The sequence below is a fragment of the Telmatherina bonti genome (genome assembly GCF_933228915.1).
Source record: "Telmatherina bonti genome assembly, chromosome: 10".
NCBI lineage: Eukaryota > Metazoa > Chordata > Actinopteri > Atheriniformes > Telmatherinidae > Telmatherina > Telmatherina bonti.
This window is the reverse complement of record NC_136628.1, coordinates 40471574-40536286: the sequence shown is the minus strand read 5'-3', so window position 1 is coordinate 40536286 and position 64713 is coordinate 40471574. Positions and strand designations below refer to the sequence as shown.

At 45.5% G+C, this 64713-nt stretch overlaps 3 protein-coding genes across 4 annotated transcripts in view; 2 read left to right on the top strand and 1 right to left on the bottom strand.

Moving 5' to 3' along the window:
* Positions 1 to 6799: 6799 nt before the first annotated feature.
* Positions 6800 to 9589, top strand: rps14 (ribosomal protein S14). The gene is made up of 4 exons (XM_079247879.1): positions 6800 to 6894; positions 8087 to 8399; positions 8481 to 8557; positions 9482 to 9589. Exons 2-4 carry the CDS (start codon positions 8089 to 8091, stop codon positions 9547 to 9549), a joined length of 456 nt encoding a protein of 151 aa, XP_079104005.1. The 5' UTR covers positions 6800 to 6894; positions 8087 to 8088; the 3' UTR covers positions 9550 to 9589.
* Positions 9590 to 9927: 338 nt separating this feature from the next.
* Positions 9928 to 41049, bottom strand: chm (CHM Rab escort protein). 2 transcript variants are annotated; one of them, XM_079248068.1, is made up of 17 exons: positions 40985 to 41049; positions 26314 to 26380; positions 26121 to 26193; positions 25908 to 26032; positions 25695 to 25801; positions 25566 to 25609; positions 24881 to 25018; positions 24695 to 24811; positions 19182 to 19293; positions 18873 to 19095; positions 16593 to 16670; positions 13570 to 13677; positions 13318 to 13381; positions 10847 to 10943; positions 10645 to 10743; positions 10243 to 10385; positions 9928 to 10157 (listed from the first exon to the last, which is right to left on the bottom strand). In XM_079248068.1, exons 1-17 carry the CDS (start codon positions 41034 to 41036, stop codon positions 9996 to 9998), a joined length of 1809 nt encoding a protein of 602 aa, XP_079104194.1. In that variant the 5' UTR covers positions 41037 to 41049; the 3' UTR covers positions 9928 to 9995. The 2 variants fall into 2 exon arrangements, with proteins under 2 accessions (XP_079104194.1, XP_079104195.1); XM_079248069.1 differs by having other exon boundaries at positions 9969 to 10152.
* A 16655-nt stretch (positions 41050 to 57704) lies between these two features.
* The window catches only part of LOC306761866 (A disintegrin and metalloproteinase with thrombospondin motifs 2-like), a 145946-nt gene continuing 138937 nt past the window's right edge, over positions 57705 to 64713 (top strand). Inside the window, exons 1-3 of the mRNA XM_079248192.1 lie at positions 57705 to 57917; positions 58698 to 59113; positions 60482 to 60677. Of these exons, the coding sequence (XP_079104318.1) occupies positions 57830 to 57917; positions 58698 to 59113; positions 60482 to 60677 (700 nt within the window). The 5' untranslated portion in view covers positions 57705 to 57829. The remainder of the gene's footprint in view (positions 57918 to 58697; positions 59114 to 60481; positions 60678 to 64713) is intronic.

The window sequence follows — 64713 nt, the reverse complement described above, 5'->3', positions numbered from 1 at the left end:
CTGCCGCCCAGTTTTAATGTGGAAATATTGATAAGTGTGTGTGATTGGCCCCCTGAGGCTGCTGCAGCAGGAAGATCTTTATGTTCATATGATACCTGCTCAGTGCTCTGATACCGACTGGCGCCGTTACTTACGTTTATTCGTACACATAGTTCAGCTGGTTAACTCGCCGGTAAACCACTGCGTTACCATAGCAACGCGTTCACAGCTGGTTGTTCAACTTAAAAACTACATTTCCATAATTTTTTTTAGTTACCATGGCAACAGTCTGCTTAGTGTAGTTTAGTTTTTATTGTATTTGTCATTACAGAAACGTAGAGCTATCGCCCAAAAACAAAGGAGCTGATCACGTTATAACGCTGTTGTTTTCTCGTAAAAACGTGGAACCTAACACGTTATAGCGCTGTTGTTTCATGATAAAGACGTGGAACCTAACACATTATAATGTGTTTTATCGTAAAAACGTAAAACCTAACACCTTATAAAACCGTTGTTGTAAAAACGTTGAACCTAACATGTTATAACAACGTTGTTTTATCGTTAAAACGTAAAACCTAACACCTTATAAAACCGTTGTTGTAAAAACGTTGAACCTAACATGTTATAACAACGTTGTTTTATCGTAAAAACGTAAAACCTAACACCTTATAAAACCGTTGTTGTAAAAACGTTGAACCTAACATGTTATAACAACGTTGTTTTATCGTTAAAACGTAAAACCTAACACCTTATAAAACCGTTGTTGTAAAAACGTTGAACCTAACATGTTATAACAACGTTGTTTTATCGTAAAAACGTAAAACCTAACACCTTATAAAACCGTTGTAAAAACGTTGAACCTAACATGTTATAACAACGTTGTTTTATCGTAAAAACGTAAAACCTAACACCTTATAAAACCGTTGTTGTAAAAACGTTGAACCTAACATGTTATAACAACGTTGTTTTATCGTTAAAACGTAAAACCTAACACCTTATAAAACCGTTGTTGTAAAAACGTTGAACCTAACATGTTATAACAACGTTGTTTTATCGTAAAAACGTAAAACCTAACACCTTATAAAACCGTTGTTGTAAAAACGTTGAACCTAACATGTTATAACAACGTTGTTTTACCGTAAAAACGTGGAAACTAACACGTGATAACAATGTTGTTTTAATCGTAAAAACGTGGAAACTAACATGTTATAACGCCGGTGTTTTATTGTAAAAATGTGGAACTTGACACATAACGTCATCAGGACCTCTTTTAAAACAGATTTGGCAGCTCTACACTTCTGTTTGACGTCGCATTATCGTCTTTAATCCCTGTAACATGTTCCACGCTGTTTTGTTTCTGTTGTCATGGAAACTGAACAGAAAATAGACAGACACTTCACATTAAGAACATCTACATGTTGCCCACATAAATGTGGGCTTAAATAGCCAGAAGTTTCCAGATAAACTACAAACTCAGGTGTGTTCAGATACAAGGAGGTGTGTTCAGGTGAACTAGGAACTTTCCATCTGACTCCACAGACAGTTTTGCCGCCTTTTTCGGGATTCTAACTGGCGGCTCCTGAGTGAACGGCTGTTTTCTACACAGTGTTTTCTAAACTTTGAACTTTTCAAGATTTTAACGTATTTATTGCTGCTGGAAATGCAGAAAGGTCGCTCAGATGTCATTTTATAACCCGTTTGGTGTTCACGTTTAAAAGTTCATACAGATTTTACGGTAGTTCCTGGAAACAGAACCGTGTCCAGCAGCCGATGCTACAGAACCAGTACCTGCTTTCTGATACGTCTCAGACAGGTGGGCGGAGCCTATTTAGAATCATCCCAAATCAGTTGGACGGAGACACGAGCTTCATCGACAAGACCAACATGGTTAACCACGAGCTAACATGCTAACAAGCTAATAAAGCTAGCAAGCTAACATGCTAACGAGTTTATAAAGCTAGCAAGCTAATCTGGGGGAAATTATCTTAAATCAGTCCTGATCCGGTTCTGATCCGGTCCCATACCCAACTCTTCTGAGTTCTCAACAGCCATGTTTCCATAGAAACTGTTTCTGATGAGGATTCAACCAGCAGTACATGGATCACCTGAGGGTCCAGATGCATCTCTGAGGTCCTGGTTCAGGTTTAGGATCTGGTCTTTGCTGGTTTTCAGATGAAACTGCAGAAATAGCAACAAATGGATTGAAAGATCCAGTTTTAACTGGTTCTGCACAACTGGTTTGGTTGGGAGATTTTCTGTGTAAAGGATTCTGATCTAAGTTTAGATCCTCTGGACCTGGTCCAGTATCAGGACTGGACTACAACTGGTTTCATAGTGGATCAGATGCCTTTGTTCTCTTATTTTCCAACTGCTGATGTTCTGAATCAGACCCAGCTGCTGACAGACATGGTTCTGGGTTTACTGGACTTACTGATTCTGGTGAACTGGACTTAATGGTTCTGGTAAACTGGACTTGCTGGTTCTGGTAAACTGGACTTACTGGTTCTGGTGAACTGGACTTACTGGTTCTGGTGAACTGGACTTAATGGTTCTGGGTTTACTAAACTGGCTGGTTCTGGGTTTACTGGACTTGCTGGTTCTGGTAAACTGGCCGATGCTGCATGCTCAATGTGTAACCATGTGTGAGGATGAGGATGTGATTTCTTCTTCTATGTTTCTGTAAATAAACTGAAGTGGTTGAATGCTGCGTTCTGATTGGTTATTTTTCACCTTCAAAAAGAGGAAAGTCTCATTAAATAATTCAGAATAATTCTAAACATTTCCAAACATTTTTGGTTCTTTTTCTACTTTTGTTCATTTTTTTCCCCAAAAAGTTCAATTTCCACATATGAAGTTTAAAACTTACTTTAAATTAAACTGGTTGAGTTTTATTTTAAGTACATGTCAACACATACAGATGCATGTATACACATACAGGTACGTGTAAACACATGCAAGTACATGTACACACATAAGAAGTACATGTACACACATACAAATACATGTACACAAACAGATACACTTACATATACAGGTACGTGAACACATACAGGTATAAGTACACAAATACAGGTACATGTACAAACATTAAAGTACATGTCCACACACACAGGTACATGTACACACATACAAATACATGTACACACATACAAATACATGTACACACATACAAATACATGTACACACATACAAATACATGTACACAAACAGATCCATTTACTCATTCAGGTACATGTACACACATTCAGGTAAAAGTACACACTTACAGGTACCTGTACACACATGCAGGTACATGTACACACATAAAAGTACATGTGCACACATACAGATACATGTTCACGTACAGGCCCGGCTCTGACCGGGACTGCTCTCTGAACCAGCTGACGTTAATAATTGATGAGGTCAAAACAAAGGTGCTGATTTCTGTTTTATCCAGGAAAGCCGTGCTTCAGAAGAAGATGTTTCATTTTGGAGAAGTCAGCGGGGAAGAACCTGTGGTTCTCATTTGGGAGCAACAGATCTGCTATATCGACTATATTACAAGAGAAATTTGAAGGTAATATCATTAAGCATCTCTCAGATGGTAATGGAAGGTGGATAATTCTTGTAGTCGAAATTGATCAATCCCAGTTTATCATCATTAATATTTATGCCTCCAATATTAAACTAAACAACAAAATTCTATTTTCTACACTTGAAGATAAAATAAATCAGCTGTTATTATCATTTCCAACTGCAAAGATTTTATGGGGCGGGGATTTTAACACAGTTTTGGATGATTCGTGGGCCTAAGCCCAAATCAATGTGTGACTGAATAATATCTGTAGTAGAATGGACCTCACTGATATCTGGAGACACAAAAACCCAAATGAAAATTTATACACCAGGTCAAACAAGGATAAGTCAAACCTGGGATAGACTTCTGGTTCCTCTCCTCAGACACTGAGAATAGTCTGGACTCAGTTCTAATAGAGCCTGCAGTTTTTACTGACCACCAAGCCGTTACGATCAAAATCAACATGGCTCAACGTAAAAACAATGTCAGTAGAGATTATTGGAAGTTAAATAAAATGCTGTTACAAAATAAACAATTTAAGAAGGAAACCCAGGTTATCATTGAAAAATATTGGCAACAAGCTAAAGCAATGAATGATTATGGAACTCATTGGGAGCTAATGAAATTCTAAATTAGGAAGTTAGCTATTTTAACTGGAAAAAGAATTGCCAAAACTAAAAGAGAAAAGGAATCTCAAATTATGACCAAAATATTAGAACTGTCTGATAAAATACATTTTTCTGAAGAGGAACTTAGAGAACTGACAGCATCACAACTTGAATTAGACAGAAGTTATGAAGAAAAAGCCAGAGGGGCCTTTATCAGGTCCAGAAGGAAATGGTTGGAACAAGGAGAAAAATGGACAAATTACTCTTTTAATTTGGGAAAAAGGAATTATGAATTATCTTCCCTCTAAACTCAAAACTGATGACCATTTATGTGAAGATCAAACATTCATATCCCAGCATGTTACTGACTTCTATAAGAAGCTATATGCCGCTGATTCCGAAAGTGACGAAAGCATTGATGCATTTATTAAAGGTATCAAAACGAATATTAGAGGTATTGATGAAGGATTTAAATTAGTTTGTGATCAGAAAATCAGTTTAACAGAGGTTCAAAAGTGTATTGTCTCCCTTAAAGACAACAAGCCGCCTGGTAGTGATGGTTTCATAAATTAATTTTATCAGACATTGGGAAAACATTTCGCCCTGTTCTTTGTGGCGGTTTTTCAAGAAGCCATAGACAATGGAGAATTACCACCCACCCTTCCACAAGGCCTGATTTAAACTGATCCCCAAACCAAAAAAATACAAACTGAGTATTGAAAATTGGAGACCAATTAGTTACTAAATAGTGATGCAAAGATATTCGCCATGATTTTTGCCAAAAGATTAAAATTAGGTTTAGACAAAATTATTGATGAGGCACGATCAGGTTTTATGCCTGGTAGAAATATTTGTAACAACATCCGTCTGGTTTTGGACATGATTGACCATAGCGAGTATATTTTAGATGATAGTTTTATTCTTTTTGTTGATTTTTATAAAGCTTTCGACACAGTAAGTCATAAATTTATGCTGAAGGCTATACATAGTTTTGGTTTTGGAGACAAATTTTTGAGAGCAGTCAGTGCACTTTATAAAAATTGTAATAGCTCTGTTGCATTGGCCCATGGCACAACCCCGAGATTTAACATCCATGGAGGTATAAGACAAGGTTGTCCTCTCAGTCCCTTCTTATTCCTCCTTGTTACAGAAGTTATGGCTGTACATATAAAATCTAGTTCATTTAATGGCAGCATGGCGGCAGACAAAGAATTTAAAATATCACAACTTGCCGATGACATAACTATATTCTTATCTAATAAAAAGGAAGTTGCCAGACTGGTCCAGTGTGTGGAGATATTTTCCAAAGTATCAGGACTGAAAATGAACTGAAACAAATCGGTGTTGTTGCCACTAAAGGAAGGTGACATGTTGGAGATAAATGGTATTCCTGTTAAGAATACCTTCACATATCTGGGTATTGTTATTAATGAAAATGAAAACTCCCGCAACAATTTAAATTATGACCCAATAGTTGAACAAATAACAAAAAAATGTAACATGTGGTTAATGAGGGATCTTTCCTCAAATGACAGAGTCTTATTGTCCAAGTCTGAAGGAATATTACGAGCTGTTTATGTGTCTCTGGCTCTAGGAATGCCGACTACTACGTATAAGAAACTAGATAAGATTCTATTCAACTTCATCTGGAGAAATAAATATCATTATCTAAAAAAAGAGATATTATGTAACACAAGACAAAACGGAGGTCTGAAGTTTCCAAACCCCTAAATAATACATTTAAAGTTAAATGTCTGACTAGATTGATTCAAGACGAAGATGACATGTGGAATGCTTTCCCTAAATTCAGTTTTAATTCAGTTGGAGGACTCAATTTCTTTTTAAAATGTGATTATAATCCTGATAAACTGCCTATAAAATTAGCCAGTTTCCACAAGCAAGCTCTGCTAGCATGGAAGTTACTGTACAAACATCATTTCTCACCTACAAACTATTACATTTGGAATAACAGCTGCATTCTTAATAAAAATAAATCTTTATATAACAAAAACTGGGTAAATAATGGAATAGTCCTGGCCCCACAACTTATGAAAGCAGATGGTAAACTGTTACTTTATGAAGAACTTACTTCTAAATTTGGTTTTACCACTGTTTGTTCAGCAAATTGTTAATGTACAAAGTTTTATTCAAAAGAAAACAGAACATTGTATACATTGTTACAAAAAAGTGGAAAAGAACTTGACATTTTTTGTTCAACTTGTTATACTCATGGGAAAGTTTCATATTCATAAAAGGAAATGGGCTGATGGCAAGCCGAGCTTTGCAATATTTCTCCAAGAACTTTTTCAATACAAAACCATCATTAAAGATCTTTAATATCCTAAGGCCTTAAAAACTATGAGCATATAGGACAAATTCTTATTTCACTGATCAAGTCTCACTGATATTTTGTATATGTATGTGTATAGATGGTGAAGATGCTCAATCTCAGGTGATGATGCTCAATCTCTATTTTTTTATTTATTTACTTTTTTTTATAGTCCATCTTTTTTTTCTCTTACATAATTTCATTTAATTTTTGACCCCCTGACTTATCAGTTTATGTTCTGTATTTTTTGTTCAAGTGTGTATCAATAAAAAAATATTTTTTTTAAAAAAAAAAAATTTAAAAATTGATGACGTCAAACTGCTGCGCGTGGCGGCAGCGGATCCCGCGCCGGAACTCGTCATGTCTGCTGCCGGAAGAGGAAGTCCCTCCTTTCTAGTTTGTGCTCGGTAGAGACGCTTCAGGTAAGTTCTGCTCCGACTCTTTATCCGTGTTTAATCTGCCTCCCAGGTAACCATCCGTGGCTTTCACACATTTATTCTGCTTCCCTGACGGTATTTGCTTTGGCCCCTATTAAATGGTCTCTTTCTTAATCGATAAATTTGATTATTTGGTTGTTTTTCTGCTGCGATCAGTCGTCATGATAGCTGCGCGCGGCTCGCGTGGTTCAACTGTTGAAAGCATCAGGTGTAGTTCCTGACAGGTGTAGTCTCCGACAGCTGAAGCGTTTCTGGATGTTCTGAGTAAATCAGGAGTAGTTGGAGACATGCTAACGTTAGCATCCCTGCTAGCGACGCTACTGCGCAGACTCTGTGTGTTCAGACCAAACGCTTGACGTTAACTAACCTTAATCGTAACTAACTCTAACCATAACTAACTCTAACCTGCTCACTAAACTCCCTTTCGTGTCCAAAACGCGCAAACGCGGCGGAAAAGAGGAGGGAGGCGGAGCTTTCCTTCCGGTCAGTCTGAATGATGGCGGTGCAGCAGAGAGACAACGTGGTTTTATTTAATAAATAAAGCTAGAGAAAGTTGTCGTAGGGCAGTGATAGTCACTGTTAATGCAACCCCCCCACACACACACACACAAAGCGTTGCTAGGCAACGTATCCTGCTGCGTTGCCGAATCAGTAACATTCAGCTTTTTTTTTTTTTTTTAGCAAGGAATGATTATCCTAAATGTTACACGGAGTAACGGCGTTCTTATGCAACAGTATCTGGTGAAAATACAACAATGCCTCCAGAATGTGGGCGTTTCTTTTTCAATATATATATATGGAGCTACCGACAGAGCAGCTCTTTAGTGGAGTTCGCTGCAGATGAAATCAGCATAGAGGAGGCGCAGCGTGGTGGTGTCCAGGAGCTGCGAGCCGATCGCTCTGATCAGTTGACGCCCCACATCGAGCGGCCAAAGTTTGGATTTTTCATCTCTGGCTTTTGAGCATACACTCAAAATGCAACGCGAGAAAGCTGCCGCCGCCTCCTCGCCGCGCCTCCTCCACATAGACTGTACATGTAAACCTGCCGCTCTTAACATTTGGTCAGAACACACCGTTAGAGTCCAACACAGTTAGCTGACGTGACCAGTCTGTCCCGCTGGTTTTGATGTGGGTTCTGTGATCCAGTCTGTATAACTCACCCACCCCCCCCCCCCAGACATGGCTCCCCGTAAAGGAAAGGAGAAGAAGGAGGAGCAGGTCATCAGCCTGGGTCCTCAGGTGGCCGAAGGAGAGAACGTGTTCGGGGTGTGCCACATCTTCGCCTCCTTCAACGACACCTTCGTCCATGTCACCGACCTGTCTGGCAAGGAGACGATCTGCCGCGTGACAGGCGGGATGAAGGTGAAGGCCGACAGAGACGAGTCCTCACCGTACGCCGCCATGTTGGCGGCTCAGGACGTCGCACAGCGCTGTAAGGAGTTGGGGATCACCGCGCTGCATATCAAGCTGAGAGCCACTGGGGGGAACAGGTGAGATCCTGGACCCAGCTACTGCTGGAAACCCTGGTCCTGGACCCGGTTCTTGTCCCCTCATCCGTGTCTGTGTTGCAGGACGAAGACTCCTGGACCCGGAGCTCAGTCGGCCCTCAGAGCTCTGGCTCGATCCGGGATGAAGATTGGCCGCATCGGTACATGTAACACACGCAGACCAGCTGGCATGGCTCGTTTCTGTGGCAACGCAAACTTCGGCATTGTGGGAGATGCAGTTCTGATAGAGCTGGGCGATTAATTGGATTTTAATCTCAATTACGATCTGGGTTTTCAGCGATCATAAAAATAAAAAGCACTCCCAGGCGGCCAGTCTCAGTCGGCTCCGGCTGCAGGTCAATGTAGAATAACTGCAGTAGGTTGTGGAAGTTCACCTAAACATAGTTTATACCATTGTCAGTGACAACTGGCTGCATTATTTTCCTATACATAGTTCGGCCAGTTAAACACTGTAATATCCCTCCGTTACGGGGCGTTACCATAGCAACGCGTTAACCAGCTGGTTCAGATCAGCCGTCTTTTAACAGGTGAATGAGAGAAACGCGCTGCAGCCTGACAGCGGTTGTTTGGTATAAAACGTACATCCAGACCAACGTAAAATAGTTCCTATATAAGCGGTAAAAGCAGATTAAACAACTCGGAACCGTACATTAGACGGATATAATGTACGACACAGAGCCTAGAACACCACGACGCGCAGCGTTGTTTATAAATACTGGATAATTGTGGTAAATAATCAAGATCTCAATTTCAGTAAAAAATAATCATGATTATAATTTTTGTTGTAATCGAGCAGCCCAAAAACCCGCACAAGTTCTGGTTTCATGATGTACGTCACTGCGACAACGGGGCGTAAGGTGTTCCGCCGGGCAGGTCCTGCAGCACCAGAACAAAGTACCGTTAATCCGTATTAAGTATTACGTCCCCATGAGATTAATCCCGTCTGTAGTGTTACCTGGATCGGGTAGGGTCTGGGGTTAGACTGGATTGAGTTTGGGGTTGTGCTGTGAGGAAGAGGAGGATGTGGGCTATAAAAATGACTGACTTCCTGTCTCTCCTTCCAGAGGACGTCACGCCAATCCCGTCAGACTCCACCAGGAGGAAGGGTGGTCGCCGCGGTCGCCGTCTGTAATCAGCTGTAATGTTTTCAATAAAAGCTTCCAACATCGTCACCTGGCTTCTGGTCCATCAATACTCCTGGTCCGTCAATGCCTCTGGTCAGTTCTGATCAGACACAGACCAGTTTAACCAGTTCAACTGGTTCCTGCTTAGTCAGCTAATCAGCGTGTAAATCCATGCGTGTCTGTGGTTCTACATGTTTGTGACATCAAGAGTCAACATGGCTGCACGGTGGCGTAGTGGTTGGAAATGCAGGAAGGTCGCCAGTTTGAGCCTCAGCCCGTGTAGAACACCCGTGTTCTGGTAGGGTTGCCTACAAAACATCCGGGGTGGGGGCCTGAGGACCGGGACCGATGGGATAAAAAACCAGAAATGGATCATGTGATCATTTCCGTCTTTATTATCATTTAAATAAGACAAATAATTCAAGGCAACTCTGATCCAGATGTCTGGTTCCGCTCACTCCTCCTTCTGGGCCTGGTCCCTCTGGGGATCCTGGTCCCTCTGGGGGTCCTGATCTCCAATGGCGGTGTTGTCTCCATCGTAGACGATGTCTTCAGGATTGGGAGCTGGAGGACAGAAGTCCTCCTCGGGCAGAATCTTCTGGAAGATTGACCTGGCCTGGCGGTCCAAAGAGGACACCACGTTTGACACGATCCAGATTGGACGTGGGGTCAAGGTCTACAACTGGACCAGGTGGACTCACCTGTCTGATGGTGTGTTCATGTCCCAGATCTCCATCTGGACCGGAGCAGACGTGCACATTGGACGGGAGGCGGAGACTGTCCACCTGCGGCGCCGAGCCGTCAGCCATGTTGAAATAGAGACACCAGAGGACAGACGGACGACCTGAGGACACGGAGACAGGATGAAGGAGCTCCTCTTCATCACTGGTTCTGGTCCTTGTTCTAGTTTAGGTTCTGGTTCCAGCTTTAGTTCTGCAGGAACATCTGTGTCTGATGGTAGCTATCTGATCTGGTTCGGGTGTCAGTGTAACACCAGGACCAAGATCTAAATCCAGGACCTTACCCAGATCTTATGTCAACAAGCTGCAGGACCCAACCAGAACCACGTGAAGAAAGCAGACGTGTGTGTGAGAGAGAGAGACCTGGGTCATGTGACTCTGGTGTGCTGAACATCTTGGTTACCAACGGCGACAGGTCCTCGTAGGCGGAGTTAAGCGACCGACAGGTGAGGTGGACCAGATCTGGACAGACGCAGAACTTAAGGTACGGTGCTGGTTTCCATGTCAACACAATGACGGCTGTCCAAGTGTAGCCTCTACTGCGCACTCTGTAACATGAACTCACATGTTCCAGGGATGCAGGTCATCGTGGACGAACACAACTCCACCATCTTTATTGCTGGGCATCCTGGCACCTCTGGAGGAACGGTTACCATGGAAACCTATAGGAAGACCGTCAAGGTTTGTTAAAACTGCCAGCGTGAGAAGCATTCAGGCGTTACAGACCGCCGCACCAAATGTTCACCCTGTTCCCTACATGGTGGGTGTTTCATTTTCTCGAGGTCTGAATGTCCAGAGAGACTAAAGTAGCGCACTGAAAATGGCCCAACTGATCCCCACCTGGTGGTGAGTTGGCTCAGATGGTGGGGGAGGAAGCCGGTCAGATCTGGCAGGCCCAAACGTGTTGTGAGGGTCTGCTGGGAACGTCTGGCTGAGTCCCCCGTCAGAGCGAGCTTCAACTCCCACCTTCAGCAGAGCTTCGAACATGTCCCGAGTGAGGCGGGGGACATTGAGTCCGAATGGGCTGTGTTCCGTGCCTCTATTGCTGAGGCGGCCGGCCGGAGCTGTGGCTGTAAGGTCGTTGGTGCCTGTCGTGGCGGTAATCCCAGGACTCGTTGGTGGACACCAGCAGTGAGGGATGCCGTCAAGCTGAAGGAGTCCTATCGGGCCTTCTTGGCCTGTGGGACTCTGGAGGCAGCTGATGGGTACCGACAGGCTAAGCGGCATGCGGCTTCGGCTGTTGCCAAGGCAAAAACTCGGGCATGGGAGGAGTTCGGCGAGGCCATGGAGAAAGACTTCCGGACGGCTTCGAGGAGATTCTGGTCCACCATCCGGCGGCTCAGGAGGGGAAAGCAGTGCTCCATCAACACTGTGTACAGTGGAGATGGGGAGCTGCTGATCTCAACTCGGGACGTTGTGGGTCGGTGGAGGGAATACTTCGAAGACCTCCTCAATCCTACCAACACGTCTTCCGATGAGGAAGCAGAGCTGGTGGACTCTCCTATCTCTGGGGCTGAAGTCGCTGAGGTGGTCAAAAAGCTCCTTGGCGGCAAGGCCCCGGGGGAGGATGAGATCCGCCCGGAGTTCCTTAAGGCTCTGGATGCTGTGGGGCTGTCCTGGCTGGCACGCCTCTGCAGCATCGCGTGGACATCGGGGACAGTACCGCTGGACTGGCAGACTGGGGTGGTGGTCCCCCTTTTTAAGAAGGGGGACCGGAGGGTGTGTTCCAATTACAGGGGAATCACACTCCTCAGCCTCCCTGGCAAGGTCTATTCAGGGGTCCTGGAGAGGAGGGTCCGCCGGATAGTCGAATCCCGGATTGAGGAGGAGCAGTGTGGTTTTCGTCCTGGTCGCGGAACAGTGGACCAGCTCTATACCCTCTTTGGGGTCCTGGAGGGGGCATGGGAGTTTGCCCAACCAGTCTACATGTGCTTTGTGGACCTGGAGAAGGCATTCGACTGTGTCCCCCGGGGGCTCCTGTGGGGGGTACTCCGGGAGTATGGGGTACCGGACCCCCTTGTACGAGCTGTCCGGTCCCTGTACGACAGGTGTCAGAGCTTGGTCCGCATTGCCGGTAGTAAGTCGGATTCGTTTCCGGTGAGGGTTGGACTCCGCCAAGGCTGCCCTTTATCACCGATTCTGTTCATAACTTATATGGACAGAATTTCTAGGTGCAGCCGAGGTGTTGAGGGGATCCGACTTGGTGGTCTCAGGATTGGGTCTCTGCTTTTTGCAGATGACGTGGTCCTGTTGGCTTCATCTGGTCGTGATCTCCAGCTCTCGCTTGAGCGATTTGCGACCGAGTGTGAAGCGGCTGGGATGAGAATCAGCACCTCCAAATCTGAGACCATGGTCCTCAGCCGGAATAGGGTGGATTGTCCTCTCCAGGTCGGGAGTCAGGTCCTGCCTCAAGCTTGCATTTTACCGGTTGATCTACGTTCCTACCCTCATCTATGGTCATGAGCTGTGGGTCGTGACTGAAAGAAGGAGATCTCGTATACAGGCGGCTGAAATGGGTTTCCTCCGCAGGGTGGCCGGGCTCTCCCTTAGAGATAGGGTGAGGAGCTCGGTCATCCGGGAGGAGATCAGAGTAGAGCCGCTGCTCCTCTGCATGGAGAGGAACCAGTTGAGGTGGCTCGGGCATCTGGTCAGGATGCCTCCTGGACCTCCCTGGTGAGGTGTTCCAGGCACGTCCCTCTGGGAGGAGACCCCGGGGAAGACTCAGGACACGCTGGAGGGATTATATCTCTCGGCTGGCCTGGGAACGCCTCGGGATCCCCCCCGCAGAGTTGGCAAATGTGGCTGGGGAGAGGGAAGTCTGGGCTACCATCTTGGCAGGGTCATGTGTGTCGTCTCGCCCCAGAAAATACATATATGGGCAAAGAGGTGGAGCTGAGAGGCCACATGGTGACCCTGAACCTGGACTCTCTGGTCCACATTGTGACCTTGAACCTGGACGGTTCTGGTCAACATGGCGACCCTGAACCTGGACAGTTTTTGTCCAGCCAGACCAACCGAGTGGTTTATGCGGTGTACCTGCTGATCCAAGTCACTGGGAAGAACTGAGGAGTCAGTTATCAGGACGGCTCTGCTGATAAACCTGAAACCATAAACAGATTATTTATAATTCTTCTTTTATCTGGATTCAAATGGCAGTTAAATAAATTGAAGAATTGATTAGGAACTCAAAGTGATTGATTATTGATGTGCAGCGGGACCTTTGACTCTGATCCGAATCTCTGATCTAAACTTCCTGAAGAAGAGTCGCTCGGCTACATAACCACTGACCTGGGGGGCGTGGACTCCTCCTTCCTGGATTTTCCCACATAGCCATCCTCCACCACAAAATGGCTGCAGCTGATTCGCTGTCCTTGGCTGTCAATCACTGCCTTACACCTGAAACAGAGGAAATGCTGATGTTGCCTCTCACGTGGCGCAGATTTACTTATCTTCACTTTCTCTCCATAAATGAAAAATTTACTGATCATTAACAGTCATCCAATCAAAGCTGAGAATGTCATGATGCGCATGGTTGTTGCCATGGCAGCAACATAACCAATCACAGACCCGTTAACATTGAAATCAGAACTATTGATTAGTCCTAAACATAAAAATAGTTCCAATAGCGTTGAACACCTGACTCTTAGTCTATCCCACCCAAGATGGAAATGAGAGAAGCCACTTCTCCTAGTAGTAGTCTACCGTCCACCTGGATCTTCCTCACAGTTCCTAACTGACTTCTCAGACCTCTTATCAGACTTAGTGCTGAATACTGATAAAGTTATTGTTCTGGGGGATTTTAACATTAATCTTGATGATGAACATGACAGTTTAACCATTGCCTTTAACTCTATATTAAGTTCAATTGGATTTTCCCAAAATGTCCACAGACCGACTCATTCTCGTCGTCACACTCTGGATCTTCTTCTGACATGTGGCATCAAAAGTGATCAACTAACAGTTTTTCCTCATAACCCTGTTCTGTCCTATCATTTTTAATAACTTTTGAGTTTACTTTACTTGACTACACAAGGGCTGAGAAGAAAATCCATTTTAGTCGATGTTTGTCAGATAGTGTTGTTAACAAATGTAAGAAGTCTATTTCAGCAGTATTTCCTCCAACACCATGTGTTAACCTAACAGGAAACACCCATCCGAGCTTTACTCCAACACAGGTCCATGAATGTGTTGCTAGAATGACAGCTTTAATGCGTATAACACTAGATAATGTTGCTCCTCTAAAGAAGAAGAGAACCAGTCAGAAGAAGCGGCCCGGTGGTTTAATTCCCAGCTTCAAGCTTTAAAACAGACATCAAGACGTTTGGAAAGAAAATGGCGTTCATCTGGCTTAGAAGAGTGTCGCATAGTCTGGAAAGAAAGTTTAATAGTGTATAAAAAGCCTTGTGTGTGGCTAGAACAGCTTATTATTCATCATTGATAGAGGAGAAGAAGAACAACCCCAGGTTTCTCTTCAGCACTGGAACCAGACTGACTAAGAGCCATAGTGCCGTTGAGCCATCTATTCCTTTCAACCTCAGCTGTGACGACTTTATGAGTTTCTTTGGAAACAAAATAGTTTCTATCAGGAAGGAAACCAGTAATAACCTGAACACTACTAATGTTATTTCATCTGCAGCAGCCTTAGAGACGTCTTTAGAAGCTGATTGTCATTTGGACCGTTTCTTGCCTGTACAGCTCTCCGAGTTAACCAACATAATAGCTTCATCTAAACCTTCAACCTGTGTTTTAGACCCCATCCCAACCAGATTATTCAAGGAAATATGTTTCTTAATCAATACATCTGTACTGGACCTGATCAATTCATCTCTATTAATAGGATATGTACCTCAATATGTTAAGACTGTAATCAAACCGTTGCTTAAAAAACCAACTCTGGATCCAGGAGTTTTAGCTAATTATAGACCAATATCTAATCTCCCCTTCTGGTCTAAAGTTCTGGAGAAAACAGTTTCAACCCAACTATGTTCCTATCTGAGCAGAAACAATCTGAAGAGTTCCAGTCAGGATTTAGAGCTCATCATAGCACAGAGACAGCACTGGTGAAAGTCTAATGATCTTCTCATGGCCTCAGATAAAGGACTTCTGTCTGGACTCATTCTTTTAGATCTCAGTTCTGCATTCGACACTATTGATCACAATATTCTGCTACAGAGGCTGGAACATGTTATTGGGATTAAAGGGACCGCATTAGACTGGTTCCAGTCATATTTATCTGATAGATTTCAGTTTGTAAATGTAAATGATGAGTCTTCCTCACACACCAGGGTAAGTCATGGAGTTCCTCAGGGTTCTGTACTTGGACCAATACTTTTCACATTATACATGCTTCCCTTAGGAAATATCATCAGGCAGCATGGTATAAATTTTCATTGCTATGCGGATGACACTCAGATCTACCTCTCCATGAAGTCAGATGAAACCAATCAGTTTCTTAGATTACAAAGATGTCTTACAGACATCAAGACCTGGATGACTCTGAATTTTCTCCTTTTAAACTCAGACAGGACAGAGGTCGTTATCTTCAGGCTGAAAAACTTAGAACAAAATTATCCAGTTATGTAATTAATCTGGATGGCATTAATCTGGCCTCCAGTACCACTGTGAGAAATCTTGGAGTCATTACTGTCCAGGACTTGTCTTTTAGCTCACATTTAAAACAGGTTTCTAGAACCGCCTTCTTCCACCTGCGTAATATTGCAAAAATTAGGAGCATCTTGTCTCAGAAAGATGCAGAAAAATGAGTCCATGCCTTTATTACTTCCAGACTGGATTACTGCAATTCCTTATTTATGGGTTGTCCCAAATATGCCCTGAAAAGTCTCCATCTGATCCAAAAACCTTCCTTTTCCATGATTCTTATAGTTAGGATATGAGCATCTCCTGAGTTGGAGTCTGCATGTACGGGACCCAACTGTCCAGGTTCTGCTCATTGCTCTTATAGTTATGGGTAGTCTAGCCATCCATTACTTATGTAGCAATGGGGATGTTACCTGATGCACTGAGATGTACCTCACTCTATTGTGAAGTGGCGCTATACAAATAAAGCTGAATTGAAATGATGAAACTTTTCAAGGTGAAAAGAGGATCAATGATGAGAATCTTCAGTAACAAGAAGCGAGATGACACTGAGTGAATGATCTGATCAATACTAGGTGATTGGAACACACATGTCAGAGATCATCAGGAAAATAAAAAATTAAAATCCAGACTTCATGATGTCATCAATATCAGAACTGAAATGGATCAATAGACTTTGTTGATGTGGATGTTTGTGTCGTTGTCATGGTTACCTGTTAGCGTCCCGGTCCACAATGAGACAGTGGACGGAGTGTCTCAGACAGTAGATCCCACCGAACACAGCGCACATCCTGAAACAACAGGTGAGTCTGTCAGCATCCAATCAGAAGAGAGAAAACATGATGCCCCGCCCACTTTCTGTTCGGGTATCTGACTCCGCCTCTTTTCACTGATGCATGTGTAGATCTTTCCACACAGAGTGACGTCATCATGTGGTCATGAATGCTTGTCCCCGCAGCCAACAGCTAAACTGCTGAGTCATCCCTTTCATCATCATCATCATCATCATCATCATCACTGAGTCTGAATGTTTGACAACAGGAAAGTAAGAATCACATGATGATGGAGGAGAGGATGAACACTATAAAGATGCTGAAGATAAAGATGTCATTGATGAAGATGATGGTAACCAGGGTGCTGTCAGACCATAGACTGTATATAACAGATGGACATAGACTCCGTGACGTCACCCGTAGGTTTCTGAAGAGCTGAACTGAAGCTCGGTGGGCGGTTCCTACCATCACCATCTTGGCAGGGGCATGCGTGTCGTCTCACCCGGAAAATACAAATATGGGCAAAGAGGTGGAGCTGACAGGGGGGCTGTGAGCGTCATAGTTGGATGATTGACATCGAGCGAACTCTGAGCTTTCTGTAGCTAAGAGCTAACCGAGCTAACCCCGAGATAACAGGAGCTAACCAGCTAACGGAGGTAAGCGGGCTAAAGCTAAGTCACGCTGATAACCGGCTAAAAACCGCAGTTGTTCTTCTGAGTTGAAGCAGGAGATCGGGCACCTGTCCATCAAAAGGAAACGCCCCTAAATATGCCGAACTTCGAGATTAAATTACTTTTAAACAGGCAAGTTAGAAAAAAAATCACTCCCCTCCCACAGTTGCCATGAAGGTAAACCTGACCTATTAAACCTAAAGTGGATTTTTGAACCAGGCTGTAAACATGTTTATTTCTGCAGTAAACATGTTTATTCCTGCTGTAAACGTGTTTATTTCTGCTGTAAACATGTTTATTTCTGCTGTAAACATGTTTATTCCTGCTGTAAACATGTTTATTCCTGCTGTAAACATGTTTATTTCTGCTGTAAACATGTTTATTCCTGCTGTAAACATGTTTATTTCTGCTGTAAACATGTTTATTCCTGCTGTAAACATGTTTATTCCTGCTGTAAACATGTTTATTTCTGTTGTAAACATGTTTATTTCTGCTGTAAACATGTTTATTCCTGCTGTAAACGTGTTTATTCCTGCTGTAAACGTGTTTATTTCTGCTGTAAACGTGTTTATTTCTGCTGTAAACGTGTTTATTCCTGCTGTAAACATGTTTATTCCTGCTGTAAACGTGTTTATTTCTGCTGTAAACGTGTTTATTTCCGCTGTAAACATGTTTATTTCCGCTGTAAACATGTTTATTCCTGCTGTAAACGTGTTTATTTCTGCTGTAAACGTGTTTATTCCTGCTGTAAACGTGTTTATTTCTGCTGTAAACATGTTTATTCTTGCTGTAAACATGTTTATTTCTGCTGTAAACGTGTTTATTTCTGCTGTAAACATGTTTATTCCTGCTGTAAACATGTTTATTCCTGCTGTAAACATGTTTATTTCTGCTGTAAACATGTTTATTCCTGCTGTAAACATGTTTATTCCTGCTGTAAACATGTTTATTCCTGCTGTAAACATGTTTATTTCTGCTGTAAACATGTTTATTCCTGCTGTAAACATGTTTATTCCTTCTGTGAACATGTTTATTCCTGCTGTAAACATGTTTATTCCTGCTGTAAACATGTTTATTTATGCTGTGAAGTTGGTCTTTTTAACATGGGAGTCTATGGGGATTTGCTCTGTTTTGCAGCCCCTATTGGATGAAGGGGGAACTGCAGTTTTATGCACTTCCACATGGGCTTCACTTTTACCCGGCGGACGCTCCGTCCATCTTTCATATACGGTCTATATGTTATACACAGACATTCTTATGGACAACCGGTTTGGACGGTTGGATGAAACCACCAGACAAGACAGCAGCAGTCCAGGTAACCTCATGATGGTTCTTCATCATCATCATCATCATCATCATCAACTAAACTGCAGATGATCCCGCTCCAAAATATTGACATTAACTGAAATGCAAATTATCTTACCCCTGGGCAACACCTTCCTCATTAATATTCATATTCTCCAGCATCAGGGTCTCCATGACAACAAGCTGATCTAACCTGATGAAGACTTGATGGAGGTGGAACCAGAACCATGACCAGCGGTGTTACCTGCAGAAACACTGTGGGACCTCCCCCAGGCCATACACAGGGAACAGGAAGGGAGTGTTGCCATAGCGACCCAGACAGCCCAGAAAGTGTCGCGTAGAGGCCAGCCCCTCCTCCGTTGGTGCGTCGTCTGTTACCATGGCAATGGAATGTAGCAGGAAGTGCGTCAGGTTGTCGCCAAGCTGCTGGTCCTGGAGGAACTCCAAATAGGGCCGATTGTTGTAGACTGGAGGAGGACAGACGGAGGGTGTTTTACCCACAATGGTCTGTAGGTGTCCCCGTGCGTCCAGCAGGTGGACAGGTGTGTCTCACCTTTCTGCTCCTCTGTTTCCTCCATACAGGACGTCAGAAAACGCATCAGCTTCCTCTTCTCAACCACTGACAGCCGACGACTTGCAAATACATCGGCTCTGCTGCAGGGAACCTGGGGACAGGTGGGAGAGGTGGGACAGGTGAGACAAGTGGGACAGGTGAGACAAGTGAGACAGGTAAGACAGGTGGGACAGGTGAGACAAGTGGGACAGGTAAGACAGGTGGGACAGGTGAGAAAGATGGGACAGGTGGGATAGATGGGACAGATGAGACAAGTGGGACAGGTGAGGCAGGTGGGACAGGTAAGACAGGTGAGACAGGTGGGACAGGTGAGACAGGTAAGACAGGTGAGACAGATGGGACAGATGGGACAGGTGAGACAGGTAAGACAGGTGAGACAGATGGGACAGATGAGACAGATGGGACAGATGAGACAGGTGGGACAAGTGAAACAGATGAGACAGGTAAGACAGGTGAGACAGATGGGAAAGATGAGACAGGTGAGACAGGTAAGACAGGTGAGACAGATGGGACAGATGAGACAGGTGAGACAGGTGAGACAGATGGGACAGATGAGACAGGTGGGACAGATGGGACAGGTAAGACAGGTGAGACAGATGGGACAGATGAGACAGGTAAGACAGATGAGACAGGTGGGACAGATGAGACAGATGGGACAGATGAGACAGGTGAGACAGGTGAGACAGATGAGACAGGTAAGACAGGTGAGACAGATGGGACAGATGAGACAGGTGAGACCGGTAAGACAGGTGAGACAGATGGGACAGATGAGACAGGTAAGACAGGTGAGACAGATGGGACAGATGAGACAGGTGAGACAGATGGGACAGGTAAGACAGGTGGGACAGATGGGACAGATGAGACAGGTAAGACAGGTGAGACAGATGGGACAGATGAGACAGATGGGACAGATGGGACAGGTAAGACAGGTGGGACAGATGAGACAGGTGAGACAGGTGGGACAGGTGAGACAGGTGAGACAATTGGGACAGGTGGGGCAGATGAGACAAGTGGGACAGGTGAGGCAGGTGGGACAGATGAGACAAGTGGGACAGGTAAGACAGGTGGGACAGATGAGACAGGTGGGACAGATGAGACAGGTGGGACAGATGAGACAGGTGGGACAGGTAAGACAGGTGAGACAGGTGGGACAGATGAGACAGATGGGACAAGTGGGACAGGTTAGGCAGGTGGGACAGGTAAGACAGGTGGGACAGATGGGACAGGTACGACAGATGGGACAGGTAAGACAGGTGAGACAGGTGGGACAGGTGAGAAAGATGGGACAGATGAGACAGGTGAGACAGATGACACAGGTGAGACAGGTAAGAGATGAGACAGGTGAGACAGGTGGGACAGGAGAGAAAGATGGGACAGATGAGACAGGTGGGGCAGGTGGGACAGGTGAGACAGATGGGACAGATGAGACAGGTGAGACAGGTAAGACAGGTGGGACAGGTAAGACAGGTGGGACAGGTGAGACAGGTGAGACAGATGGGACAGATGAGACAGATGGGACAGATGAGACAGGTAAGACAGGTGAGACAGGTGGGACAGATGAGACAGGTGGGACAGGTGGGACAGATGGGACAGGTACGACAGATGGGACAGGTAAGACAGGTGAGACAGGTGGGACAGGTGAGAAAGATGGGACAGATGAGACAGGTGGGACAAGTGAGACAGGTGAGACAGGTAAGAGATGAGACAGGTGAGACAGGAGAGAAAGATGGGACAGATGAGACAGGTGGGGCAGGTGGGACAGGTGAGACAGATGGGACAGATGAGACAGGTGAGACAGGTAAGACAGGTGAGACAGGTGGGACAGGTAAGACAGGTGGGACAGGTGAGACAGGTGAGACAGATGGGACAGATGAGACAGGTAAGACAGGTGAGACAGGTGGGACAGATGAGACAGGTGGGACAGGTGAGACAGGTAAGACAGGTGAGACAGATGGGACAGATGGGACAGATGAGACAGGTGAGACAGATGAGACAGGTAAGACAGGTGAGACAGGTGGGACAGATGAGACAGATGGGACAGATGAGACAGGTGAGACAGGTGAGACAGATGGGACAGATGAGACAGGTAAGACAGGTGAGACAGATGGGACAGATGGGAAGATGAGACAGGTGAGACAGGTGAGACCGGTAAGACAGGTGAGACAGATGGGACAGATGAGACAGGTAAGACAGGTGAGACAGATGGGACAGATGAGACAGGTGAGACAGGTGAGACAGATGGGACAGGTGGGACAGATGGGACAGATGAGACAGGTAAGACAGGTGAGACAGATGGGACAGATGAGACAGGTGAGACAGGTAAGACAGGTGAGACAGATGAGACAGGTAAGACAGGTGAGACAGGTGGAACAGATGAGACAGGTGGGACAGGTGAGACAGGTAAGACAGGTGAGACAGATGGGACAGATGGGACAGATGAGACAGGTGAGACAGATGAGACAGGTGAGACAGGTGGGACAGATGAGACAGATGGGACAGATGAGACAGGTGAGACAGGTGAGACAGATGGGACAGATGAGACAGGTAAGACAGGTGAGACAGATGGGACAGATGGGACAGATGAGACAGGTGAGACCGGTAAGACAGGTGAGACAGATGAGACAGGTGAGACAGATGGGACAGGTAAGACAGGTGGGACAGATGGGACAGATGAGACAGGTAAGACAGGTGAGACAGGTGAGACAGATGGGACAGGTAAGACAGGTGGGACAGATGAGACAGGTGAGACAGGTGGGACAGGTGAGACAGGTGAGACAGATGGGACAGATGATACAGGTGAGACAGGTAAGACAGGTGAGACAGGTGGGACAGATGAGACAGGTGGGGCAGGTGGGACAGGTGAGAAAGATGGGACAGATGAGACAATTGGGACAGGTGAGGCAGGTGGGGCAGATGAGACAAGTGGGACAGGTGAGGCAGGTGGGACAGATGAGACAAGTGGGACAGGTAAGACAGGTGGGACAGATGAGACAGGTGGGACAGGTAAGACAGGTGGGACAGATGAGACAGGTGGGACAGGTGGGACAGATGAGACAGGTGGGACAGGTAAGACAGGTGAGACAGGTGGGACAGATGAGACAGGTGGGACAGGTGGGATAGATGGGACAGATGAGACAAGTGGGACAGGTTAGGCAGGTGGGACAGGTAAGACAGGTGAGACAGGTGGGACAGATGAGACAGATGGGACAGGTACGACAGATGGGACAGGTAAGACAGGTGAGACAGGTGGGACAGGTGAGAAAGATGGGACAGATGAGACAGGTGGGACAAGTGAGACAGATGAGACAGGTGAGACAGGTAAGAGATGAGACAGGTGGGACAGGAGAGAAAGATGGGACAGATGAGACAGGTGGGGCAGGTGGGACAGGTGAGACAGATGGGACAGATGAGACAGGTAAGACAGGTGAGACAGGTGGGACAGGTAAGACAGGTGGGACAGGTGAGACAGGTGAGACAGATGGGACAGATGAGACAGGTAAGACAGGTGAGACAGGTGGGACAGATGAGACAGGTGGGACAGGTGAGACAGGTAAGACAGGTGAGACAGATGGGACAGATGAGACAGGTGAGACAGATGAGACAGGTGGGACAGATGAGACAGATGGGACAGATGAGGCAGGTGAGACAGGTGAGACAGATGGGACAGATGGGACAGATGAGACAGGTAAGACAGGTGGGACAGATGAGACAGATGAGACAGATGGGACAGATGAGACAGGTGAGACAGATGGGACAGATGAGACAGGTAAGACAGGTGAGACAGATGGGGACAGATGATACAGGTGAGACAGGTAAGACAGGTGAGACAGGTGAGACAGATGAGACAGGTGACACAGGTAAGACAGATGAGACAGGTGGGACAGGTAAGACAGGTGAGACAGGTGAGACAGATGGGACAGATGGGACAGGTAAGACAGGTGGGACAGATGGGACAGATGAGACAGGTAAGACAGGTGAGACAGATGGGACAGATGAGACAGGTGAGACAGGTGAGACAGATGGGACAGATGGGACAGGTAAGACAGTTGGGACCGGTGAGACAGATGGGACAGATGATACAGGTGAGACAGGTAAGACAGGTGAGACAGGTGAGACAGATGGGACAGATGAGACAGGTGACACAGGTAAGACAGATGGGACAGGTGGGGCAGGTGGGACAGATGAGACAGGTGAGACAGGTGAGACAGATGGGACAGATGGGACAGGTAAGACAGGTGGGACAGATGGGACAGATGAGACAGGTAAGACAGGTGAGACATGTGAGACAGATGGGACAGGTAAGACAGGTGGGACAGGTGAGACAGATGATACAGGTGAGACAGGTGAGACAGATGGGACAGATGAGACAGGTGACACAGGTAAGACAGATGAGACAGGTGGGGCAGGTGGGACAGGTAAGACAGGTGAGAAAGATGGGACAGATGAGACAATTGGGACAGGTGAGGCAGGTGGGGCAGATGAGACAAGTGGGACAGGTGAGGCAGGTGGGACAGATGAGACAAGTGGGACAGGTAAGACAGGTGGGACAGATGAGACAGGTGGGACAAGTGGGACAGGTGAGACAGGTGGGACAAATGAGACAAGTGGGACAGGTGAGACAGGTGGGACAAATGAGACAAGTGGGACAGGTGGGACAGGTGGAACAGGTAAGACAGGTGGGACAAATGAGACAAGTGGGACAGGTGAGACAGGTGGGACAGGTGGAACAGGTAAGACAGGTGGGACAGATGAGACAGGTAAGACAGGTGAGACAGGTGAGACAGATGGGACAGATGAGACAGGTGACACAGGTAAGACAGATGGGACAGGTGGGGCAGGTGGGACAGATGAGACAGGTGAGACAGGTGAGACAGATGGGACAGATGGGACAGGTAAGACAGGTGGGACAGATGGGACAGATGAGACAGGTAAGACAGGTGAGACATGTGAGACAGATGGGACAAATGAGACAAGTGGGACAGGTGAGACAGGTGGGACAGATGAGACAGGTGAGACAGGTAAGACAGGTGAGACAAGTGGGACAGGTAAGACAGGTGGGACAGATGAGACAGGTGGGACAAGTGGGACAGGTGAGACAGGTGGGACAAATGAGACAAGTGGGACAGGTGAGACAGGTGGGACAAATGAGACAAGTGGGACAGGTGGGACAGGTGGAACAGGTAAGACAGGTGGGACAAATGAGACAAGTGGGACAGGTGAGACAGGTGGGACAGGTGGAACAGGTAAGACAGGTGGGACAGATGAGACAGGTAAGACAGGTGAGACAAGTGGGACAGGTGAGACAGGTGGGACAGGTGGAACAGGTAAGACAGGTGGGACAGATGAGACAGGTAAGACAGGTGAGACAAGTGGGACAGGTGAGACAGGCGGGGCAGTTGAGACAGGCGGGGCAGGTGAGACAGATGGGACAAGTGAAACAGGTGGGATAGATGAGCCATATTGTAATAGAAATGTGAGGCATAAGCAGGCACCTGCTCAATGTTGCCATGGCGATAGGTGAGTATCCTGCTGACATTCTTGAACTCAGCGTAGCGACTGACGTTTGATTTGATGAGCAGATCGACCAATGAGCCGCGAGAGAACATGAGCTGAGGAAGAGGAGTTTAATCACTCAGGTGTTTTACTTCTTCATCTGATGACATCACAAAGACAGTTACCTTAGAAACCAGGTCGATGTTGAACCTGCGTCCTTCTTTCACCAGCTGAGTGTAGCTTATTTTCTTCCTGCTCGCTTCTGATTGGCTCAGAGCAGCAGAGAGGTGTGGCTGATCTCCCTCTGGCTCCTCCCCCTGCGTCTGGAGAGATGAAAGGATGGGAAGGATTTCTATCTGATCATGTGACCTCTTCCTACATGGTGATGTCACTGAGTGAGGGGGTGTGGCTACAGCGCTCTGCTCTGAGGCCGCTGGGTCTGAACGTCCACCCTGTTCCCTACATTGTGGGTGCAGCATTTTTTACGGGTCCGAAAGTCCAGAGAGACAAAAGTCATGCACTCAAAACGACCCACAATGCATTGCAGCAGGAGCTCAGAGTGGCACGAAGGTCAAAGCAGGTTAAAAACTTTAAATCCATTTATATCCCTATTTGTTGGATAAATATGCAACAAAGAATAAAATATAATAGAAGAGAATAGATTTGGAACGTGATGGTTGCCGTGGTGACAGCCGGTAGTCACGTGATCAGACACGAGGAGAAAGCAGCCAGCCGGTCACATGACATTTTATTTTACTCTGGAATTAAATAACTCTCTCCTCGGGGATGAGGCACTGAGCATGTGCAGAACGAACGCAACATGGCCGTTTTCTGTTTAAACGTGTCCTCCACTGAGCGGCTCTTCCTCACCTGCTCCTCTTCCTCTCCAGCTGCTGCGTCCTCGTCCTTTGAATCTGCAGTATAAATAAAAAATGATCATGACTTCTGTCCTTGTCAATCAAAGTCAGAATTGATCAGTGTCTGATTTCACATGGAAACCTGCAGATTCTGTCTCTGATGACTGTTTGGCTTCTTCTTCATCAGCTGGCTTCTCTTCTTCTGTGGTGTTTGGAGCATCAGAACCCTCAGCCTCCTCATCCTCCTCACTACAAAGTAATATGGATCACGTGATCAATAACTATTCTTTTAAAGATCATTCTGGTGATTTATTTAAAAGTAAGCCCCCTATGTGACTTCAGGGGAGGAGTTTACCTGGTGTAACAGAACACCTGCAGATTAGTGATGGAGGTGGAGTCTGAGTTAGACAGGTGTATTAGCTCCTCCCCCTCCTTCAACACATGTGACCAATCCTGGGCCTCCTCTGGCGGCGATTCGTTCTACAAACACAGACGTGTATCTGCAGATTATTCAGGTGGATGCAGCAGTCTGATCAATAACCTGATGATCCATAATCAATAAACTGACATGGTGCTCCTGTATCCAGGTGAGCAGACCGTTGAAGGTGAAGCTAGCCCAGTTAGCAGCATAATAACTCCGCCTGAAAACACACAGGAAGTGGTCATCAGCACACAGGAAGTGGTTTAACGTGACTGATAACTGATCAGCTAACCAAACAACTAAACCAGTGATCAAAAACAGAATTAACAACACAACTCACCTGTCAAGATGAAGAACTCTCTGTCCGACTCTGGAGCAGGCAGCCGCCACCACCGACTCTGCAAGACCTGAACACACGATCAATAATCAACAACGGAAACACTCTACAATCAATTAGGAGAGGAAGGCGGAGTCAAGAGGTGGTAACAAGATGGTGACCAGGGAACGGGCAACTTTCAGGCTCCGCTCAGAAAGCGGCAAGCTGCCGCACCGACAGCATCCAAGCCCCGCCCCTGTAAAGGTAACTTCGAAGACACAGCGAGAACCAAATGCAGTCCCTGATGATCAAAGCCTTGATCAATCACTGATCAGAACCTGAACCAAACTGATGAGGAAGAAACCTGAGGGGATCGGAGTCCACATGGGAGGTTTTCCACGGAGCAAGCCACGTGGCGTTCCCAACACGCATGAGACAAGCTGTCGCCAGGCAACACGCATAAGACGAGCTGTTGCCAGGCAACACGCATAAGGTAAGCTGTTGACAGGCAACACTGACCAGACAAAGCTTATTACCAGCTACAGGACGCCATGTCGGCTCATTAACATTACCTTTAAGTAGCCTTTCAGCAGTCTGTTACTAACCTGTTATAGGCCTGTTAGCAGTCTGTTAGTAGACTGTAAACAGCCTGTTAGCAGTCTGTTAGTAGACTGTAAACAGCCTGTTAGCAGTCTGTTAGTAGACTGTAAACAGTTTGTTAGTAGTCTGTTAGTAGACTGTAAACAGTTTGTTAGTAGTCTGTAAACAGCCTATTAGTAGCCTGTAAACAGCCTGTTAGAAGTCTGTTAGTAGCCTGTAAACAGCCTGTTAACAGCATGTTAGTAGCCTGTAAACAGCCTGTTAGAAGTCTGTTGGTAGCATGTTAGTAGTCTGTAAACAGCCTGTTTGCAGTCTGTTAGTAGCCTGTAAACAGCCTGTTAGAAGTCTGTTGGTAGCATGTTAGTAGTCTGTAAACAGTCTGTAAGTAGCCTGTAAACAGCCTGTTAGTAGCCTGTTAACAGCCTATTAACAGTATGTTAGTAGCCTGTAAACAGCCTGTTAGTAGCCTGTAAACAGCCTGTTAGTAGCCTGTAAACAGCCTGCTAGCAGCCTGTTAGTAGCCTGTAAACAGCCTGTTAGCCGTGTGTTAGTAGCCTGTAAACAGCCTGTTAGTAGCCTGTAAACAGTCTGTTAGTAGCCTGTTAACAACCTATTAACAGTCTGTTAGCAGCCTGTTAATAGCCTATAAACAGCCTGTTAGTACCCTGTAAACAGCCTGTTAGCCATCTGTTAGTAGCCTGTTCGAAGTCTGTAAACAGTCTGTTAGTAGCCTGTGAACAGCTTGTTAGCAGTCTGTAAACAGCCTGTTTGCAGTCTGTTAGTAGCCTGTAAACAGCCTGTTAGTAGCCTGTAAACAGCCTGTTAGTAGCCTGTAAACAGCCTGTTAGCGGTCTGTTAGTAGCCTGTAAACAGCCTGTTAGCCGTGTGTTAGTAGCCTGTTAGTAGTCTGTTGGTAGCCAGTACACAGCCTGTTAGAAGTCTGTTAACAACCTGTTAGTAGCCTGTTAACAGCCTATTAACAATGTGTTAACAGCATGTAAACAGCCTGTTAGCAGTCTGTAAACAGCCTGTTAGCAGCCTGTTAGTAGCCTGTAGAAAGCCTGTTAGCAGTCTGTAAGTAGCCTGTTAGTAGTCTGTTGGTAGCCAGTACACAGCCTGTTAGTAGCCTGTTAAAAGCCTATTACCAGCCTATTAGTAGCCTGTAAACAGCCTGTTAGCAGCCTGTTAGTAGCCTGTTCGAAGCCTGTAAACAGCCTGTTAGTAGCCTCTAAACGGGCTGATTGCAGTCTGTAAACAGTCTGTTAGTAGCCTGTAAACAGCCTGTTAGTAGCCTGGAAACAGCCTGTTAGCAGCCTGTTAACGGCCTGTAAACAGCCTGTTAGTAGCCAGTTAGTAGCCTGTTAAAAGTCTGTTAGTAGCCTGTAAACAGCCTGTTAGTAGCCTGGAAACAGCCTGTTAGCAGCCTGTTAACGGCCTGTAAACAGCCTGTTAGTAGCCAGTTAGTAGCCTGTTAAAAGTCTGTTAGTAGCCTGTAAACAGCCTGTTAGCAGTCTGTAAACAGCCTGTTAGTAGCCTGTAAAAAGCCTGTTAGTAGCCTGTTAGTAGCCTGAAAACAGCCTGTAAGCAGTCTGTAAACAGCCTGTTAGTAGCCTGTAAAAAGCCTGTTAGCAGCCTGTTAGTAACCTGAAAACAGCCTGTTAGCAGTCTGTAAACAGCCTGTTAGTAGCCTGTTAACAGACTATTAACAATGTGTTAACAGCATGTAAACAGCCTGTTAGCAGCCTGTTAGTAGCCTGTAGAAAGCCTGTTAGCAGTCTGTAAGTAGCCTGTTAGTAGCCTGTTAGAAGTCTGTTGGTAGCATGTTAGTAGTCTGTAAACAACCTGTTTGCAGTCTGTTATTAGTCTGTTGGTAGCCAGTACACAGCCTGTTAGTAGCCTGTTAACAGCCTATTACCAGCCTGTTAGTAGCCTGTAAAATGCCTGTTAGAAGTATGTTGGTAGCATGTTAGTAGTCTGTAAACAGCCTGTTTGCAGTCTGTTAGTAGCCTGTAAACAGCCTGTTAACAGTATGTTAGTAGCCTGTAAACAGCCTGTAAACAGGCTGTTAGTAGCCTGTAAACAGCCTGTTAGCAGCCTGTTAGTAGCCTGTAAACAGCCTGTTAGCCGTGTGTTAGTAGCCTGTTAGTAGCCTGTAAACAGCCTGTTAGTAGCCTGTAAACAGCCTGTTAGTAGCCTATTAACAGTCTGTTAGCAGCCAGTTAGTAGCCTGTAAACAGCCTGTTAGCCATCTGTTAGTAGCCTGTTCGAAGCCTGTAAACAGCCTGTTAGTAGCCTGTAAACAGCCTGTTAGTAGCCTCTTAACAGCCTGTAAACAGCCTGTTAGTAGCCAGTTAGTAGCCTGTAAACAGCCTGTTAACAGTCTGTTAGTAGCCTGTAAACAGCCTGTTAGCAGTCTGTAAACAGCCTGTTAGTAGCCTGTAAAAAGCCTGTTAGTAGCCTGTAAAAAGCCTGTTAGCAGCCTGTTAGTAGCCTGAAAACAACCTGTTAGCAGTCTGTAAACAGCCTGTTAGTAGCCTGTTAACAGCCTATTAACAATGTGTTAACAGCATGTAAACAGCCTGTTAGCAGTCGGTAAACAGCCTATTAACAGCCTGTTAGTAGCCTGTAGAAAGCCTGTTAGCAGTCTGCAAGTAGCCTGTTAACAGCCTGTAAACAGCCTGTTAGAAGTCTGTTGGTAGCATGTTAGTAGTCTGTAAACAACCTGTTTGCAGTCTGTTAGTAGTCTGTTGGTAGCCAGTACACAGCCTGTTAGTAGCCTGTTAACAACCTGTTAGAAGTCTGTTAGTAGCCTGTAAACAGCCTGTTAACAGCATGTTAGTAGCCTGTAAACAGCCTGTTAACAGCTTGTTAGTAGCCTGTAAACAGCCTGTTAGAAGTCTGTTGGTAGCATGTTAGTAGCCTGTTAACAGCCTGTTTGCAGTCTGTTAGTAGCCTGTAAACAGCCTGTTAACAGTATGTTAGTAGCCTGTAAACAGCCTGTAAACAGCCTGTTAGTAGCCTGTAAACAGCCTGTTAGTAGCCTGTAAACAGCCTGTTAGCCGTGTGTTAGTAGCCGTGTGTTAGTAGCCTGTTAGTAGCCTGTACACAGCCTGTTAGTAGCCTGTAAACAGCCTGTTAGCCGTGTGTTAGTAGCCGTATGTTAGTAGCCTGTTAGTAGCCTGTACACAGCCTGTTAGTAGCCTGTAAACAGCCTGTTAGTAGCCTATAAACAGTCTGTTAGCAGCCTGTTAGTAGCCTGTAAACAGCCTGTTAGCAGTCTGTTAGTAGACTGTAAACAGCCTTTTAGTATCTTGTAAACAGCCTGTTAGCCGTGTGTTAGTAGCCTGTTCACAGCCTGTAAACAGCCTGTTAGAAGTCTGTTGGTAGCATGTTAGTAGTCTGTAAACAACCTGTTTGCAGTCTGTTAGTAGTCTGTTGGTAGCCAGTACACAGCCTGTTAGTAGCCTGTAAACAGCCTGTTAACAGCATGTTAGTAGTCTGTAAACAGCCTGTTTGTAGTCTGTTAGTAGCCTGTAAACAGCCTGATAACAGTATGTTAGTAGCCTGTAAACAGCCTGTAAACAGCCTGTTAGTAGCCTGTAAACAGCCTGTTAGCAGCCTGTTAGTAGCCTGTAAACAGCCTGTTAGCCGTGTGTTAGTAGCCTGTTAGTAGCCTGTAAACAGCCTGTTAGTAGCCTGTAAACAGCCTGTTAGTAGCCTATTAACAGTCTGTTAGCAGCCAGTTAGTAGCCTGTAAACAGCCTGTTAGCCATCTGTTAGTAGCCTGTTCGAAGCCTGTAAACAGCCTGTTAGTAGCCTGTAAACAGCCTGTTAGTAGCCTCTTAACAGCCTGTAAACAGCCTGTTAGTAGCCAGTTAGTAGCCTGTAAACAGCCTGTTAACAGTCTGTTAGTAGCCTGTAAACAGCCTGTTAGCAGTCTGTAAACAGCCTGTTAGTAGCCTGTAAAAAGCCTGTTAGTAGCCTGTAAAAAGCCTGTTAGCAGCCTGTTAGTAGCCTGAAAACAACCTGTTAGCAGTCTGTAAACAGCCTGTTAGTAGCCTGTTAACAGCCTATTAACAATGTGTTAACAGCATGTAAACAGCCTTTTAGCAGTCGGTAAACAGCCTATTAACAGCCTGTTAGTAGCCTGTAGAAAGCCTGTTAGCAGTCTGCAAGTAGCCTGTTAACAGCCTGTAAACAGCCTGTTAGAAGTCTGTTGGTAGCATGTTAGTAGTCTGTAAACAACCTGTTTGCAGTCTGTTAGTAGTCTGTTGGTAGCCAGTACACAGCCTGTTAGTAGCCTGTTAACAACCTGTTAGAAGTCTGTTAGTAGCCTGTAAACAGCCTGTTAACAGCTTGTTAGTAGCCTGTAAACAGCCTGTTAGAAGTCTGTTGGTAGCATGTTAGTAGCCTGTAAACAGCCTGTTTGCAGTCTGTTAGTAGCCTGTAAACAGCCTGTTAACAGTATGTTAGTAGCCTGTAAACAGCCTGTAAACAGCCTGTTAGTAGCCTGTACACAGCCTGTTAGTAGCCTGTAAACAGCCTGTTAGCCGTGTGTTAGTAGCCGTGTGTTAGTAGCCTGTTAGTAGCCTGTACACAGCCTGTTAGTAGCCTGTAAACAGCCTGTTAGTAGCCTATAAACAGTCTGTTAGCAGCCTGTTAGTAGCCTGTAAACAGCCTGTTAGCAGTCTGTTAGTAGACTGTAAACAGCCTTTTAGTATCTTGTAAACAGCCTGTTAGCCGTGTGTTAGTAGCCTGTTCACAGCCTGTAAACAGCCTGTTAGTAGGCTGTAAACAGCCTGTTAGCCGTGTGTTAGTAGCCTGTTCACAGCCTGTAAACAGCCTGTTAGAAGTCTGTTGGTAGCATGTTAGTAGTCTGTAAACAACCTGTTTGCAGTCTGTTAGTAGTCTGTTGGTAGCCAGTACACAGCCTGTTAGTAGCCTGTAAACAGCCTGTTAACAGCATGTTAGTAGTCTGTAAACAGCCTGTTTGTAGTCTGTTAGTAGCCTGTAAACAGCCTGTAAACAGCCTGTTAGTAGCCTGTAAACAGCCTGTTAGCCGTGTGTTAGTAGCCGTGTGTTAGTAGCCTGTTAGTAGCTTGTAAACAGCCTGTTAGTAGCCTGTAAACAGCCTGTTAGTAGCCTATAAACAGTCTGTTAGCAGCCTGTTAGTAGCCTGTGAACAGCCTGTTAGCAGTCTGTTAGTAGACTGTAAACAGCCTTTTAGTAGCTTGTAAACAGCCTGTTAGTAGCCAGTTAGTAGCATCTAAACAGCCTGTTAACAGTCTGTTAGTAGCCTGTAAACAGCCTGTTAGTAGGCTGTAAACAGCCTGTTAGCCGTGTGTTAGTAGCCTGTTAGTAGCCTGTAAACAGCCTGTTAGTAGCCTGTTAACAGCCTATTAACAGTCTGCAAGTAGCCTGTTAACAGCCTGTAAACAGCCTGTTAGAAGTCTGTTGGTAGCATGTTAGTAGTCTGTAAACAACCTGTTTGCAGTCTGTTAGTAGTCTGTTGGTAGCCAGTACACAGCCTGTTAGTAGCCTGTTAACAACCTGTTAGTAGCCTGTTAACAGCCTATTAACAGTCTGCAAGTAGCCTGTTAACAGCCTGTAAACAGCCTGTTAGAAGTCTGTTGGTAGCATGTTAGTAGTCTGTAAACAACCTGTTTGCAGTCTGTTAGTAGTCTGTTGGTAGCCAGTACACAGCCTGTTAGCAACCTGTTAGTAGCCTGTAAACAGTCTGTTAACAGCCTGTTAGTAGCCTGTAAACAGCCTGTTAGCAGTCTGTAAACAGCCTGTTAGTAGCCTGTAAAAAGCCTGTTAGCAGCCTGTTAGTAGCCTGTTAACAGCCTATTAACAATGTGTTAACAGCTTGTAAACAGCCTGTTAGCAGCCTGTTGGAAGCCTGTAAACAGCCTGTTAGTAGCCTCTTCACAGCCTATTAATAATCTGTTAACAGCCTGTAAACAGCCTGTTAGCAGCCTGTTGGAAGCCTGTAAACAGCCTGTTAGTAGCCAGTTAGTAGCCTGTAAACAGCCTGTTAGTAGCCAGTTAGTAGCCTGTAAACAACCTGTTAACAGCCTGTTAGTAGCCTGTAAAATGCCTGTTAGCAGCCTGTTAGTAGCCTGAAAACAACCTGTTAGCAGTCTGTAAACAGCCTGTTAGTAGCCTGTAAAAAGCCTGTTAGCAGCCTGTTAGTAGCCTATTAACAGCCTATTAACAATGTGTTAACAGCATGTAAACAGCCTATTAGCAGCCTGTTAGTAGCCTGTAGAAAGCCTGTTAGCAGTCTGCAAGTAGCCTGTTAACAGCCTGTAAACAGCCTGTTAGAAGTCTGTTGGTAGCATGTTAGTAGTCTGTAAACAACCTGTTTGCAGTCTGTTAGTAGTCTGTTGGTAGCCAGTACACAGCCTGTTAGTAGCCTGTTAACAACCTGTTAGTAGCCTGTTCACAGCCTATTACCAGCCTGTTAGTAGCCTGTAAACAGCCTGTTAGAAGTCTGTTAGTAGCCTGTAAACAGCCTGTTAACAGCATGTTAGTAGCCTGTAAACAGCCTGTTAGAAGCCTGTTGGTAGCATGTTAGTAGTCTGTAAACAGCCTGTTTGCAGTCTGTTAGTAGCCTGTAAACAGCCTGTTAACAGTATGTTAGTAGCCTGTAAACAGCCTGTAAACAGACTGTTAGTAGCCTGTAAACAGCCTGTTAGCAGCCTGTTAGTAGCCTGTAAACAGCCCGTTAGCCGTGTGTTAGTAGCCTGTTAGTAGCCTGTAAAAAGCCTGTTAGTAGCCTGTAAACAGCCTGTTAGTAGCCTATTAACAGTCTGTTAGCAGCCTGTTAGTAGCCTGTTAGCAGTCTGTTAGTAGACTGTAAACAGTCTGTTAGTAGTCTGTAAAAAGCCTGTTAATAGCCTGTAAACAGCCTGTTAGTAGCCTGTAAAAAGCCTGTTAGCCGTGTGTTAGTAGCCGTGTGTTAGTAGCCTGTTAGTAGCCTGTAAACAGCCTGTTAGTAGCCTGTAAACAGCCTGTTAGTAGCCTATTAACAGTCTGTTAGCAGCCTGTTAGTAGCCTGTAAACAGCCTGTTAGCCATCTGTTAGTAGCCTGTTCGAAGCCTGTAAACAGCCTGTTAGTAGCCCGTAAACAGCCTGTTAGTAGCCTCTTAACAGCCTGTAAACAGCCTGTTAGTAGCCAGTTAGTAGCCTGTAAACAGCCTGTTAACAGTCTGTTAGTAGCCTGTAAACAGCTTGTTAGCAGTCTGTAAACAGCCTGTTAGTAGCCTGTAAAAAGCCTGTTAGCAGCCTGTTAGTAGCCTGAAAACAACCTGTTAGCAGTCTGTAAACAGCCTGTTAGTAGCCTGTTAACAGCCTATTAACAATGTGTTAACAGCATGTAAACAGCCTGTTAGCAGTCGGTAAACAGCCTATTAGCAGCCTGTTAGTAGCCTGTAGAAAGCCTGTTAGCAGTCTGCAAGTAGCCTGTTAACAGCCTGTAAACAGCCTGTTAGAAGTCTGTTGGTAGCATGTTAGTAGTCTGTAAACAACCTGTTTGCAGTCTGTTAGTAGTCTGTTGGTAGCCAGTACACAGCCTGTTAGCAACCTGTTAACAACCTGTTAGTAGCCTGTTAACAGCCTATTACCAGCCTGTAAACAGCCTGTTAGTAGCCTGTTAGAAGTCTGTTAGTAACCTGTAAACAGCCTGTTAACAGCATGTTAGTAGCCTGTAAACAGCCTGTTAGAAGTCTGTTGGTAGCATGTTAGTAGTCTGTAAACAGCCTGTTTGCAGTCTGTTAGTAGCCTGTAAACAGCCTGTTAACAGTATGTTAGTAGCCTGTGAACAGCCTGTAAACAGCCTGTTAGTAGCCTGTAAACAGCCTGTTAGCCGTGTGTTAGTAGCCGTGTGTTAGTAGCCTGTTAGTAGCCTGTAAACAGCCTGTTAGTAGCCTATTAACAGTCTGTTAGCAGCCTGTTAGTAGCCTGTAGACAGCCTGTTAGCAGTCTGTAAGTAGCCTGTTAGTAGTCTGTTGGTAGCCAGTACACAGCCTGTTAGCAGTCTGTTAACAGCCGGTTAGTAGCCTGTTAACAGCTTGTAAACAGCCTGTTAGCAGCCTGTTGGAAGCCTGTAAACAGCCTGTTAGTAGCCTCTTCACAGCCTATTAATAATCTGTTAACAGCCTGTAAACAGCCTGTTAGCAGCCTGTTGGAAGCCTGTAAAAAGCCTGTTAGAAGTCTGTTGGTAGCATGTTAGTAGTCTGTAAACAACCTGTTTGCAGTCTGTTAGTAGTCTGTTGGTAGCCAGTACACAGCCTGTTAGCAACCTGTTAACAACCTGTTAGTAGCCTGTTAACAGCCTATTACCAGCCTGTTAGTAGCCTGTAAACAGCCTGTTAGAAGTCTGTTAGTAACCTGTAAACAACCTGTTAACAGCATGTTAGTAGCCTGTAAACAGCCTGTTAGAAGTCTGTTGGTAGCATGTTAGTAGTCTGTAAACAGCCTGTTTGCAGTCTGTTAGTAGCCTGTAAACAGCCTGTTAGTAGCCTGTAAACAGCCTGTTAGCCGTGTGTTAGTAGCCGTGTGTTAGTAGCCTGTTAGTAGCCTGTAAACAGCCTGTTAGTAGCCTATTAACAGTCTGTTAGCAGCCTGTTAGTAGCCTGTAAACAGCCTGTTAGCAGTCTGTTAGTAGACTGTAAAAAGCCTTTTAGTAGCTTGTAAACAGCCTGTTAGTAGCCAGTTAGTAGCATCTAAACAGCCTGTTAACAGTCTGTTAGTAGCCTGTAAACAGCCTGTTAGTAGGCTGTAAACAGCCTGTTAGCCGTGTGTTAGTAGCCTGTTAGTAGCCTGTAAAAAGCCTGGTAGCAGCCAGTTAGTAGCCTGTAAACAGCCTGTTAGTAGCCTGTAAACTGCCTGTTAGCAGTCTGTAAAAAGCTTGTTAGTAGCCTGTAAAAAGCCTGTTAGTAGCCTGTAAACAGCCTGTTAGTAGCCTGTAAACAGCCTGTTAGCAGTCTGTAAACAGCCTGTTAGCAGTCTGTAAACAGCCTGTTAGTAGCCTGTAAACAGCCTGTTAGTAGCCTGTAAACAGCCTGTTAGTAGGCTGTAAACAGCCTGTTAGCCGTGTGTTAGTAGCCTGTTAGTAGCCTGTAAAAAGCCTGGTAGCAGCCAGTTAGTAGCCTGTAAACAGCCTGTTAGTAGCCTGTAAACTGCCTGTTAGCAGTCTGTAAACAGCCTGTTAGTAGCCTGTAAAAAGCCTGTTAGTAGCCTGTAAACAGCCTGTTAGTAGCCTGTAAACAGCCTGTTAGCAGTCTGTAAACAGCCTGTTAGCAGTCTGTAAACAGCCTGTTAGTAGCCTGTAAACAGCCTGTTAGTAGCCTGTAAACAGCCTGTTAGTAGCCTGTAAACAGCCTGTTAGCAGTCTGTAAACAGCCTGTTAGCAGCCTGTAAACAGCCTGTTAGTAGCCTGTAAAAAGCCTGTTAGCAGCCTGATAGTAGCCTGTTAACAGCCTATTAACAACGTGTTAACAGCATGTAAACAGCCTGTTAGCAGCCTGTTAGTAGCCTGTAGACAGCCTGTTAGCAGTCTGTAAGTAGCCTGTTAGTAGTCTGTTGGTAGCCAGTACACAGCCTGTTAGCAGTCTGTTAACAGCCGGTTAGTAGCCTGTTAACAGCTTGTAAACAGCCTGTTAGCAGCCTGTTGGAAGCCTGTAAACAGCCTGTTAGTAGCCTCTTCACAGCCTATTAATGATCTGTTAACAGCCTGTAAACAGCCTGTTAGCAGCCTGTTGGAAGCCTGTAAACAGCCTGTTAGTAGCCTGTTGGAAGCCTGTAAACAGCCTGTTAGAAGTCTGTTGGTAGCATGTTAGTAGTCTGTAAACAACCTGTTTGCAGTCTGTTAGTAGTCTGTTGGTAGCCAGTACACAGCCTGTTAGCAACCTGTTAACAACCTGTTAGTAGCCTGTTAACAGCCTATTACCAGCCTGTTAGTAGCCTGTAAACAGCCTGTTAACAGCATGTTAGTAGCCTGTAAACAGCCTGTTAGAAGTCTGTTGGTAGCATGTTAGTAGTCTGTAAACAGCCTGTTTGCAGTCTGTTAGTAGCCTGTAAACAGCCTGTTAGTAGCCTGTAAACAGCCTGTTAGTAGCCTATTAACAGTCTGTTAGCAGCCTGTTAGTAGCCTGTAAACAGCCTGTTAGCAGTCTGTTAGTAGACTGTAAAAATCCTTTTAGTAGCTTGTAAACAGCCTGTTAGTAGCCAGTTAGTAGCATCTAAACAGCCTGTTAACAGTCTGTTAGTAGCCTGTAAACAGCCTGTTAGTAGGCTGTAAACAGCCTGTTAGCCGTGTGTTAGTAGCCTGTTAGTAGCCTGTAAACAGCCTGTTAGTAGCCTGTTAACAGCCTATTAACAGTCTGTTAGTAGCCTGTAAAAAGCCTGGTAGCAGCCAGTTAGTAGCCTGTAAACAGCCTGTTAGTAGCCTGTAAACAGCCTGTTAGCAGTCTGTAAACAGCCTGTTAGTAGCCTGTAAAAAGCCTGTTAGTAGCCTGTAAAAAGCCTGTTAGCAGCCTGATAGTAGCCTGTTAACAGCCTATTAACAATGTGTTAACAGCATGTAAACAGCCTGTTAGCAGCCTGTTAGTAGCCTGTAGACAGCCTGTTAGCAGTCTGTAAGTAGCCTGTTAGTAGTCTGTTGGTAGCCAGTACACAGCCTGTTAGCAGTCTGTTAACAGCCGGTTAGTAGCCTGTTAACAGCTTGTAAACAGCCTGTTAGCAGCCTGTTGGAAGCCTGTAAACAGCCTGTTAGTAGCCTCTTCACAGCCTATTAATAATCTGTTAACAGCCTGTAAACAGCCTGTTAGTAGCCAGTTAGTAGCCTGTAAACAGCCTGTTAACAGTCTGTTAGTAGCCTGTAAACAGCTTGTTAGCAGTCTGTAAAAAGCCTGTTAGTAGCCTGTAAAAAGCCTGTTAGCAGCCTGTTAGTAGCCTGAAAACAACCTGTTAGCAGTCTGTAAACAGCCTGTTAGTAGCCTGTTAACAGCCTATTAACAATGTGTTAACAGCATGTAAACAGCCTGTTAGCAGCCTGTTAGTAGCCTGTAGGAAGCCTGTTAGCAGTCTGCAAGTAGCCTGTTAACAGCCTGTAAACAGCCTGTTAGAAGTCTGTTGGTAGCATGTTAGTAGTCTGTAAACAACCTGTTTGCAGTCTGTTAGTAGTCTGTTGGTAGCCAGTACACAGCCTGTTAGTAGCCTGTTAACAACCTGTTAGTAGCCTGTTAACAGCCTGTTAATAGCCTGTTAGTAGCCTGTAAGAAGCCTGTTAGTAGCCTGTAAACAGCCTGTTAATAGCCTGTTAGTAGCCTGTTAGTAGCCTGTAAACAGCCTGTTAGCAGTCTGTTAATAGCCTATAAACAGCCGGTTAGCAGTCTGTTAGTAACCTGTTAGTACCCTGTAAACAGCCTGTTAGCAGCTTGTTAGTAGGCTGTAAACAGCCTGTTGGCCATCTGTTAGTAGCCTGTTCGAAGCCTGTAAACAGCCTCTTAGTAGCCTGTAAACAGCCTGTTAGTAGCCTTTTAACAGCCTATTAGCAGTCTGTAAGTAGCCTGTAAACAGCATGTTAGCAGCCTGTTAGTAGCCTGTAAACAGCCTGTTAGTAAAATGTAAACAGCCTGTTAGTAGCCTGTAAACAGCCTGTTAGTAGCCTGTAAACAGCCTCTTAGTAGACTGTTAACAGCCTTTTAACAGTCTGTTAGTAGCCTGTAAACAGCATGTTAGCAGCCTGTTAGTAGCCTGTAAACAGCCTGTTAGCAGTCTGTTAGTACACTGTAAACAGCCTGTTAGTAGCCTGTAAACGGTCTGTTAATAGCCTGTTAGTAGCCTGTAAGAAGCCTGTTAGTAGCCTGTAAACAGCCTGTTAATAGCCTGTTAGTAGCCTGTAAGAAGCCTGTTAGTAGCCTGTAAACAGCCTGTTAATAGCCTGTTAGTAGCCTGTAAGAAGCCTGTTAGTAGCCTGTAAACAGCCTGTTAGCAGTCTGTTAATAGCCTATAAACAGCCTGTTAGTAGCCTGTGAACAGCCTGTTAGCAGCCTGTAAAAAGCCTGTTAGCAGTCTGTTAGTAGACTGTAAACAGTCTGTTAGTAGCCTGTAAACAGCCTGTAAACAACCTGTTAGCAGTCTGTTAGTAGCCTGTAAACAGCCTGTTAGCAGTGTGTAAACAGCGTTTTAGTAGCCTGTAAAAAGCCTGTTAGTAGCCGGTAAAAAGCCTGTTAGCAGCCTGTTGGTAGCCTCTAAACAGCCTGTTAGTAAAATGTAAACAGCCTGTTAGTAGCCTGTAAACAGCCTGTTAGTAGCCTGTAAACAGCCTCTCAGTAGCCTGTTAACAGCCTTTTAACAGTCTGTTAGTAGCCTGTAAACAGCATGTTAGCAGCCTGTTAGTAGCCTGTAAACAGCCTGTTAGCAGTCTGTTAGTACACTGTAAACAGCCTGTTAGTAGCCTGTAAACGGCCTGTTAGTAGCCTGTAAACAGCCAGTTAGCAGTCTGTTAGTAGACTGTAAACAGCCTGTTAGTAGCCTGTGAACAGCCAGTTAGCAATCTGTAAACAGCCTGTTAGTATCCTGTAAACAGCCTGTTAGTAGCCTGTAAACAGACTGTTAGTAGCCTGTGAACAGCCAGTTAGCAATCTGTAAACAGCCTGGTAGTATCCTTTAAACAGCCTGTTAGCAGTCTGTTACTAGCCTGTTAGCAGCCTGTTAGTAGCCTGTACACAGCCTTTTAGTAGCTTGTAAACAGCCTGTTAGTAGCCAGTTAGTAGCATCTAAACAGCCTGTTAACAGTCTGTTAGTAGCCTGTTAAAAGCCTGTTAGCAGCCTGTTGGTAGCCTGTAAACAGCCTGTTAGTAGCCTGTGAACAGCCTGTTAGCAGTCTGTTAGTAGTCTGTAAACAGCCTGTTAGCAGTCTGTTAACAGCCTGTTAGTAGCCTGTTAACAGCTTGTAAACAGCCTGTTAGCAGCCTGTTGGAAGCCTGTAAACAGCCTGTTAGTTGCCTGTTCACAGCCTATTAATAATCTGTTAACAGCTTGTAAACAGCCTGTTAGCAGTCTGTTAGCAGTCTGTAAACAACCTCTTAGCAGCCTGTAAACAGCCTGTTAGTAGTCTGTAAACAGCCTGTTAGTAGTCTGTTAACAGCCTGTTAGCAGTCTGTTAGTAGTCTGTTAACAGCCTGTTAGCAGTCTGTTAGTAGTCTGTAAACAGCCTGTTAGTAGTCTGTTAACAGCCTGTTAACAGTCTGTTAGTAGTCTGTAAACAGCCTGTTAGTAGTCTGTAAACAGCCTGTTAGTAGTCTGTTAGTAGTCTGTTAACAGCCTGTTAGTAGTCTGTTAACAGCCTGTTAGTAGTCTGTTAACAGCCTGTTAGTAGTCTGTTAACAGTCTGTTAGTAGTCTGTAAACAGCCTGTTAGTAGTCTGTTAGTAGTCTGTAAACAGCCTGTTAGTAGTCTGTTAACAGCCTGTTAGTAGTCTGTTAGTAGTCTGTAAACAGCCTGTTAGTAGTCTGTTAACAGCCTGTTAGTAGTCTGTTAACAGCCTGTTAGTAGTCTGTTAGTAGTCTGTAAACAGCCTGTTAGTAGTCTGTAAACAGCCTGTTAGTAGTCTGTTAGTAGTCTGTAAACAGCCTGTTAGTAGTCTGTTAACAGCCTGTTAACAGACAGTTAGTAGTCTGTAAACAGCCTGTTAGTAATCTGTTAACAGCCTGTTAGCAGTCTGTTAGTAGTCTGTAAACAGCCTGTTAGTAGTCTGTTAGTAGTCTGTAAACAGCCTGTTAGTAGTCTGTTAACAGCCTGTTAACAGACAGTTAGTAGTCTGTTAACAGCCTGTTAGTAATCTGTTAACAGCCTGTTAGCAGTCTGTTAGCAGCCCGTTAGCAGCCTTTTAGCATCCAGCCGCTGTCATTGGAACAGCAGTGGTCATTAGCCGCGAGCTAACGACCAGTAACAGTAGCGCGTGCTGTGGTTAGGACCGTTTTTAACCGGAGTTTCCGGCGGGTCTGGACCGATCCGGGTTTGGGACATATTAGGAGAGACGAACCCCATCAGAATCAATAATAAAAGGGGACTGAATGTGTACCTGTGCCCACAATGACGACGTCAAATTCGGAAGGCAGGTCTTCGGCAGCCATGTTGTTAAATTGGAAAAATGTCACGTGACAGATTCCTCCTGCTCCCCCCCACATAGAACATCTGTTGAACAGATCTATGTGGAACAGAATCAGTTAACATGACCAGGAGACAGACAGACAGGATAGATAGATAGATAGATAGATAGATAGATAGATAGATAGATAGATAGATAGATAGATAGATAGATAGATAGGTGGTCAATTATCAGTTTTATTTCAAATGAAAGAAACAGCATAGTATAAAAATTTACAATTTTTGTCTAAAACTTACAAAGTTAAAATTGTAAAATTTTTGTACTATGCCATTTCTTGAATAAAGCTGAAATAAAACAGATCAAGTGCACAGTAAAAGTACTTTGTAGTCTTTGTACAAGTAGTACATAAGGTACTAAGTTCAACTGTACAAGACTAACTACTGATGAAATTAATTTTATCGTACTTCAGTTTGCTGAGAAAGCATTTTATTTCCACGTGTAAAGCATTTTATGGATGGATTTCAGGAAAAGTACACAGTAAAAGTCTCCATCCATCCATCCATCTTGTGCTGCTTATCCGGGGTCGGGTCGCGGGGGCAGCAGCCTAAGCAGGGAAGCCCAGACTTCCCTCTCCCCAGCCACATTTGCCAACTCTGCGGGGGGGATCCCAAGGCATTCCCAGGCCAGCCGAGAGATATAATTCCTCCAGCGTGTCCTGACACCTGTCGTACAGGGACCGGACAGCTCGTACAAGGGGGTCCGGTACCCCATACTCCCGGAGTACCCCCCACAGAAGCCCCCGGGGGACACGACGGAACGCCTTCTCCAGGTCCACAAAGCACATATAGACTGGTGGGTGCAAATCACACTGCTCCTCCTCAATCCAAGATTTGACTATCCGGCGGACCCTCCTCTCCAGGACCCCTGAATAGACCTTACCAGGAAGGCTGAGGAGTGTGATTCCCCTGTAATTGGAACACACCCTCCAGTTCCCCTTCTTAAAAAGGGGGACCACCACCCCAGTCTGCCAGTCCAGAGGCAGACGGTACAGCCCCACAGCATCCAGAGCCTTAAGGAACTCCAGGGGGATCTCATCCATCCCCAGGGCCTTGCTGCCAAGGAGCTTTTTAACCACCTCAGAGACTTCAGATCTCGGAGATCAGAGATCAGAGATAGGAGAGTCCACCCCTGAGTCCCCCAGCTCTGCTTCCTCATGGGAAGACGTGTTGGTAGGATTGAGGAGGTCTTCGAAGTATTCCCTCCACCAACCCACTATGTCCCGAGTTGAGGTCAGCAGCTCCCCACCTCCACTGTACACAGTATTGACGGAGCATTGCTTCCCCCTCCTGAGCCGCCGGATGGTGGACCAGAATCGCCTCGAAGCCGTCCGGAAGTCTTTCTCCATGGCCTCACCGAACTCCTCCCATGCCCGAGTTTTTGCCTTGGCGACAGCCGAAGCCGCATGCCGCTTAGCCTGTCGGTACCCATCAGCTGCCTCCAGAGTCCCACAGGCCAAGAAGGCCCGATAGGACTCCTTCTTCAGCTTGACGGCATCCTTCACTGCTGGTGTCCACCAACGAGGTGGTTTTGTCTTTTTTTTTTTTTTTTGTTAATTTCACATATAGAAAATTATATTTAATCAAACACAAATACATTCTTAGGCACTTTTACTGCTTGTTTTGATGTCAGTATCTGGTTCTGTGCAGAAAAGGAACCCGGGCAATAGCAGTAAACATGATGTAGGAATCTGCACATCTCTTGATACCATGGTTCCAGCCTTCCAGCCTAACAGCCATCCCTGAAGAAACCTCAACTCAGTCTGGAGGAAGATGAAGCTCAACCTTTGCGGCTCCAGAACTACAAGAGTCACATTTAACCCAGAAAACTCAGCTGCTGTGTTCACAGAATCAATAACTAAGAGTGAAAAATATCAATTTTATTTTATTACATAAAAAATGAGCATTGATTTTTTTTCTGTACACTCATAAAGACATTGTGTTTTAATCAGCTGTTTTTATTTACTTTAGTTTTATATTTTACATTCAAAAGTTAGATGCAGAAATGTGTATATAGTAAAGTTGTGTATTTACTTTAAGTGACTGCAGCAAAGTTACTATTTGTTATATAAAATGGTAAGAACACATTTAATAATCTTTTACAGTTATTTGCCCTTTGATTAGATTTATTTCTGATTTTTTTGGGGGGGGGGGGGGGGGGGGTCTAGAAGAGAAACTTCCCTCTCATTTCCTCCAATAGGTAAATGTACATACATTGTCCTGCTTATAAATGTTTCTTGCATTTTGTAATGAAAAAGCGTTTAAACAGACAGGTTCCACACCAGGATGTTGGATCAGACACGGGGGAGTTTGGAGCTTCATCCTTCCTTCTGAGCACCTGAGAAAATAAAAAGAGACATTTTATTTTCTAAGCACAGTAATAAGAAACATATTGCTGTGTCCCTGTTCTGTATCTATTAGCAGAATTTCCACATGTGCAGCTTAACAGAGACGATAATTAGAACATAAAAGATGGCAGGTGATGCTGCAGATATAAAACACGGGTCTACATAGGTCAGCAGGAAGCCTCATCAGGATGTTGCACCCAAACCGTGATGCTTTATTTATACAGGATATTTAACTTCATGTTATTTATCTGTACAGTAACACGGCCGAACGGTGGTTAAACCAACCAGAGATCTGTCATGAGGAAATCACCAAATTTTCCAGACTCCTGGCTAAAACATATAAATAGGCTAATTAATTAGGATAAACACTGACGGTAAATAAAATCTAAAGTAAAAGCGCTGCTTGGTGCAGTTCTGTGTCGTTAAAATATGTGTGTGCTTATCTGGCTGCCAGTAAGTTCTCTGTGGTGTGTGTGTAAGTTTGGTATGGAAATATGATGCAGCATCAACATTACTGCATTTTTTACATCTCTAACTTCTGATTTTTTAATAAGTACATTTATAGTTTAAAAAAATGGTCCAATACAGAATAAAACTGAGACGTATCAACATGAACGACATGCCTCGTTGTCAACATGCTCTCTGACTTTACAGCAAGGTGAGCAGACGTTAAAATGATGACTTTACCATTCAGAGACAGTTTGTTGTAAACGTGCTCCTTCCACCATCTCGGTATCTTCTCTCTCAGGCTCAGAGTCCAGTTCAAACATCAATGCTGAATTCAGAAAGCTGCTGCTGTCAGTTAGCTGCTATCACTAGCCGCTGTTTTTAGCATTGCACATCCCAGTCAGTATTGGTCAGATGGTAGGACCAGGACCTGGTTCTGAGACTCATTCATCCATTCATTCATTTTCTGAACTGAAGAAACACACTCCTCGATGTCAGACCACTTTAATGACAACGAGGAGTGTGTTTCTTCATGAGGAAGCCAGGAAATAAGCCGGACAGGTTAACATCTCTGTCTTGACATGAACACGGTGTCAACGTGGCTACTTCATCTGCTAGCTTAACCATGTCTTGTTTCCCTAGCCTCTAGTGACACCCAGTGGCCGGTGGAGAACTCTGCATCCCCCTCCAGTCCGAAAAGCCAGAGCCACACTAGGTTTACGGACTCAGGCCAGCACCCAGCGGCCCGACTCAGGTTCATAGCGTCTGGGGGGCCGTCTCACACGAGCAGGAAGCACACGTTGAGGCAGCAAAGGCGGCGACCGCGGCACCCGGTCCGGTGGGACATCCATGGGGGTGGGATCAAAAGAGAGGCCATCCCCGGAGGGAACCGCCTCATGGGGTACTGACAAGGGTGCACCGGGAACAGCATGGCAGAGCCCATCCGGGTCCACCTGGGGGGTCGCCGGGACCCGAGTGGCAGGTCGAGGCTCCCTGGCCACCGAAGCAGGCAGCGGTGATGGCGCATCCCGCAGCCGCCTAGCATGGTGGGTGGCCGGGGTATAAGCGTGGAGGAAGCGCCGGTTGCGCAAAGTCAGGCGACCCGACCCGTCTACCCTGATCCGATACTGATCATAGCCCAGGGACTCCACTACCACCCCAGACCTATCCCATTTGCGCGGGCTGGGGCCCTGCAGGTTCTGGAGGAACACCATCTCCCCCAGTGCCAGAGGGCGGAGAGGCCGTGAGCGCTGCTCTAGAGACTCAGTGGCATGGGACATACGAGTCCGGAGGGCCTCCTCCTTCGCGGCCCATGCCTGACGCCAGAGTGGGCGGACATGTGGGTTGGAGAACTTCTCAAGCCTACAGACGAAGGACAGGGAGTCACGCAAGGGGCGGCCAAAGATAATCTGCGCAGGCGAAAGATTACAATCAGGATCAGGCGTGTTGCGCAGCTGCAGCATGGCGCGTAGGAAACGGTCGTGATCAAGACTGCCAGTCGGGCCGGTATTGGAGACCAGCAGGCGCTTGGCTGTCTTCACCACAACCTCAGCCCTGCCGTTGGACTGCGGAAAGCCAACAGAGGACACACGATGTCTGACATGCCATAAACGGAGGAAATCCTCTGTATGGCTGGCGGTAAACTCTGGGCCCCCGTCACTGGAAAGCTCCTCCGGTACACCGAAGGTAGCAAAAAACGCACGGAGGTGGCGGACCAAGCCAGTCGAGCCCCCTAAGCCAGTGCCCGCTGTGGAGCTCAGGACCTCCACCCACCCAGAGAGGCGGTCCCCGACGACCAAGTAGTGGCGGCCCCCGTAGTCAAAGAAGTCGGCGAACACAGCTTCGAATGGTGTGGATGGTGGCGAGGATGGGATGGGGGGCGTGGCTGCATGTGAAGGGGCATTGCGGTTGCAGTCCGCGCATCCATCCCTGATGGCCCGGATGTCCCTCATCCCAGGCCAGTAAACAATGGCACGGGCACGCTGCAGCATCAGCGAAGTCCCCTGGTGGGCAGAATGAAGGTGCCGGAGGACCCTACCTCTGAGGGACGGCGGAACCATGACACGGTCATCATACAGTAGGACATCATCCAGTGCATAGACGGACTCACAGACCAGCGATAGGCTGGCCAGAGCAGGGTCTCGAGCGTCAATCTTACCCTCATGCTCAATAAGGTACAGAAGATGAGCAAAGGAAGCATCTGCTGCCGTCTCATGAGCAAGGAGGGGCCAGGAGATGACAACAAGTTCCTGCGCATCCTCGCGGATAGAAGCCATGAGTGCGGACTCAACACCGTCGGGATCGCTATGTGGCCCCAGTGAGTGGCTGGCAATAGAGCCAGCAGGGGAAGGGTGTCTCGAGGTGGCATCAGCGGCATGATTGCTCTTGCCAGGTAGGTGTACGACGTTGAAGCGCCAAGGAAGGGTCCGCTGCTTGAGCCTAAACAGACGAGAATTTGTGATCTCATCCAGCGTACGGTCGCCGAAGATCTTCACCAGAGGTTTGTGGTCCGTGACGACAACAAGGTTGTCGCACCCCTGCGTAAAATATTTAGTCTGCTCAAGGCCCAAGGCCACGGCCAGAGCCTCCCCCTCGATAGCAGCGTAACGCTGTTCCGCCGAGGATAGGAAGCGTGACCCAGCAAGGGTTATCCGCCATCCGTCCAGGCAACAGTCCGGTACCCCAGAACTGCAGTCGCAGTGTTGTTGCAGGAGAAAGTAACCAATGCCACGCCGGTACCAGTCAGGGCGCAGGCAAGTCCTCCTCTGCATGTCATAGATCTCCACACCCACCCGGATGGCCTCAACCACAGCCTGCTTAGACGCTTGGAAGGCGTCCTCCAGCTCGCGCGACCACGAAAACTTGCACCTCGGGCTGAGGAAAGGCTTAAATGGAGCCATGGAGTCACGCAGCTGGGCATAGTTAGCCACCTGGTTGACAAGGCCAAACCAGCTCCTGATATCTGTGGTGGAGACTGGGGTGGGAAAGTCTCGGATAGCGTCCAAGTATTTCGGAAGTGGTTCGATCGTAGAGTCCGAGATCCTAAAGCCAGCGAAGTCAACAGTCCTTTCCGCGAACTGAAACTTGTCAGGGTTCAGCACGATGCCCGCCCGGCCGACCCGTGTGAGGAAGTCGATGGTCCTCCACCAGTGCTGCTCTAAGTCAGCGTCATAGTGGATGGTGTCATCGACACAACGCTCCTTTCGCTCGTAATCCGAGAGGATAGCGTCAAAACGGCGGTTGTAGCCATCCCCAGAAGACAGGAAACCCTGAGGCGCCCTGGTATAGCGCCAGCGTCCGAATGGTGTTATAAAAGTGGTCAGGTGGCGATCCGACTCGCGCAGGGGCACACTATGATAACCGTTCCAGGCATCCGTGACAGTTTTCCAGGCGTCCTTTGGGATGCGACGGGCAAGGTGGAAGGGGGGTTCAGTGGCAAAGGTCTCACGTCGACAGTACCTGTTGAGAGGTGAACCATACGATGGCACCATGTCACTGGGACACCATAAGGCACACGTTCAATCACACCCAGGGCCTCGTCCCGAAGGAGGTCATCGTGTACCTTCTGCTGCCAGTGCAGGGGCACGGTTGCCGCGGTGTGGCATGCCTTAGGTGTGGCCGCAGGGTCCACATGAATCTCAATCGGTGGCCCGTCCATGCATGGCAGCTCCCGATGGGGGCAGGTGTTGAATGTAGATGAAGCATATCTCTCCAACAGCCAGGCCCGCATGATGCCATTATTGCTCGGAGTGCATGGGAAGGGCAACTCTGCAGGCCGAGGCGGGGGGGCAGAACACTGAAGGCATGAGCACTCAGGATCATTAGGCCCACAGGGATCTCGGCCGCCGACAGTGGACTGAGTGGCAGAGACCGGCAAGGGCTGATCCGCCTTGTTAAGGGCGACCCGGTCACGCCCCCCCCAGAAATCACGTTACTGGTATTCGACGGGAAGGTGCCAGGCAGGAGGCCGAGGCAGAGCAGCGACTCATAGGAGAGATACATGGACTGGACTGACCTGCTAACGTACACCATGGAACGGCAGGACGTGCCCACCCCGCTGCTAGGGGTCGTAGAGAGCACAGCAAAGAAAGCACCGTCAACAGCAATAGGAGAGTGGTTGGCAGCCGACAGGCTCAGACCTACGGGGTGCAGGTCATTACGCGAGAACCCGCAGGCGAGAAACTCTGAGAGGGACCATAGGTCTGACTGCGCGCCGGTGTCAAGCCTTCAAGCATGAGCCCCTATTGCGGGTGCCGCTTCCGGCCAGGTTATCAACCGAGATGGAGATCGAGACGCGAGGGTGGTCCCTCAGTTTGGCGCGTCTCCACTCGCCCCTCGAGAAGATGTGGTGGTCAAGCCTGATGGTCGTGGGCCCGACGGCGCCAGGAACATGGCAACGGGGCTGGCCCCTGCGACGTCTGGTAGGCAGGGCCCTGGACCAGGACGACATGATCTGAGAGATCGGCTCTGAGTCCATGGTAGCTTGTTGGCCGACGTGTGGCAGCTGCAGCCGCTTCTGGCGCCAACGGGCCCTGAAGCAGTCAACGCAGACTCGGTGGGGCTTGGTATTCCAACCGCGAGGTCCCTCCGAGAAAACTTCAAAAGCGTTCTTGCAGACTGGGCATGAGGCCTTTTTAGCCCTGTCAACCGGGGCTAGGGTCGGGGTAGGCCCCGTCTGCTGAACCTTGTTCAAGCGTCTGAATGAAGACATGGCTGAAAGGTTGGGTGATGGGAGTGCATTGCGAGCCATTTCCTTGGTCTCAACGAGCGCGATCACCTCATTCACTGGTCTCCGCAGGACATCGGGTATCCCCAGCGTTTCACGGCGCATGTCTGGGTCATAGATGCCATTGACCAAAACATCACGGATAATATGGTCCGTATAGTCCACAGTCCTGCCGCATATGCACGCTGCATTGTAGGCACAGGTCTCCGCCTTCCCCCGCACCCTGGCAGAAAAGGCGCGGAACGATTCGTCGCGCTCTTGGTGTAATTGAAGGAGCTCGGTGCGCAGGACGCACGTGGCCACAGGAATGACTGCGAGTGAGCGCATGGCAGCTAACAAATCTGGCAGGGGTCCAGATGCGGCATCGTGGTTCGCTTTCAACAAACTATCTCCGAGTTCGGGGCCAGCACACTGGAACAGCTGGAAAGGGGCTTGGGCGTCTCCTATGCCAGAGCCAACGCGGAAGACATCCCAGCGACGAGTGAACACGTTCCATTCTTCTATCGATATGCCGATGTCAACCCTGGGACGTTCGAGCTTGGGGCCCAGAGGAGCACGGAGCTGGGCAGGCGCGGCAATTCCAGGCGGGCCCTGATGGGCGAGCCCGTGATTCGTCAGCAGGGCAACGGCGAGGGCCTCAGACACATCATCCGTACCGAAGGTGCAGCCAGGAACCGAGCACTTGACAACAAACATGGCTTCCTCATGAAGAATTAATCCAATTCAGGGTCGCAGGGAAGCTGGAGCCTATCCCAGCTGGCTTTGGGCGACAGGCAGGGTACACCCTGGACAGCTGGCCAGTCCATCGCAGATGGTTCTGAGACTCATACTGTTTAAAGAACATGAAGACATGATTGCTGGTTTTCGCTGCATTGGAACAAAAAACTGACTGAAAAAACACAAACAAACAAAATGTCTCAGTAGAATATCTGTACTGTTTGTACAGGATGAAATACTAAGGTCTAGAATGAGATCATGAGCAAAAAGGCCAGTTTTCAGGTAGACTAAATCTGTATGATACATATCAGGTTGAAGGGGAGGAAATTAGTGAGGACTTTCTGGTCTAATGGGAAAATTCTGATTAGTTGGGATCTTGGAGTTTGTTGGAGTATTCTGGTTTGTGGGGACATTCTAGTTTGTGGGGACATTCTTTTTTTTTTTTTTAACCTGTCCTGTCCAGCATCTCAGCATACAGAACAGCAATCTGCGTGCCATATTTTTGCCCGACAGATTTGCTCTGTCAAGGGAGACATCTCATGTATATAGCTGCCCTTGATAATCTGAATATCTTTATTATTATGATAATTATTTTATTTTATTTATTTATTTATTTATTTATTTATTTATTTATATTTTTTCCTTTTATCATTTTGCAATCATCGTCAGTCTTGATATGGCTGAGTTGGACCTGGCAGGGAAAGAGGAAAAAAGAGGGAATGAAAGGAGGAAAAAGAGAGAGAGAAAAGAAAGGCGTGTCTAAGCTGCTAAAGTTACAGTGTTTGCAAAACAATATAAAGTACTGAAAAAATACAACAAGACAAAAGTAGAATAGTGACAATATTCAAAAACAAACAAAAAAAAAGAAAAATAAAAGTAAAAAAAGTAAATGAATAAATAAAATAACAATTAAAATACCAACCGTTATTAAACACACCTACAGAGAGTCATCAGCAACATTTAGTAGGAAGCAGATGGGAAGATGAGCGCATGTGGGCGTGCACGTGTGACTGTTCAACCTGTGATCATGCAATCAAAGATCAGCTGAGTGCTTGTAGGGGAGCACGACCACGACCCGAGGTGTAGGGGAGGAAGCCAAGGCCCCCAGGGCCCGTCAAGCCCACCGCGCACAGAGCCCGGGCAGGCAAAGCAGAGAGAGCCTCCGTCCCCCGAAGCCCAGAGCAGTGGAAGCCTCCAGGAGGGATGCCCCCCCCAGGCACCAGCACCCTCCCCTCCCTCCCAAGCCCCACCATCCCCCCTCCCTTCTTGCAACCCCCCCCCAGACTTCTGTGTTCCACCAGGAGATTTTTGTAGTGATTAATACTTAGACTTCTTTTGGACTTCCAGTTTAACAGGACAGTTTTTTTTGCTATACATCGGGCCACAAGGATAGTGTGTGTGTTGTTGGGGTCCATGTTGATGTCACTAAGGTCTCCCAGTAAGCAAAGCTTGGGGCATGCAGGAATGCTGCATCTGAGCCATGTTGATAATTCCCCACAAACCTTATTCCAGACATTTTGAACAGGTGGACAGAGCCATAGAGCATGTAAATAATTATCTACTGCGTTACATGTGCACTGTGTGCAGATCTCTGAGTGATTTAGACCCATCTTGAACATTCTTTGTCCTGTGTAATGTGTTCTATGAAGGATTTTGTATTGGATGAGTTGTAGATGTGAACTGTCTGTCATATTAAAAGCATTTAGACATATTTGCAGCCAAGAAGGTTGACTGCGACTGATAGATAGGTCTGCCTCCCATTTGGAAGTTGGCAAGGAATTTCAATCATCTATTTTTGACATCGACCTGTATACTTTTGAAAGTAACTTTGGGCTACGAAGTTCCATAAATTCTGCTACTGTGGGAGGAAGTTCCAAGTCTATTTGATGAAGCGGGAATTTCCTAAGTATAATGGATTTGAGTTGCTGATATTCTAGAAATCTGCTACTATTAATTCCATATTGTGATGATAGAGTGTCAAAAGATTAAATTATTCTGTTATGGATAATATGCTCTAAATAATTAATTCCTTTATTAATCCATTGTTTAAAGTTGATCATATTTTTGTTTAGAAGAATGTCAGGGTTGTTCCAGATAGGTGTGAGTTTACATGGGATTATTGATGAATTGGGTTTTTTTAAGAAATTCCCACCAAGCTGTCAGAGAGGTGCTGATGTTGACGCTTTTGAAGCACTTTAACTTTTTTACACTGAAGCTGAAGAATGGAAGATTAGAGATTTCCACATTGTCACAGAATGTTTGTTCTAAGTCTATCCATGGTTCATCTAATGGACTCGGTTTAAGCCATTTTAAGATATATTGCAGCCTATTTGCTAAGAAATAATGTTGAAAGTTAGGCAAGTCTAAGCCTCCCTGATCTTTAGGTTTTTGTAATGTTTTTAAACTAATCCGGGGTGGTTTATTCTTCCAGAGAAATTGGGAAGTGTATGATTCTAGTGATTTGAACCAGGTGGAGGGAGGTTTCATAGGAATCATGGAGAACAGGTCGTTGATTTTGGGTAGAACCATCATTTTTATCGTAGCAACTCTCCCCATAAGTGAAATGGGAAGTGACTTCCAGCAAGTGAGATCATCTTCTATTGTCTTAAGAAGGTTAGTGTAATTACATTTTATCAGTTCTGGGACATTTTTGGGGACATTCTACTTTGTGAAGACATTGTAGTTTTGGGGACATTGTAGTTTGTGGGGACATTATGGTTATGGGGACATTGTGGTTTGTGTGGTCACATTGTCGTTATGGGAACTTTTTGGTTTGTGGTCACATTGTAGTTATGGAGACTTTGTGGATTGTGGTGACATTGTGGTCTTTGGGGACATTGTAGTTTGTAGGGACATTGTAGTTTGTGGGGACATTGTAGTTTGTGGGGACATTGTAGTTGTGGGGACATTGTGGTTTGTGGTGACATTGTAGTAATGGGGACATTGTAGTTATGGGGACATTGTTGCTTGTGTGGACATTGTCGTTTGTGGGGACATTGTAATCTTGGGGACTTTGTAGTTCGTGTGAACATTGTAGTTTGTGGGGACATTGTGGTTTGTGTGGTCTTATTGTAGTTATGGGGACATTGTGGTTTGTGTGGTCTTATTGTAGTTATGGGGACATTGTGGTTTGTGTGGTCACATTTTAGTTATGGGGACTTTGTGGATTGTGGGGACATTGTAGTTTGTGGCGACACTGTAGTTTGTGGGGACATTGTAGTTTGTGGGAAGGTTGTAGTTTGTGGGGACTTTGTAGTTTGTGGGGACATTGTAGTTTGTTGGGACATTGTAGTTATGGGGACATGGTAGTTTGTGGGCACATTGTAGTTATGGGGACATTGTAGTTTGTGGGCACATTGTGGTTTGTGGGGACATTGTAGTTATGGGGACTTTGTAGTTTGTGGGGACATTGTAGTTTGTGGGGACATTGTGGTTTGTGGGGACATTGTAGTAATGGGGACATTGTGGTTGTGGGGACATTGTAGTTTTTGGGGACATTGTAGTTATGGGGTCATTGTAGTTATGGGGACTCCTTTGATTGTGGGGACATTGTAGTTATGGGGACATTGTAGTTTGTGGGTTCATTGTAGTTATGGGGAAATCGTGGCTTGTGGGGACATTTTAGTTATGCAGACATTGTAGTTTGTGGGGACATTGTAGTTATGGGGAAATTGTGGCTTGTGGGGACATTTTATTTATGCAGACATTGTAGTTATGGGGACATTGTTGCTTGTGGGGACATTGTAGTTTGTGGGGACATTGTAGTTTGTTGGGACATTGTTATTTTGGGTACTTTCTGGTTTGTAGGGACATTGGGGTTTGTGGGGACATTGTAGTTATGGGGACATTGTGGTTTGTGGGGACATTGTAGTTATGGGGACATTGTGGCTTGTGGGGACATTGTAGTTATGCAGACATTGTAGTTTGTGGGGACATTGTGGTCTTTGGGGACATTGTAGTTATGGGGACATTGTAGTTTGTAGGGACATTGTAGTTTGTGGGGACATTGTAGTTGTGGGGACATTGTGGTTTGTGTGGTCACATTGTAGTTATGGGGACATTGTAGTTTGTAGGGACATTGTAGTTAGTAGGGACATTGTAGTTTGTGGTGACATTGTAGTAATGGGGACATTGTAGTTATGGGGACATTGTTGCTTGTGTGGACATTGTCGTTTGTGGGGACATTGTAATCTTGGGGACTTTGTAGTTCATGTGAACATTGTAGTTTGTGGGGACATTGTGGTTTTTGTGGTCTCATTGTAGTTATGGGGACATTGTGGTTTGTGTGGTCACATTTTAGTTATGGGGACTTTGTGGATTATGGGGACATTGTAGTTTGTGGCGACATTGTAGTTTGTGGGGACATTGTAATTTTGGGGACATTGTAGTTTGTGGGAAGGTTGTAGTTTGTGGGGACATTGTAATTTTGGGGACTTTGTAGTTCGTGTGGACATTGTAGTTTGTGGGGACATTGTGGTTTGTGTGGTCTTGTGATAGTTCTTGGGACATTGTGGTTTGTGTGGTCACATTTTAGTTATGGGGACTTTTTGGATCGTGGGGACATTGTAGTTATGGGGACATTGTAGTTTGTGGGGACATTGTGGTTTATGGGGACATTGTTGTTATGGAGACATTGTAGTTATGGAGACATTGTTGCTTGTGGGGACATTGTCATTTGTAGGGACATTGTAGTTATGGAGACATTGTTGCTTGTGGGGACATTGTCATTTGTAGGGACATTGTAGTTATGGGGACATTGTGGCTTGTGGGGACATTGTAGTTATGCGGACATTGTGGTTTGTGGGGACATTGTGGATTGTGGAGACATTGTAGTTCGTGGGGACATTGTGGCTTGTGGGGACATTGTAGTTATGTGGACATTGTGGTTTGTGGGGACATTGAAGTTTGTGGGGACATTGTAGTTTGTGGGGACATTGTGGATTGTGGAGACATTGTGTTTTTTGGAGACATTGTAGTTTGTGGTGACATTGTAGTTTGTGGGGACATTGTAGTTATGGGGACATTGCAGTTTGTGGGGACGTTGTGGTTTGTGGGGACATTGTAGTTTGTTGGGACATTGTTATTTTGGGGACTTTGTAGTTTGTGGGGACATTGTGGTTTGTGGGGACATTGTAGTTATGGGGACATTGTGGTTTGTGGGGACATTGTAGTTATGGGGACTTTGTGGATTGTTGGGACATTGTAGTAATGTGGACATTGTAGTTTGTGGAAATATTCCTGTTTGTGGGGACATTGTAGTATTGGGGACATTGTAGTTTGTGGGGACATTGTAGTTGTGGGGACATTGTGGTTTGTGTGGTCACATTGTAGTTCTGGGGACTTTGTGGATTATGGTGACATTGTAGTTATGGGGACATTGTAATTATGGGGTCATTGTTGCTTGTGTGGACATTGTCGTTTGTGGGGACATTGTGGTTTGTGTGGTCTTGTGATAGTTCTTGGGACATTGTGGTTTGTGTGGTCACATTTTAGTTATGGGGACTTTTTGGATCGTGGGGACATTGTAGTTATGGGGACATTGTAGTTTTTGGGGACATTGTGGTTTATGGGGACATTGTTGTTATGGAGACATTGTAGTTATGGAGACATTGTTGCTTGTGGGGACATTGTCATTTGTAGGGACATTGTAGTTATGGGGACATTGTGGCTTGTGGGGAGATTGTAGTTTGTGGGGACATTGTAATTTTGGGGACTTTGTAGTTTGTGGGGACATTGTGGTTTGTGGGGACATTGTAGTTATGTGGACATTGTGGTTTGTGGGGACATTGTGGATTGTGGAGACATTGTGTTTTTTGGAGACATTGTAGTTTGTGGTGACATTGTAGTTTGTGGGGACATTGTAGTTATGGGGACATTGCAGTTTGTGGGGACATTGTGGTTTGTGGGGACATTGTAGTTATGGGGACATTGTAATTATGGGGACATTGTTGCTTGTGGGGACATTGTGGTTTGTGGGGACATTGTAGTTTGTTGGGACATTGTTGTTTTGGGGACTTTGTAGTTTGTGGGGACATTGTGGTTTGTGGGGACATTGTAGTTATGGGGACATTGTGGTTTGTGGGGACATTGTAGTTATGGGGACTTTGTGGATTGTTGGGACATTGTAGTAATGTGGACATTGTAGTTTGTGGAAATATTCCTGGTTGTGGGGACATTGTAGTATTGGGGACATTGTAGTTTGTGGGGACATTGTAGTTGTGGGGACATTGTAGTTTGTGGGGACATTGTAGTTGTGGGGACATTGTGGTTTGTGTGGTCACATTGTAGTTCTGGGGACTTTGTGGATTATGGTGACATTGTAGTTATGGGGACATTGTAATTATGGGGTCATTGTTGCTTGTGGACACATTGTAATCTTGGGGACTTTGTAGTTCATGTGGACATTGTAGTTTGTGGGGACATTGTGGTTTGTGTGGTCTTGTTGTAGTTCTGGGTTCATTGTGGTTTGTGTGGTCACATTTTACTTATGGGGACTTTTTAGATCGTGGGGACATTGTAGTTATGGGGACATTGTAGTTTGTGGGGACATTGTGGTTTATGGGGACATTGTTGTTATGGAGACATTGTAGTTATGGAGACATTGTTGCTTGTGGGGACATTGTCGTTTGTGGGGACATTGTAGTTATGGGACATTGTGGCTTGTGGGGACATTGTAGTTATGTGGACATTGTGGTTTGTGGGGACACTGTGGATTGTGGAGACATTGTAGTTTGTGGGGACATTGTAGTATGTGGGGACTTTTTTGGGGACATTGTGGTTTGTGGGGACATTGAGGATTGTGGAGACATTGTGGTTTGTCGGGACATTGTAGTTTGTGGGGACATTGTGGATTGTGGAGACATTGTGGTTTGTGGGGACATTGTAGTATGTGGGGACTTTTTGGGGGACATTGTGGTTTGTGGGGACATTGAGGATTGTGGAGACATTGTGGTTTGTGGGGACATTTTGGTTTGTGGCGACATTATAGTTTGTGGGGAAATTGTAATTTTGGGGACATTGTAGTTTGTGGGAAGATTGTAGTTTGTGGGGACATTGTAATTTTGGGGACTTTGTAGTTTTTGGGGACATTGTAGGTTGTGGGGGCATGGTAGTTATGGAGACATTGTAGTTCATGGGGACATGGTAGTTATGGAGACATAGTAGTTCATTCGGACATTGTAGTTATGCGGACATTGTGGTTTGTGGGGACATTGTGGATTGTGGAGACATTGTAGTTTGTGGGGACATTGTAGTATATGGGGACTTTTTTGTGGGGACATTGTTGTTTGTGGGGACATTGAGGATCGTGGAGACATTGTGGTTTGTGGAGACATTGTGGTTTGTGGGGACATTGTCGTTTGTGGCGACATTGTAGTTTGTGGGGAAATTTTAATTTTGGGGACATTGTAGTCTGTGGGGATGTGGTAGTTATGGAGACATTGTAGTTTATGGGGACATTGTAGTTATGGGGACATGGTAGTTTTTGGGGACATTGTAGTTTGTGGGGACAGTGTGGTTTGTGTGGTCACATTGTAGTTATGGGGACATTGCAGTTTGTGGGGACATTGTGGTTTATGGGGACATTGTTGTTATGGAGACATTGTTGCTTGTGGGGACATTGTCGTTTGTGGGGACATTGTGGTTTGTGTGGTCACATTGTAGTTATGGGGACTTTTTGGATCGTGGGGACATTGTAGTTATGGGGACATTGTAGTTTGTGGGGACATTGTGGTTTATGGGGACATTGTTATGGAGACATTGTAGTTTTGGAGACATTGTTGCTTGTGGGGACATTGTAGTTATGCGGACACTGTATTTTGTGGAGACATTGTAGTTTGTGGGGACACTGTAGTATATGGGGACTTTTTATTTTGTGGGGACATTGTGGTTTGTGCTGACATTGAGGATTGTGGAGACTTTGTGGTTTGTCGGGACATTGTGGTTTGTGGAGACATTCTGGATTGTCGGGACATTGTTGATTGTGGAGACATTGTGGTTTGTGGGGACATTGTGGTTTTTCAGAGTATTCTGGATTCTGTTCAGGTAAAATGAATCCTGAAACTGAAACAAGAACGAGACGCAGGTCAAGTTTTCATTTTAGCTGGAAGTCAGTGTGACTTCAGAATAAAAGCAGGCAAAGAAAGACTCATGGTGCAGGTGAGAAATTGTTCAGAAATAAGCTTGTGGGATGTTCAGGTTGTTACTGGTGCACACAGACACACAGACACACACACACACACAGAGCTGTCGTTGCAGCATTTCTCCTGCAGTGGGCGCTGGATGCTGGATGCTGGTTGGTCCAGCAGCTGAAGCATTCAGCTGACAGTGTGGGAGGTGTTGAGTCTGAACAACAAGAAGCAGACCTGCAGATCCAGACCGGGTCAGAGGGAGGAGATAATGACAGAGTGGAGGAGTGTCTGTCTGACGGACGCTTCAGTCTGCAGCTTTCAGTCCGCTTCACAGCGTTTCTCTCCAGCTCTCCATCCAGCTGTCTATCCTTCCATCCACCTTTCCGTCCGTCGGCATGGACCAGCCTCGACATGGATTATTGATCATAGTTTTCCTGCTGCAGATGGATTGTTTCTTCTCTGTTCACATCAGCGCTGAAGCAGGTGAGACTTTGTATTTTCTCAGCTGTTTTCTGATGTCAGGACTGTTTCTTCCTCTGTGGTGTTCATAGTTCAGTCCTCCAGCCGGTGACCTCTGGCCTCTGGTCCAGGTCTGTCAGTTTATCTCAGTTCCTCTCCAAATTCTTTTAGTGGATCTCAGGGAACGAGGGCTCCTGCCATCCCAAAGATCATTTTCTTTCCTGAACAACCAAAACACACGAGGAGAAAACATGAAATCACAAACAACCACCAGGAAAAGAAACAATCTACAGACAAAAACATGTTAAAAAATATCCTGAACAGCTCAGTCTGGGGACGTGTAATCTGATTACATTCTGCAGTAACTAAATGTGATGCTAACAAATATCAACTCATGCTAATACTAATATTCATGCTAACATTACCACTCATTATGATTCTCATCCTCATGCTAACCTATAGCTCATGCTAAAACTAGCACTAATGCTAACACAAACATTCATCCTAATTCTAGAGCTCATGCTAACACTAGTGCTCATGCTAATACTAACATTGATGCTAACTCTAGAGCTCATGCTAACACTAGTGCTCATGCTAATACTAACATTGATGCTAACTCTAGAGCTCATGCTAACATTAATGTCCATGCTAACACAAACATTCATGCTGACTCTAGAGCTCATGCTAACAGTAATGTCCATGCTAACACAAACATTCATGCTAACTCTAGAGCTCATGCTAACAGTTCCAGGTAAAACCTTTTATCTTGAGATTTCTTTCTGAATCTTTCTCTCTTTCCATCAGATTATCTCCATCAAGTTCTGTCAGAGTTCACCATCGTTCATCCGATCAGAACCGACTCGAGGGGGCGTGTCCTTTCCGCCACAGACTCTGCCCACCAGCGGGCTAGGAGACACGCCCATTCAGCAGCTGCCCCTCCCACTGACTCAGTCAGTGTCAGGACGGGAAAAGGCTGGAGAGGACGGAGCGAGGAGGCCGAAGATGGAAACGAGCTTTTTTACAACCTGACGGTGTTCGGTCAGGGCCTCCACCTCAGACTGCGTCCTAACTCCCGCCTCATCGCCCCTGCCGCCACAATGGAGTGGGAGGAGTCAGGACACCTCCACTCTGAGCCAATCAGGGACACTGGTTGCTTTTATACAGGAACTATAAGCGACATGGAGGACACATCTGTCGCCATTAGCAACTGTGATGGACTGGTACGTATCATTCATGCCCGGGCAAAAGTAGGTGTAAAAAAATGTGTTTTCAGACCGGCTGAAACGGGTCAGAGATCATATAAAAACCTGATCCTGGTCTAAAGTTCAGGTTCCATGTGGACTGCTATCTGATGAGGAAAACCAGCCATGAGAGCCAGTTTTTTAGCTCCTCCCTGAGTCGACTTATCTGAGCTGAGGTCTAACTGGTCACCCGGGATGCTTCCTGCTGCAAGGTTTGTTTTCAGAGAATCCATATGAAGCCCAATCGAAGCGTCGTGCAGCAGCTGAACCTAGATGCTGTAAAATGTGGCAGGCTGTCGGCTCTTTGCGGCAACTGAGCTTCATTTTGTGCAGTGTGGCCAGAGACGCTGAGTGAAGCCAGATGTGGAAGAAAGATGAGAAGATGACAGGAGGAATGAGAGGAAAAATATTTTCTGCTGCTGCCGTTAGAGCAAAACACAGAATACTCAGGTGCAGAAAAAAATCGTCGCCGCCATTCCAGTCCATTTCTTACTGACCTGTCAATGCCGAGTCATGGTACGAAATACTGGACAATGATATGCTCATTTATAAGTGCTGAGTCAGGCTTTGTTTTACTGTCAGGCTTTGTTTTGCCATGTCAGGCTTTGTTTTGCCGAGTAAGGCTTTGTTTCGCTGTGTTACACTTTGTTTTGCTGATCCAGGCTTTGTTTTGCTGAGTCAGGCTTTGTTTTGCTGAGTCAGGCTTTGTTTTGGGCTTTGTTTTGCTGAGTCGAGCTTTGTTTTGCTGAGTCAGGCTTTGTTTTGGGCTTTGTTTTGCTGAGTCAGGCTTTGTTTTGGGCTTTGTTTTGCTGAGTCGAGCTTTGTTTTGCTGAGTCGAGCTTTGTTTTGCTGAGTCAGGCTAAATGTGTTCTGACTAATGTAATTACTGATGAAAGTTTGACTTCCATGTTTCCATCTGGAATGAACAAAATTGACTAATTTTATTAATAACGCTGACTTTGTCAGAACACCCTGAATATGCTGACTCAGATTTTAATCATGCTGACTCAGCCCCTATTAATGCTGCATCAGATCAGTGAAGCAGTAATTACACAGTAGCTATAAACTTATATTCAGTCTTTCTGTAATCAGTGTTTCTGTAAGCAGTGACTGTAAGCAGTCCAAAGCTGCACACAGCGATGGACTGCTTACCTGTCCAGGTATACCTGCCGCGGGCCTGCAGATGGCTGATAAGCTCCTCCCACCGGTGACCCTGAACTGAACTAAGCGTGACAGAAAACGAATGAATGAACCTCCAGACATAAAACAGTTTAAAAAACAGAAGAAAATAGATTCGTGTTTGATTTTCATCCCATAAACAGAAAAATGTAGATTCCATGTTTCCAGGCTGGGATGATCCGGACACAGCAGGAGGAGTTCTTCATCGAACCGCTGGAGCGATGGCGGCCCAGAGAAGAGGAGGGGGACAAAAAGGACAGAAAAAGACAGCATATTGTTTATCGCTCTTCAGCTATCATCAGGAAACTGACAGATGTCAATAAAACTAAAGCTGTCAATCAAAGCACGAATGACTTCCTTCGAGGTGAGATAGACTTGTTTATATTTCCTGATCACAAACAATGGAAAATGGGGAATGTTGTGTAAAATGTAAATAAAAACAAAGCAGTGACCCATAAACAGACCCGACTACAATGTATTAATGACATCAGATGATTGGCTAGACAAGCAGCTGCTGCACCTGGAAAAAAGCTGAGAAGATGCTAAGGTCTCTTTACAAACATATGATGACCAGGAACACATGGAGGACTTCCTTCCAGAACATTCAGCTCCCACATGCTAATGTGGGAGCTAGTGGTCTTAGCATTAGATGCTAATGTGGGAGCTAGTGGTCTTAGCATTACATGCTAATGTGGGAGCTAGTGGTCTTAGCATTAGATGCTAATGTGGGAGCTAGTGGTCTTAGCATTACATGCTAATGTGGGAGCTAGTGGTCTTAGCATTACATGCTAATGTGGGAGCTAGTGGTCTTAGCATTAGATGCTAATGTGGGAGCTAGTGGTCTTAGCATTAGATGCTAATGTGGGAGCTAGTGGTCTTAGCATTAGATGCTAATGTGGGAGCTAGTGGTCTTAGCATTAGATGCTAATGTGGGAGCTAGTGGTCTTAGCATTAGATGCTAATGTGGGAGCTAGTGGTCTTAGCATTAGATGCTAATGTGGGAGCTAGTGGTCTTAGCATTACATGCTAATGTGGGAGCTAGTGGTCTTAGCATTACATGCTAATGTGGGAGCTAGTGGTCTTAGCATTAGATGCTAATGTGGGAGCTAGTGGTCTTAGCATTAGATGCTAATGTGGGAGCTAGTGGTCTTAGCATTAGATGCTAATGTGGGAGCTAGTGGTTCAAGTGTTTTAACACCACAAGTAAAAATGTTGGTACTTTCTCACCACCTCGATCTGCTGTTATAAAAAAAAAAAAATCTGTTTTACCTGCAACAGTAAAAACAGCAACTCCGCTTCATGCTTTCTCCGTGTTAACCAGGCCCACCATATTACCACGCCCACCATATTACCACACCCACCTAGTCTGTCCGACCAATCACACGATACTTCTCAGAGACCCACGAGTGTGTGTGTGTGTATGTATGTGTATGTATACATATATATATATATATATATATATATATAGGAACAAATAGGAAAACAAAACAAATAGGAAAATAAAATAAGAAACAAGAAATACAAGGGGATCATTACATCTATAAAAGTTCCCCTTGACAAAATAAATTTTGCTCAGCAGAACATCAGTCTGCTGCTTAAATGCTGGACAAGACAAAAAAACAAAAAAACAAAAAAAAAAAAAAAAAAAGAGCCCCGCGAGAAAAAAGTTCTGCCAGCCTGATGTTTCGACAACTGTCTTCAAACGTGCAGAACAAAATGACATAATTTTCTTTTCAGAGCTTAGAAAACAAGAATAAAGTTCTGGCTTCTTGTGGAGGATAGAACGAGCTTGAGATGCTAATGTGGGAGTTAGCAGTCTTAGCATTAGGTGCTAATGTGGGAGTTAGCAGTCTTAGCGTTAGGTGCTAATGTGGGAGTTAGCAGTGTTAGCGTTAGGTGCTAATGTGGGAGTTAGCAGTCTTAGCATTAGGTGCTAATGTGGGAGTTAGCAGTCTTAGCATTAGGTGCTAATGTGGGAGTTAGCAGTCTTAGCGTTAGGTGCTAATGTGGGAGTTAGCACTCTTAGCGTTAGGTGCTGATGTGGGAGTTAGCAGTTTAGTGTTAGGTGCTAATGTGGGAGTTAGCAGTCTTAGCGTTAGGTGCTAATGTGGGAGTTAGCAGTCTTAGCGTTAGGTGCAAATGTGGGAGTTAGCAGTCTTAGCGTTAGGTGCTAATGTGGGAGTTAGCAGTGTTAGCGTTAGGTGCTAATGTGGGAGTTAGCAGTCTTAGCATTAGGTGCTAATGTGGGAGTTAGCAGTCTTAGCATTAGGTGCTAATGTGGGAGTTAGCAGTCTTAGCGTTAGGTGCTAATGTGGGAGTTAGCACTCTTAGCGTTAGGTGCTGATGTGGGAGTTAGCAGTTTAGTGTTAGGTGCTAATGTGGGAGTTAGCAGTCTTAGCGTTAGGTGCTAATGTGGGAGTTAGCAGTCTTAGCGTTAGGTGCAAATGTGGGAGTTAGCAGTCTTAGCGTTAGGTGCTAATGTGGGAGTTAGCAGTGTTAGCGTTAGGTGCTAATGTGGGAGTTAGCAGTCTTAGCATTAGGTGCTAATGTGGGAGTTAGCAGTGTTAGAGTTAGGTGCTAATGTGGGAGTTAGCAGTCTTAGCGTTAGGTGCTAATGTTAGCGCCTGCGGACTTCAGGCCATTTAATGTGCCATAAAAGCGAAAATGGGAATATTAATTTCAAACATTGCCGCAGATCTCTATCCTCATACCTCCACCTGTCTTCATGCCTCAACAGCTAAGTTAGTTCATCCACCAGTCGGCAGAGCTGAGTTCAGAGTTTACTTCCAGCATTTTGACACCGGTTGGTGGTGGTAATTTACCGTGGTAAAGTTGTTTGTCCAAGAACACCAGAGGAAGAAGATCACAATGTTTATTCTTGCAGCTCAACTTGACTAATTTGGGTCCTTTTCAGTTGGTGATTCTCATCAAAACAGCTGGTAAATAGTTCACAGGTGAATCTGGTGCTTCCAAACTACTTTCTGGCAGTTTTCCTGCCTCAGATTTGGAATTTTGATCATCAGTTCAGAAACACAGTCATTACGACATCTGGATTTGTCATGACATTGAGAGACGGGGGCAATGCAGCTCTGCACATGTGCAGATGTAAAATTACTAAACAAATCACACACATATATATATATTTATATATATATATATATATATATATATATATATATATATATATATATATATATATATATATACAGTGTGATTGGAGCACATTTAAGTCTGTAAATCCCACTACTAATAATGGTAGTTAGTTGATCTCAGATTTGGATGTTTTCACGACCACTTTATCTGCTAACTTTGGAAACCAGAGGAGGATCAGACATTCAGTTTTTATTCACACTTCACAGCATTGCAGCACCAGGATTTAAAAATGAGGTAAAATCATCTCAGTTTGGTCAAATATAAGGACTTTTTCCAGGAATTATGTCATTTCCTGAGAACTGGAAGTGTTTGAGGTTGTAATTCAACCCAAAACCCCGTCCTGAAAGGGGGTAACTGGACCTGAGCTTACATCAGCATTAAGTCTGATATGAATGTAGGAGTTTCAGTTAAAATGATTTCAGGAGGAAATATTCAGACCTGAGTTGATCTGATGATGTGGTGGTTTGTAGTGAGAGTGATGTTAGTCGCTCTGGGGTTTTCCAAGCTGCAGCTTGTCCGAGATCCCTGTAAAGTCGATGTTGTTGCAGCAGAAGGAAAGAATCAAAGTGAAAACAGTGGAACGGTTCCAGGAAACTTGGCGGAGCTGATGGGAACTCTGCAGACACACTCCAGCACACACTCAGCCAGCTGCAACGTGGCAGCTGAGGCCTCAGGCTCTGCAGGATCTCTGTTCAGGGCTGATAGATGGGCTTAGCAACAACTGATCAATAGTTTGATCAGTTCACAGTGTCAAGTCACCAGCATGGTTTCAAGCTGCGAACACATCCGTGTGTCAGTACAAGACGGCGCCGTCCAACATGCGGACCAGTTGTTAGAGAAAAACATGTTTACAGTCTCATCAGTGCGAACATGCGGAGATAATTGGCTGACTTCTGAAATGACATCACCACAATGTTACCGATGATGTCATAACTTCACCAAACTCCTAAATAAGTCAAATAGTCTTTAAAAGTAGCACTAAAGGAAAAAACCTTGAATTATTTTCAGTTTATGACATGAAGGTCTTGGCATCCGATGTCACAAATCTGCTCTAAAACAGATCTATTTTATTCATTTTATTTATTTTTTTCATTTTATTTCTTTTCATATAATTTATTATTTCGTATGTTGTAAATATTTATTTTATTTTTTATTTTATTTAATTCATTATTAATAATGTTTGTACATTACTTCTTTTATATAATTTACTTTTATTAGATAATTTTTATTCCATTGTTTTTCAGTGT

Coding starts and splice junctions, on each gene's coding strand:
- chm (XM_079248068.1), bottom strand. CDS start 41,036: ATGGCTGCCGAAGACCTGCCTTCCGAATTTGACGTCGTCATTGTGGGC. Junction 26,033..26,120: donor CCTGGATACAGGAGCACCAT/GTCAGTTTATTG, acceptor CTGTGTTTGTAG/AACGAATCGCCGCCAGAGGA. Junction 13,678..16,592: donor GTGGACCGGGACGCTAACAG/GTAACCATGACA, acceptor CCTCTGTTTCAG/GTGTAAGGCAGTGATTGACA.
- rps14 (XM_079247879.1), top strand. CDS start 8,089: ATGGCTCCCCGTAAAGGAAAGGAGAAGAAGGAGGAGCAGGTCATCAGC. Junction 8,400..8,480: donor AGAGCCACTGGGGGGAACAG/GTGAGATCCTGG, acceptor TCTGTGTTGCAG/GACGAAGACTCCTGGACCCG. Junction 8,558..9,481: donor GATGAAGATTGGCCGCATCG/GTACATGTAACA, acceptor CTCTCCTTCCAG/AGGACGTCACGCCAATCCCG.